Below are 72,089 nucleotides of genomic sequence, written 5' to 3'. Positions count from 1 at the left end.
ATAAGAAAAAGCAAACTAATATGTAGGTATTTAGATTTTTTTTTTATTATAGATGACAATGATATTTTAACCTGAATTATATTCCCTGCGTAAAAGTGGGGAATTTATTTAACGAACTGTATTTAATCTCCGTAATTTAAACTTTAAGCTAATACAGTTTAATTCGAAGATAAGAAATTATTACCCAATCACCATGTGGCATGTGCCCATAGCAATGAACGTTAAAGTTTCAAATTTAATTACCTACGCATTGTTTGATTATACCTAAGTAATGTCTAAATAAAGATAGACTAACATAATAATGATTACATTTCCATGCGATCGTATATCAAATAATTTGCATAGCTTATTTGATTAAAATATACGAGTATTGATTTAATAACACGCGTGTCGAGAAACGTGATGGAAATGCAAATTCAAAGATAATAAGTAGTTAAAAAAAATAATAAACTTAAAGTATACTCTATATATCTATATAACGCATATTATAATACCTACCTTCTTTGTGAATAATTTTGAAAATCACACTATGTAAAAATTTGTCGTATTCATTTATTTATATATTTAAAACTTTATGGTGGCAAAGACAATTTACTTGCACAAGTTTATAATTAAATGCGATAAATGTCTAGTTCCTATACATTATTAGATAGCATAATATCATGTATATATTAAGTAGGATTATATAGGAGTCAAAACACTTTAAGGTCGAAAAAAAATACGATATTAGTTGCGAAATCCAAATACTATTTTATTAGGTATTACATACTAATGATTATTGTGTATATCTGTCAAATGTGGTCTGTGGACATTATAATATTATATAGCTATCCATAACAAACAGCCTTGTAAAATTTTTGAATACTTTGAATTAAGGTCTTTAATTAATGTATTTTAATACTGTCTTGGACAAATTTATGTATAAAAATCATATACTTTTATTTTTTAATACTTTTTAAAATTCTAAATAATTATTTAAAACATTTAAGTTATTTTTTGATAATTATTATTTTATTTATAATTAAAATCAATATAATATATAATTAAAAACGTATTTGAATATTTATTTATTTTTTATTTTATTAACGAACTTTTATTGTTTAATTAATATATTTTAATATTAAAATTTAAGAAATTGCTAATATTTTTTTTATTTGTCAATATAAAATAAAGTAGTATTAAAAAGTTCTAATGACTTTTAATGACATTACAACTTTGAATTAGAACTTACTCATTGCTAAATTAATTTTCTTACCTAATTGTACAATTAAATAAGTTAAATTAAAAAAGTAATTAGATAGTTATCAAGTATTTGTTCTTAAAAGTAGATATTTAAAATACTTTTTGAATAAATATACTTGTGTATATATTATGTGGTATTTGTATTTAATTAAAATGTTAAAGTATTTTTTACTAGACTCGTACTAAATATATAATAAGACATTTTCTAAAAAAAAACCAAATTTATAGGATACATGTGAGTTTGGGCTATTATAAATTATATTTTTAAATTTACTAAGCTTAACTGATTTAATATTAAATTACATACTATACCAATAAAACTATATATTTTGTGTCATATGAAATTTTCGTTTTTACAAAATTGTCAATTGTGTAACGTCATAATATTATATACTGTCAACTGAAAAGTGAAAAGTGACAATAGTTCTCTAATGATCAGTTAGCTTATAAAATTTTTTAAAAATTGTTTAGGTGTAAAAACTATGATAATATTCACTCCTGTTGATTATTGATCATTGTATGTCATTATAGAACTATTAGTAAGCTAATATTTTAATGACAAATTGGTAAAATTTAAAAAATAATTATTTCAAAATCAGAATAAAAAAAAAAATGTATAGTGTGTCTATTATTATGAAAATAATTCATTAATTTATTGTATATATACCAGTAATATATTCTGTAAATCGTATTCAATTTTAGGATTCTCGAATTTTTTTATCAAAAATGTCTTAACATTTGAACGTATAAACACGTGCGTTGGTGTTGGTGGTATGATTGTTAAAATGTAACTCGACTATTTCGTTTTGTTTTGAATGTTTAACATAGTATTTAACAATATTAATTATGTAGGTACTCCACTACTACATTATGTATGTATTACGTATAATATAGATATTACCTATTATATAAATACCAACAAGCGATATTTTCGTCTAAATTTTATAATTATATTATAAAAAATGATAAAATCATTAAAATCAGTTCATAAAGTTTTGGGTTATGAACCGTAAATATTAATGCAAAAAGTATACCTAATGTAATATCAATAATAACCACACCCACATGGTCGTTTGTGACAAGCTCTAGACGCTCTGTCTGTACTTCGAAGTGGGAGCATTAGTACGTTGAGTTAAACACTCGACTAGCACATTCCATTCGTTCGTGTAGGTATCAATTATCTATAATTATTTTTAAAATTAGAAATAAATACAGAGTTTGCAATAGTGTTTATAGTTTACCGTCCCTCGCAAAACGTTATATACATATATTTCAAACCAGCTATTTATAATACGGGATTTTTTTCTTTAAGGTAATCAGTATTTGTCGTAATACAAGCTACTTATTCCGTTTTTTTAATAATAATTTTGATTTGGATACGTTATATTATTGTCGTGGAAATTACTATATACCTACATATACTATCAAGATCGTTTGCATAGTAATATGCTTTCATCGTATTAATTAAAATTTTAATGTCGAAAACTTAAAATTTACAAGGTTAAGTTTAATATATGTTGTTCTAAATAATATATAGGTACTTTGGAAATTGCAGTTTGCGACTGCAGTACAGTATACGACTGTTTAAAACTTGAATTACAGTATAAAAATCAATTTAGGTATTAATACGAAATCACAAATTACATTTATGTTTTTATTATTTGTTTTAACGGAATTTGTAATTTTACCATACTTTTTTAAATTAAATGTTAATTAATAGGTATTTATAACTCATTGAATTATTCAACCGTTATTGTTTACGATTTATAACATTATAAAAAAAAAAAAACATAATATACCTAACAATAATATTCGCTAAATTAAATGGGGAAATTTTCTAAAAATAATTTAAATTCAATCTGCAGGATGACCTAGATTAAAAAAAAAAAATAATAATAATTTTATGCGTATCTATTCTTCTTCAATTTCTAGGAGTTTAGCAGCAATAATGCAGCATATTTATAATATATAAATAGCTTTTGCAGTTACCTTACTTCATATTTAGTATACCTAATACCTATAGATATTTAAAATACGTATTGATACCCGTATTTTCATGTCATATTGTTTTCAACATAATTTACACACTAATAAAATATAAGCACGTTAAAATACCTTAGTATTTTAGTTTTCAATTTATTTTCCATTCTTTTTTTTTTTTTTTTTCATTAGATATAGTCTCTGAAACTCTGGCCATTGGCAGAATTAAATTACATATTATGTTTACACTTGATCTTAAATTACACTGTGTATATACCAATTACAATTGATTAATTAACTTAGACTTTACAATAAAGGTTATCATGTATTTTAAGTTGTTCGTTTAAATTTTCCATTCTTATTTGTATCACAGAGAATACTTTAGAGTTTTGGGAATTTAATTAATACTAATTCCATATTGATTGTGACTAAGAACTAGTTTATGAATAGTATTTGTGGTAATAAATTAACTTATATAATTTTAATCTTTTATACTGGATCTCGGTTATCCTTAATAATTATACATTTTTACATATTTATTCATTAACAAACGTTCATATTTTTTTGCAAATTAAAAATCGACATCTAAATTTAATATATTTTTAAAATTGGCACTTATAAACACTTTTCATTTAAAATATATTAAGTTGTTAATTAATTATATTTCTTCTTCCGAATTTTCAAGCCTTTTTGATTATTTTTACCTAGAATATTTTGGATACTTTTTAAACCACTTTGAAAAATAATATAAAATTATTTAACGGTAAGGCTATACAAATCGAATTATGATTATTTGTATTTAATATATTGGCTTAAAATTATTTATTTATCGATTTTTCATTTTAATGTAGACATTGTAGACTATGCTTGGTAAATATTATAATATATTAAGTTTTTCGTCCATTCATTGAACTCTGAGGTGCTAAAAAATATAAAATAAAGTATATTAAATAGCATTTTAAGTACTTGAGTGTATTAAAAAATTAGCATTAAATTTTTTAAATTTAAATATCAAATTTTGACAAGTGACTGCCCAATATCAAACATCTATTATAGCTTACATATTCATATTTATACTATTAAGTGGCAATATCATATATTATGCATAATATAATACTCCAGATGCCTAATATTTAATTTTTAAATTTTTCATAGCTAATAAATAGAAATATTTGTATGATTATAGTGATTAACATAAGTCCAATATAATATTATTATATTGTGTAATATGGGGTAATAGTAATGTAACATATTAACTCGATTTTCGAGATTTAATTTATTAATTATTTAATTTACATGTTTTTAGTGGGTAAAATATACAAAATAACAATTTTATTAGTGCATTTATTATTGTAATTTATCATATACCTTTTATATTATTTGATTGAATATATGTTAATTTAAACATAGTGAAAAAATAATATGTTCTTCAGTGTATGCATATGTGCAGTAAATATTAAATATTTTATATGAGCTCTTGATAATTGTATTGTTAAATAACAATCAATATATATATTTTTATTAAGTGATGCTTATTTTTATGATATTATAAATACGTAAAATCTTTTTTTTATATTTTAAATGTATTCATGAGTTTAAAATGTTTTGTAAAGATCAAAATTACCTACATTTACGTATTAGTATATGTATAAAAATATATGATATGCTTGTATTTTCCGTCTTGAAATTTTACTTTGGCAAAAACAATTTATGTTTATAGGTTTACCTCCGAAATGTTGGCATTGTGCCTATGAAAGAATATACACAAGATAATATTTTAAAATCACAAAAGAGTGGTATTACATATATATAATTAAATAAAGATGTGTATGACATACCTATTATAGTATATGATTATTTTGTTATTTTTGTTTAAAAATTACTTTTGTTCTAAATGTTAAACTGGTTAGGTATTTTTCAATAAGAATATACGAATAGTTTAATAAAAATTAAATATTACTCAACTTAATAAATAATCAGTTTTACAAATTAATTTTAATATTAGAATACTAGTATTTATCATAAATATTAATTTTTTAATCATTATTGGAACAAAAATTATATTTTAGTTATTTTGTATAGACTATAAAACGATTCACGAACAATGTTTCCCTATTATCTTTTTTAATAATATGAATACAATAATTAATAATATAGCTATTCAAAATCTGATTTTTGAATTTTTAAGTATACTTAATGACCAAATAATTTTTAAATGAATAAGATATTTCGTAGTTCTTTTTCACTGAAAATTATTTAGCAAACAATTTTTCTGAACATTTTGATATAACAAAATACAATTTTTTGAATAAGTAGTAGATTAGAATGTATGGGGGTTTTGGTAATTTGAAAAAGCTATTAATATATAATATTATATTAATCCAATAAATTTAGTTTATAAAAATAGACCACATATAAATAATATGAAACTATAAACTAAAACTTGAAAGATGCTGTATATATTATTTTATGTAACGATGTATTTAGTATATAATCGTCAAGTTAGAAGTTGTTATTTTATAAATTAAAAAAAAATGATTACGAAAGAATCACAATTATACTAAAAATGGGCGTCATAAAATTGTATACATTTATTTGTTAGTTAAAAAATTAAGTAGTATACAAAATATTCTAAAAAATATAAAATACACCGCACTCAAATCCTTGGTCTTTCCATAAATTTTAACAACGATTTGTTAAAAAAAAAAAATCATGAAAAAATAAGTGTTACATTAATAATTTCAAGTGCTTGAGTTTTTTTCTCACAATAATATAATAGTTTTTGCTATAGAATATATTTGTATTAATAGCTTGAAAGTTAAAATATTTTTTGATTTTACCAAGGTCATATTATATTTTTACATACATTATTTATCATAATATATTGTAATATGTATCCGTGACATAGCGATGAGGAGAGGTTGGTGTTGTAGGCGTAGTACACTATACGTACCTTGCTTTTTTTACATGGTATATAATATAAAATGGTGAAAAATATATTCTTTTAGCCATTCAATAATATTAATTAGTTTTAAAAATATAAATATTATTGTTGAATAATATGTATATTATATTTTATTTTGTCCATTACGCTTATTATTTTTTATAAACACCCCCTACGCGGCTGATATGTCAAGTCTCAAATGTTTAAATATGTTTTCGTGTTTGACACTCGTTAATTGTATCGTGATATAATTATATATTGTAACCACATTCAATGCTGGGTTACTTTGAAACTAAATTATTATGTTAAACAATAGTTTGTAGTTACGTTTATGTAAGGATGAGCCTTTCTCTTCACCACAGAAATCCTAGTATACATAACAGAATAGTTTATCATTGGGTTTGATTTATGCATTAACTGAAGCTATTATTACAACGGGAAGTTCTAATTACAAGATGTTTTGTATATTAAAATATTCATATTCTAAGGAAATATTAATACAAATTTAATGTAATATTTTTAGTGTATCTATATGTCACATAAAATTAAAATGAATTTTTATAAACCATATACTCATTTGTACAGTGTCATAAAAAATTGGAAAATGTTTAAAATTATAAATTTTATCGTACAATATATTTTCACAAAATTAGTCGTGATACTCATCATGTATTATAATATATTGAATAATATATCGAAAAGTTCAATGATTCGCCTTTCATCCTTTGTATAAATACACTGATAAAAAAAATGTATGATAATATTAATAAAAATCTACGTTTGATTGATAATAATCTTGTTGGTATATAGCTAAAAAAAGTCATTTGTAAAATCAACAAATATATAATTTTTATTAAGATAATAATTCAAACAATATTAACATTGTATTGTTCACAAATATATTGTAAAATTGGTAATTTAAATTTTTAATCAAATATTTTTTTTTATCATATCATTGATAGTACATTATCATCGTGATTAATAATGTAACTAATTTTACATTGTCAAATTAAATATTAAAATTAATAAATTGATAGTTAAAACCCCATTGTACTTAAAAGTCGGTCCATTTTTTTTATTTTGATATAGGTATATGTATATTTTTTCATAATTAATACAATTGTTATTTATAAAATTATATACAGTATAGAAAACTAATCTCTACTAAATTAATTTTTTTTCAAATGTGATCACTTTTTGTTAGGTACTTTAAAATTTTTAATAATAAACTACTATCTTATGTCATAATAAGTGAAAAGAGGTGAGTACCAATATGCAACTTTTTCTGTCTGAATATTTGTTACACACTTTTAACGATTATTATAATATGTGTATGGGTATAAATATATAATACTTAAATCTTTTTAATATACAATTTTTATATATAATGTGTATTATATTTTTATAACAATATAGCTAAATGGTTTCTTGTGATTTACTTTTTATTATCCGTTTATATTTAATAGATAATTTCCTGTCGTCGAGTTCTTTTTAGATATATTCCAGTGTCCTTGTCCTAAAAGCATGTATGTTAATATATTGATATAGTACTTAAGTATATACGAGTATACATATATATATTCTATAGAATTACATAGAATTATTTTTATAATTTTTTTATTTTTGATTACTGAATAGTTTTTGGAAGTATTTTATTAAAAAAAATTACGAATTATTTACCATTGTTTTGGAGTGTGTTTTTGTCAACTTTATAAATATTCTAAGGTAATATACTTAAATTTATGTATTCATTATAAATTATATATTATTAATTTACAACGATTAAATAAAATGTAATTGGACCATAGATATTTGAATTACTATTTATGATAAAAGTAGGTGTAGTAAAGAAATAATTTTTTTCATTCATAACATAGATCTAAAACTAATGAAATTATATACTATGTACCTAATCATAAAATGTTTGATAATTGATTTAAAAAAAACAGTAATAATGAAATAATAGCATGTGGGACTACACAAAATGATTTATGTATTATTTGTATTAATGATTATGTTAATTTATCACGTCCTGTTATTCAATCATGTTTTAATAGTTGTGAAACGTGTTTGAAAAAAAAAACAAAAAGTTTCCCAAAAAAAAAACGTGTAAGTACTAAGTATAAAATGTATGGTATTTAATGAAATATATGTATGCTGTGGGTTAATTTAAGATGCATACAGTCTTGCAATGAAGACTGATATAGATTTATATTAAATTATCACTTAAATTTGTAAATTAAAAATGTTTGTTTTATTTCTAATGTTTGCTTCTTTTTTATGCTATAAAAACTGTTTAAACGTGATTAACATTTAATTTATAAAATTAATTTGAAAAATTACATCATTTTTAAAGAAACATTATACAAAAATTATGAATTCACGGCGTCTTAAATAGGCTATTTAGCTACGCATACTAGGGCTAGTTTTTACAATAATTTCTCATGGACTAATTTATTTTTTAATATATCTTAATAATAAAATTACAATTACATAGCGTTGTAAGACATTTTTCAGCATATCAGTACACATAAACAATTTAAAAGCATGAATGATATTATTATGTCTATATTATTACATGTAGATGTATTTATAATACAAGTGATTCTAGAATTGAGTAAGTTTTTTTCTTTAAATTTATAATATTTAGTTTTTAAATTTTTAAGTTTTTAAAATGCAACCAGGTTCCGTGGTACTTAAATCCCTTAGGTACTTTTTGTTATTTTATTTATTGAAATGCTAAATGTTATTTTTAGGTATTCACGTAATTATTAAAAATCTTTCTTAAGTTTATTTTTATGGTTATATTATTTGTGTTTATTGAAGGAAAATAAATGCGGTAACGTTTCCATATAATTTGTTGAAATCATTCGAGCAAGTATAAGTGATTGGTATCAAATGTCAATAAAGGCCAAAAAGAGGAAAACTTATGCAATGAAGTAAAAGTTTTGAAACTAATTTTTCGTATGATATTGGAAATACAAATTAAAAATGTGATTTAACAAGCAAAATTTGATATAATAATATTTAGATGTCTTTATTCTTAAATCAATCGTTGAATTATAAATGTATAAATAACTCGTCAAGTATTCAAATATTATCATTGATTTTAATACTTATGTATGTCTTAATAATGCAGCGATAGAATGAGAAGACGGTAAATAATGTTTGAATATACAATATAATATTTAAATTACGTCATATATTTTGTTCACATGAAACAAGACTTTTCTCGCTTCAAAAAAAAAAAAAAAAAATCAATGTACCTACAAGTCATATAATCACGTAAAAAAAAATATATACTAATTAATTGAGTGTCATGTCCCATAAATAATAATGATGCTTTTCACTTTGCTAATTTACACTAAATGCAATTATGTTTACTCTGTAACATACCCTACGTGCCATGGCATAAAGCAAGTTGATGGGTATTTTCGATTAGCTAAGCGTATCGACGGCACCGCCGAGTAGAAAAATCGCAAATCACCGACATGCAAAATGCACGGATAAAAGGTTCATTGCAATTTGCAGTGCACGTGAAGTCGTTACATGCGCGCATTAAGAATCAGTTACCATATAATTCTATGTAGACGCCACTCGGGTGGATTTTGTGTGTATAATTTATCTTGATGTTGAAAGTATAAACACAACGCGGTTTAAAAGCGGCGTTATTTCAGTTACAGTAATATCCAAAGAACGCTATTAAATTTGTATACGTATTTCCGCCGAGATGATATTATAAAGATTAAAGATTATTGATTTAAGTCGATATTATTGTTATTGCACAATACTTGTAGCTTCGAGCTTATAATGAGAATTAAAATATACAGTACTGAATATAAACAGTATTGTAATAATACGATAAATTTCGAACGATTGCAATCCGGTATTTAGTTTTAACGTTTGTTGTGGCTTAACTAAAATGTAAAACGAAACCTTTGTGTAAGTTTAACGCTCGAAATCCGCCTTTAAACGCATTACCTGCATTTCACGTTTGATCGTCTGTCTAAAATATTAATTTACAATGGTTTAAATAACCAAATTTACATCACGAGAGCCGTTGAAATATGTCACAATATAAAATACATAAAAACAATTCGCGGTTTGGATAACACAATATATTATACGACATATAGTCTCGTGCGCCTGCTACGAGTATACCTACCTATTACAGCTCAACGCTCACCCAAAATAGTCAACTAACGTTATTTGTTTTATGTTTCGAGACAAGTGCGCGCGAGATAATATTGTTATTATTATTGTTATTATTGACGCGTACACACTCGGCACTCGGTACCTTTTATATTATAACAACACATGCTGTATGTACATTGTTGTATCATTCGTCACTAATTGGTCGTTATTCGTATACATGTGGTGCAGTAGTGCGGGTGCGGGTGCGGCTGCCGCTGTTGATGGCGGTTTTTTTTTGTCGCGTTCCTGAGGGTTTCGCGAGCGTGAGAAAATCGACTGGCTACACGCCGTAAACCTCTTTTGCGCGATCGAGATAATATACTTTTATCGAAATACACCTTTGCCCGAAAACGGAACGCGTGTGCGATTCCCATCGATCAATCCGTTTGCATAGGACGAATGTCCTTTGTCCAGATAGTACTCGTCGGCCGCACATTCGTTTCGGAAATACGATCCATCCATCAATCCGTTCATTGTTGTTTGCCCGCCGCTTGACGCGGACGACTATAGACTGAAAGGACTCATTACCTTTTTGTCGTCGACCGCGTAATAATAATACTGTCATTGTTTGGGCGGGCGCACCGATCCCGTCGGCCGTCACTGCAGGGCGCGAGGCGGTCGTCGAGTGCACTCAACACGAAGCGGCGGCACGCAGACCATCCGCGTTTTCATTGCACAGGCCATGTAGGTAAATAAAAATAAATCATCGATGAGTGTATTTGCAATAATAATAATAATAATAATAATATAATGTATATAGACACAACGTTGTGACACGTCGATATTCGAGTAGGTATTTTTCTTTTATTATCATTTCCTTGTAATTTGTTCGACTGCAGCAAGTCTACGTATAATGATACACAATAATGTGTAGGTACTGTGAATTACGTTCAAAACGACTATGCTTATTATACTATTAATATGGTTTAAATCGCGTTTTTAATTTTTTGCTATTTCACACACCGAGTTCTATGAATAGCAGTTTTAAAAATAACCACCGTTAACGGTTAATTTACGGGGGTTAATTTCAAAACATATCGAAAAGTTGTTAGGATTTCAGTTACGGTACACAAAGTGCAAAACCATTGTAGTTTTTAGATCACGAGAATATCTATTTATAGATATTGTTGTTTAACTCGCGGTAAACGAACATTTTTCTTTTAACGATGACAATATATTATGACTTATACGCGACTGCCGGTAGTTTTTATAGAATTCATATAAATGTCGTATCGCTTTGTCAATAATGTTAAATAAACGATTATTATAGAAAGGCCACACAAAGGTTGTCCGGAGATTTGAGATTACTATTTTGACTGTATATGCGGTGACAAAACGAAACCTTTGTAATCCTTTATAGTTTACCATGACTACATTTTATGAATAGAAATTATATTGTGTTGCATGCTTTTAAAAATAATTAATATCCGTTTATCCGCTATACGAATAAGTATTATTTTTTTTTACCTTGAATATTTATAGAAATATCAAAAAAGCATAATATTGTATATAATAATGAATTACAATATGCGTGATACAATGATTTACCGGATTATTTTGATATAAAAAAATATGAGACATGATGAGAGTAGCTATATTATGTAGTGGGTATAATATTACACTTTAAAGTCGACTCAGGTACACTGTTTATAATATGCAGGTATGTAATGTATAAAATATATAATACTGTATACTATGTTTATACAAGAAAAAGTGATATATTAAATATTTTTCTTGATAGGTATGATGAAATAAATGTAGGTAAAAATGTTATTACACACTTACCGTGAAAGCCTTTATAGCTGGTTTCTATATGCTAATTTATAAGGGGGAGGTGTTTTATACTTTTATTATTGCCGATGCAATTTTAAATTTTTAATGTAAACATTCTTTAGTAGTTGATCAATAAAATTTAGCGTACTTAATGTTTATATAACAAAAAAAAAAATAGGTCTCAAATTATTATAATTATTATTATAGCGTAAAATCAGTAGTTTATGAATTAAATAGTGTTAATTTATTTTAGGTTATTATACTAAAAGACATCGGTTATTGTTTATTATTTTAAATTTATAAAGATTTTAAAATTTGAAGAAATATTACTGAATATAATTATTAAAATTAAATGCAATAATAATTACGGATGTATATTTTTTTTCTACGAGTATCCGGTATGAGGATATTTTTATAATTTATTTTATCAAAGGATTAAGATTTTTTTTATATTATTTTTAAACGGTTTTAGTTGTTGATATTAAAAAAGAGTGTTCGTATTAATATTAGCTTAAACCTTTAAATATAGTTCTTTTGCAAAAACAAAATATTTTAGTCCGTTGTCACGAACAGATGCATTGAGTATGGTATTAATAGTTATCAAATTACTGACCGAATATTGTTTGAATACTTTACTGATTATAATAAGTCGTTACTCTATCAACATAATTATTCAAATAGATAAATAATGCAAATAATATATTATACGTTTACATTTTATCTGTCTTAGTGATTCATACTTAAAATAAACATTTTGACGTGTTGTTCTTTGATACAATGTTTGCATTTGAAGCATTTTATTGGAAACTAATAATTTTATACAAATAATAATGTGTATATAGTATATGTAATGCTTTTCTTCATACCAAATTTTAGTTTAGCCAATCTTAAACCATCAGTTCAATTTATAGTCTTAATGATACAAAGCAATTTAATATTTTAAATAATAATTTCAGTTTAAATAAGATATTTATAGTTTATATTAAATTAGGAAAGTTTGTTTCAATATAATAATAGTATTTAATGTTGATTTTCGAGTTTAAATGTAACACGGGGTCGATATAAATTTAAATCATCTTATATCTACTTATATATTATATAATTTTATTTCATGTACATTTTATGTATTTTTCAAATGCAATTGATTGTTCAGTTTGTTACAAATTATACTACCCACTTAAATCATATCCCATAAACCTATATATTGTCAGTGGGCTGCAGTAGCATATGTTAACATTCAAGGTTTTAAACGCTTTAGAGAAGTAAATATATTTATATTAATGGTCGTTTCTATGTGTGGGCGTAAGATAACCCCGTAAAAAAATGTCCAAAGGATTCCATGCTCCTTCGCTTTATTCCTAATAATTAGGTATGCGATTATATCACTGTATTAACTATATCGGACAAAGATTTATTTATACTTTATATTATAAAGGGTCGTTTGCATTTTTCATACAGCTATCGTATTATGTCGTTTGTTAAATACCTACCTACGTAATAATATTTATTGATATAGTAAATTAAAAAATATTACTTTATCAAAGGCATTAAAATAAATAAGGGCAAATGTAGGTAACCGCTCTGTTGTACAGTAAAAGTCGAGAGAACCTAGCACTGTTGTATTGGTATATTTTATAGGTGTTAAATTTTAATTCAATGATAAATCATTGTACGTATTCTGAGCAAAGACTAATTCATTTCTAACGTTTTTGATTATCAAGGTTATCAGATCACTTTTTTTTTTAATAATAGAATTACAATTGGTCTACTAGACAAAGTGTCTATAAATATTAAAATTCAATTTTGTAATAAATATATTACTTTTATATATAAATAAATATTGGATTCAGATAATAGTAATTACAATGTAACTCTGTATAATTTATTAAAACAATATAGTTACAGTGATTATTATTTTATTTTTATATTATTTCATGTATATTTAGTAATTCTAATAAGAATTTAATGTTCTGATTATGTAATTATAAAAATTACTTTAAGAATAAGTCATAATTTTTATTCTGAATTAAGCGAAAAATGTTTTGCTTTTTAAAATATTTTTTTACGTATTCTATGTGAACACTATTTGGTTAAAAAAAAAATGCACCAAAAGATTTTATTGAACCATACTTTTAAAAAGTTTTTTTTTATACTATGTTTTAAATATTTGTTTCTTGAAGTGTAAATAGAAATTGTCAATCAGTCTTCAATAATAGTTATGAGTTAATAAAGTGTTATTTAAAAGTAATGCTCTTATACTTGAAATGAACTTGGTTGGAAATCGTTTTTTAGTGAAACGATTTGCTATCAATTTTAAATGTAAACTCTAATAACACTTTGCTTTCTTATAATTGAGGTTTTTATCCAATATTGCTTTAATTATTTTAACGTATTCTAAATTCTAAAAATAAGACAAAATATACATATTATGCAGTAAAGATAGGACAGAATAGGGGATAGGAAGTCAAATTGTAAAATGGATATCGCAGTGTCTGTAGTATTAGTACAGAAAAATGTATAGACATTATTTCTTATTAAATAAAACTTATTTAGTTAGTAATAACATGTTTATGATTTGAGTAAATAAAGATAATTATCATTAAATAAGATATTAGCTATTATTTGATTCATATACACTATTACCTATCCTATTGATTAGGTTAGTACAGTGTTTATAAAAGTTTGAGAATCCCTGACCTATAGTATTATACATATAAGTGTCAAATTATTATGTTAATTTTTTTTAATCGTGAAAAATAATGAATACTTAATTAGCGGACTATTTTTAGTTATAAATGTATACCTCTGTCTTCTATATAATAATTATAGAATTCATAAAATACATAATTTATTCAATTATGAGTTGTTTTTTTTAAATCCATGTTTTTAAAATAGCAAAACATTTATATTTATATTTTATAAATATAAAGTACTTTAAAATTAAACTTTAATCAAGTGTTTTACTATAATACAAAATATGTACAATAATTAGTACCCAACTATAATAATACACTAATACTATAATATGTATAATAGTTTAGAAGCATCAAGTTTTGTATCTTGTATTTATAGGTAATTTAAATGTAGTTTAGAGTATTTACATTTCTCGAAAGGTCTTAGAAATAAATATTATAATTAGGTACTTATAAACAACGTTGATTTATTGTTTTTAAAAGTATTCATTCTTGATACTGGGAATAATTTCTATAGACTGTATACGATTATATATAATTTAGATAGTTTAAAATTATTTGTTGTACATTTTGAAATTATTTAAATCTAAGAATTAAGAATGATAATTGTATAACATTGTTTCTATTTAATACACATTGTGTGTTTTAAATAAATAAATAAATAATAATAATAATAAAAACATAACACTTTAAGGAAATAAGAATAATTTTAAATTGCACCTATTAAAATTATTTGTATATTATACATTAGTATAAATAGAAATTAAATTTTAATGATTGAAACTTGACTATGGTGTGGAATGTGCCGTAGCTTGGAAAGAACACATCAATGTAAATAATGTTATTTTAAACGAAGTTCGTCCTTATGATTGCACGTGTATATATAAATAATTTATTGTTTATTCAAGGTTCTGATAACAGGAGCTCGTTAAGTGCAGAGAAAGAGTATTAACTATTTTTTTATATGAATGCAATAAAAACAATAATGGTCTATAAATTGACTTTATGAACATTTTTTATTGCTTTTAAGTCGTTCAGCTTGTGATGTACACTAAGATAGTGTGTTAAATAATTATTTTGTTATAAATTATAATATTATGTGTGCTTGTGTTAGTATTCCAATGAGTGACATTGGTATTATGATCGAGTTTATTTCATTTTACAGATTCCACATCAAATAATTATACATGATGGTATGTGCTAAAGGTCTAACACGTGGGAATATTGTTACTGTCTGAAATTGTGTTTGATATATTATAGTTTTGTTGAACAGAATTGTGAATTATATATTATGTTTTTTACGTATTGATTCAATAATTGTATTTAAAACAGTTATACTTAGTTAATACGCATAATATAAAAATCGGTATTCTGAGTTTATATAAAGTAGAAAAATAAGTTTGCAATAATCTTTGTATAATACAATTTTATATAAAATATTTCTTTGAGACTGAGACTGTAACTGACAACTGTATATATACATATATATATTATTTTTATAATAATATGGCTACATAAAATCTGAAAGTAAACACGAAAATTTTTTAAAGTCCCATAGTTTTTTTCGATCACTAATTAATTTTACACAGATGTTTGTTATGTACTATAGATATTATGTATAACAATGTTGTAGTAAAGTATAAGGTTGCTTGTATAAAGTAGATAAACCAATTGTTTTTCGGATTACTTGTATTTATATTGTTTTTGTTTAATAAATGGTTAAATTGTTTAAGAAAAAAAAAATATAATTCCTTTAAACTTATATTCAATTGACCTATTTTTTCTACGTTGAAAAACTTTATTACATTTATTGAATACTTTTATTAAAAAAAAAAGAACACAATTGTAGGTGGAGTATTATGTAGAGTTTTTATTTTATTAAAATATCAGTAATAATACAACTTTATTCCAACAAGCAATACATAATAATGAATAATTATTATCATGATGTAGTAATTAAGTGTGCAATATTAGTATAAATCATATAAAATCAAAGACCAATTAAAAGCGTACAGGTAGAAAAAACGTATTCTAATGAGTAATGACATTAATAATAATTAAAAATAACGAAAAAGAAAAAATAATAAAGGATGAATTATATTGTTTGTGTATACAGACATACAGTAGTAATGAGCGGAAGGATAGGATTAATTAATGTGATATATGTTTTGAAAGAAATATAGATAGCGATATGTGCTATTAGGTAATTTGATTTTGTTGGAGTTAGAAGCAACGGAAGGTATAAGATGATAAGTTTTGGTGGTCAGACTAAATGCGAATTAAGAAATGATGCCTTGTATTTTTTATTTGGAATTTAATGGTTTAACTGGTTAATTCTACAGTGCTTGAGGTTAGCTTTGTGCATTGGTCATCCTTTGTAATTAGAAGTGTGATCATCTCAGAGTGCACTTTTATCTACTTTCATAGTTTTATCTTTGATACAAATGTTTGAGAAGTGATCTTTTTCACACTTGACGCAATGGGAAGGATGATAATTGTAGTATTAGATTTGACGGGTCCCAAGGGTTGACAATTGACTTGTTCAAAATACCTTAAACAAGGTTGTTACCCGTTGGATAAATTAAAAGAGAAAACAGAAAAATTTGACCTATTTTCCTTTGTGAATTTTTAGATTTGTTGAGTTTTTTCAGGCACGTGAGCTTTTGAGCAGGCTAATTTTAATCAATTTTTTTATTAATTTAGACCGTTTAATATATATTATAAAATGTAAATATATAAATGTAAGTACCACGTAAATTATTATTCTCTCCTTTCCTTTTATAATCCTAATGGATAATTTCAATTGTTATTCATATCGATTAATGTACTTTTAAAATAGCAAGCAATTGAAAGAATTAAAAGCTTATAAGCAAAAAGTGATAAATCACAATTATACAATATATTTTGAAATTAAATATATAATATTAGTTGAATGCATAATAACATAATATAGAATAAGTATAATTTAGTAGTAAATATAGTACATTTTTATCAGCATGTTGTATTATTAACAAGTTATCAATACTTTTAAGTGGGTAATTGGAAGGTATAAATGTATAAGTTTAACTGTTGCATTTATCCCTTAAAAAAAAATTAAAATAATAATAATTCTTCTGTAATAGCGTTTTTAGATGATTGGTGATTGCGTAGGGCCAATATGGCCTATTTATGTGTAATATACATGTATACATTTAATATACAAAATAAAGACTGCACTTTAAGATATAATTTCGTAAACAAAAAAACATAGATAACAGAACAGAGATATCGAATAAACGAATTTTACGAAGCGGTTCAACATCGAACTAATATAATAATATTTAGTATAGTTGGTATTAGAAATGTGGTACCTAGGTAAGTATGCGTTAAAAAGGGCTATTTTAATCTAATAATATGTATTTAATATTATGGTTTGAATGCTTGATTACCCGTTTTACAAGTAAGGGTATTTCTCGATGTTAAAGCCTAAAGGTACAGGATTTGTACTTAGGGGATTTGTAGTAATAACTCTCGTTATTATACTATTAAAAGGCGATGTATATTGTCTTTCGTAGTAAATTATGTATTATGTTTATATTATTATATTGAAACCTGGTGAGCAATTATACAATATGATATCCTTATCCTTATTAATTGTAATGACCAATACTTATACGTTTGGACTAATTAGGGCGGCAGACCATTGATTCTGGGTAAGGTCAAGTCGTACTCGAAATTAGTCATCACTTCATCAACAATAATTTCCAAAATCATTGCGTGAACTGTATTTGTTCAATGTGAGTTAGATTCGTAGCCAAGAGTTTTTAAAGCGGTGTGTTTTAATTGAACATTTAAATACAACTTAGAGAGGGGTAATACTCACACATCCATCACGGTGTCATAGGTACGGTCACATTAATAAATTATAAAATACGTTTAACTTTTAAATAACTCTTTAAACAAAATAAATGAAAAATATAATCCATCCTTACCTAACCCGAAGCATTTTTAAGCATATAATATAGTTTTGAATTATATATTTATTATATCGCTGAAGGAGAAACGGTGTTTTAATACACAAAACACCTCTACCCTTATGACTACGCGCTTGATGTGAGCTAATAGTATAGATAATTAACATACTATATTACATTCAAGCGCAAAAAGCTATTTAAAACTATGTTATGTTGTACATTATGCATAGTAGACAATGCGACTTTTAAAGGAATTGGTGGTTTATAGTCATTAGTAAAATTAGTTTATAACATTTACAATTATGTAGTATTTTGACTTGGTACTTAGTAGTGTTACTTGCAATACATATCAATTTATGATTTTCGTCTCTGTTGTAATATAGTCTGTGAGATTTTAGTATGATAACTTCAAAGGTAAACGGCAATAATTAAACTATAATATACGTGTTATACACTTGTACGTTTTAATGTATAGACGCTTAATAAATTATACAAAAATTATATGCAATCTGTGTGTAATTATTATTTATCATAATAAATTATGTATTATAAAGTACCTGTATAGTATATTAATTATTATCGTATAATTTGCAAACATGTCAAGCTTACTAAATTATTGTATTCTAAACAACAACAAGATGACCAAGATTGGCAAATTATATTATTTTTTTTGCACGCAGTGGGTTTTTAAAAATTTTCTAAGAATACTATCATTGAATATCATCTCCTACAAAAATTTTAAATAAAATCTACATAGGCAACTACATTCAGAATATTCTTTTTACTTAAAAACATGGTTATGTACCAGGAATAAATGTAATTTCACCACTTTTATCTATCATATTCCGTATTTTAGATTCTGAGCGGAGCGATAAATGTATTGATATTTGATTTTACAATGATATAGTTTTCTTGTGTCTGTTAACACGATAGGTCGTCGAAAAAATGCTTCGATTTTAAAAAATGAAAGTAGTTTCTGCTAGAAAATTGGATCTAGTTGGTACTTTAAAGTTTATAAGGAGTCAAAAGTAAAATATTCACAGTACTTTTTTTTTTTAAATTTTCTTCGATTTTTTTTTATGTAACTCCAAAGCGAATAAAATAAATGTAGATGCTTGAAATTTTTACAAACTGTTTATATTATTATTTTCTATGTACAATTAAGTTTTCAAAACATGTCGACTCTTTTTAAACTATTTATAGGCATTAGAAATTTTCAATTTTTTTCGTTTTTTTTTTCTAAAAACGCCGATTAGAAATTATTTGCAGAGTTAAAAGTCTTGAAAATGTAATACAAGATACTACATAATGTTATTTTCACATCTATGTAAACATAATAAAAAGACATATTTTTGTTATATATATTATGCATTTGAAAATAATGTTGACAAAATTCGTCAAACAGAATCGTTTTTGCTTTTACAATGATATATCATTGAATTCAAATTTAATAACACCGTTATAGTGACCTACTCGAGTACCTAATGTACAGCAGAACAGTACACACCTTTAAGTGGACAAACATTTTAAATTTTTAGTTTATTATTTATGACCATTTTAATTATTTAATGTTCGAAAACCGTGCATTTAACGTCTTCCATAATATAATCCAGATTAAAATTGACTGACAAATGTTCACACGATCTTCATTGAAATCTGCTTAAATATTCATAGCTTATACCAAACGTATATAAAACGATGTGCCATGATGTATACTATTTTAAACATTCACATGACGTATTGTTTATTTTGATATTGCTTTAGTATACTGAATAATAAGTACCTATCATGATACCATATTCAGTACCAAACATCTAACTCGTTAAATTTTAACATATTTTTGTTTAAAAATCTGAATTTCTAGTAATAATATATATATATATATTTTTTATTATTTATTAATGTTATAATACAATATAATAAAGGATGATTCAACAAGTATGCTTATACTCTCTTTTATTCTTCAATATTTCAGCTATTTCAAATTCGATTTTTTGAATTTTTTTAACGTACTCAGAGATTTAAAAACTGAATTGAAGAATTTTAAAATATGGTCTAAGTATACTTAAAATATATAAGTTCTTAATTTCATAATGTATCTTTCTATATGATTCGTTTGTATTGTATTTGATCCAACTGGCGTGAAATTAATTGATAAATAAATGAATAATTAAATATTTAAGTTGAAAATACAACAATAGGGTGTTGTGTATATATATGTTAAAGTTTTAACGTGGATATGTTTTTGGTCTGGGGTCAATTGGAAATTTTCCATCGTCAACCAAATTATAACTTTGCTTCGTCCCAATTTAAATATAATTTTGCATATATATCCTGATAATTATATTATGGGTACGAAATTTGGTTAAGTTTTTAAGTGTTATTATAGACAACATTGTTGTATGGAAAACCAGAAATACTATCGAAACAGAAGGCGTGAGGTTTGCGCTCGTTATGATGTACATAAGTCAAATATTATGATGACAGATTTCAATGGTAAATGTAACTATACGACAATACTATATTGCATTCTTAATCGATAAAGCGATGCATCCACTGGAGTAACTAAGTCACAGAATGATAGATCTATTAAAATTGAAGTAATGAACAACAAATAATTAATTATGATCTATTATATTTTATTAATTTTTCTTTCGAGTTATTTTGTACCGATTTCGACTAAATATCGAGAGTATAGTCTATCTGAATAGAAACTAGTAAAAGTATTGATGTTTACTCGCTAATCATGCTTTATAAGCTCGAATATCACATTGAGGTTAAAACAGTACTTAACATAAGTGTATAACCTTAGAAAATGTAAAGCAAATAACGTTGGTTAACCAAACAACATTTTGAACATTTTGTCTGTGGCTTCAATAATGGGCCAGTAGTTCCCAATTATAACATTCTCTCTTTCGTGAAGAAATATCTCGACAATTATTTATTTAGATAAATTAGTTAAGAATTTAGGATACCATAATAATTTAATTAAGTTGAACTATCTTTCTGATTATGTAGATAAGATGAGACAACATCTAATTAATTATTTTTATAGCTAATGCTAACAGCTAATAGGTATCAGCGTTAACCTATTAGCTGTTAAATGCGCGAACTAATTTTTAATTATGCCTTGTTTTTGTTTTATTGGCCATGAATAAAGTCAATTGGGCCATTCATATTATAAATATACTAACAATTAAAAATAAATTATTCAGGTTATTAGGTATTTAAGTAATACGGGGTTAAAACAATATAATTACAATTATTTTAGATCATATTATATAGGTAGTTACATATTATTTAATATTAGACTAGTTTTTGTACAACATGATTATAATTATATAAAACTATAAAACAATTGTATTAGTTATTTATATATGAATAACAATTTAGTGTATATAATATTTATATTTTATACTTGTTTCGGTGTTTATGCATCTATTGGCTATTACATAAAATAAGATAAAAATACGCATACCTCGCTCTATTCAGAATATAATATGAAGTCTCAAAATAATGATATTTATAATATAATATTACATATATGTGTGATTATACTATGTTTCCCTTAATATTACCGGAGTCAGTACTCAGTTATTGTTATCGAAGTCGTTATCATCATCACTTTATACAGCCATAAAAATATTTTCGATAATCTAAACCAATTTTAGATATAAACATTATTAGGAACGAAAATGTCAAAGTTGCATATTATATTATAATTTATAAAATACGCCTACAGCAAGTTTCGAAAATGAAAAAAAAACTTTATTGTATCTGTTTACCCTTAACTGTACCAAAAACGGCAAAAACGATCAACCATTTTTCTAGAGTATCCTTTATCTCAAGAAAACATAGCATTTTTTCAACGATATTATTATTTTTTAAATAAACTATTGCAGACAGTTAAAATTAAAATATTATTTTACGAAATTCGTTAACGATTTTTTCTGTTATATTGAAAACAATATTCAAATACGCGATAAGACACGCGAGTATATCAATAATATATTACCCATGTAAATAATTGATGTGAATAAATATAACATGAAAAACATTATTATGTAACTATTAAGCAGTTGATAGTTTTTTATAAAAAAAACTATTTTTATGTTTATACAATTATAAGCCTATCAGGGAAAATAAGTTACACCAATTATAGATTTCTATGTAGTTAATGAATACATAAAAATAAATAAAAATCTCACTTCGTATATAGTAGATTGTTGGTAGGTATGTACGTTATTTTATTTTATTTGAATTGTAATCAGCTGGTTATTCAGTGAACAGATCTTAAAGGAATAAACTAATTATTAACAAACAAGTTTTTTTCGTAAAAAGATCAAATAAATAATTGCCACGCGCTAACTTTAAATCGCCGTGTCACACCCCCGGTGGTCGGCGGCCACGGTATAACAATTTGCAGAAAAAGAATATTTAATTTAATTGCATAAAGGAATTGTATATAGACTGACTGAGATTATACCGTTTTCAAGATCGTGTTCGGTGACACGATATTAATTCCTACGTCAAAACAAATGAAAAAACCGTGTAAATACAAAAGAAAGTCGTTTCAAATAATAATAACAATAATAATAATAACGATATAAAAGTCATGTTTTTTTAGTCAACATAAACGCTTTTCACTATTGTGTTACTACTTAAAACCGGTCCGTTACGATGATTTTTTTTCCTTTTAACACGAAATCTTTTCAACTGAACTTTTTATTATCGTGTCGCGATCGACAAACATTGTTCCTGTCACATCCGAGTTGAAAACAACACACACATAGCCAAGTCCGTTCCGGCAGTCTTTTGCTAAATTCTTACCACAACGCGCGATATCCACAGCCTGGACAGAATGGCCTTCTTCGCGCAGTATACATAAAACCGATATAGTATAATACTATACTGACGTACGCGGTGTCGCGGTGATGGCGAGTGGTCCACCGTTCACCGGTCGGTATAACTCGCATTGGACCTATAAAACAGAAGCAGTTCAAGACATCGCGTGCCTTAAAGATTATCATTGGCGGCGACGTTAACCGTATAAAAACTAGCGATTCGGCGATTTTTCATTTCCTCATTAATGAACACGTTAACCATCGTGAGAGACGCCGATCGCGCAGCTATTTAAGACGCGAACTGGAAGAGTCCGGAAACCGGGACAAAATACACACAGCGAAACTGCAGCATATATTATTATAATATACTCGCAGTCGATCTCGGCCGCGCACAATAGTATTTATAGTGTAGCTTTATACACGCACGTTGTATACACCTATATACCTCCTTACGTGTAATGTATTTTATATTATGTAAACAAATGCGTGTATGGAAAAAAAAAAACCGATGTCGGTGAAAAATATCGAGAAACGACGTTTTTGGCGCGGTATAGTATTCATATATTACACCTATACCCACGTTAAACAAAAGCGGAAAAAATAGGAAAAGAAGCTTTTTGGATAATATAAAAGCGTATATATTTACAAGGCGCGAATGCGAACGGCGGTGAAGGCGGAAAGCGGCAACCCATCAATTTCTATTACACGCACAATCGGCCGTTTGTTCGAATGCTTCGACGGCGAGCCCTTTTGTCTTCACGCCGTTATATATGCATATTTACACGCACACAAGCTCACACACACAAACACGTATACATATACATATATATATATATATATATTATATACATTATACATATATTACATACGCGCGTCGGGGAATTCGCACTGCTGTAGTCCTTGCCGATACGCGCGCACACACACATCGGACCCGCACACAATATTGCCCGACTATATTATGTTTTATTTCCATCCGTCCTCATTCGGTATAACATTATATATGTAATTCGTATATACATATATATATATATATATAGCTGTAGATATACAGAACGAATCACGAAGCACATCACACACCATCGTTGTATCTTATATAACCTCTAATCATATGCATTTATTCAAATAATTCTGATTTTTGGAATTTTTTTTAAGTATAAAACCATATATAGTTATATATTGTATAGGTATTAGGTATATAACGCACGCACACCATATTTTCAAATACTATTATTTTTCTATTCAAGCATTAAGTGTTGTGCAATGGTATACAGATTTGTTTTTTTAAAACGAGAACATTTATTTTTCTCGACATCGTTTTATATTTGAGCATCTCTTAGTAATTGATAAAACGAATAAAATATTATAACACAAAAATAACACAGTGCATAGGAAAAAACATTTCTGTACTTTAATACATTATTGAAAATTTCAAGGCGAATCACAATATTACGAGGTACCTGAGATTCTTACCGATAGCCCATTGACCATTATTCCCCCTTACTGGTTTTGTTATTGATTGATTCAGCCAGCCTCCTCTAACATAATTTGTACAGTTTACATCCTAAAATATGGATTTTTTCGATAGGATGTACACCAATCATTTATATAAAGTATATTGAATAACAAATATTATCAGCTTCGACTGAATATGACCAGTGAATTATATAAGATATTCATAATAAGCGACGATTTTCGACAAGTGATCTGGCTTTTGACAATACTACTTAATCAATAGTATAATAAACTATTATACTTGTTAATTTTTAAATAATTAAAATAAAATACCTAGTCATTAAAACCCCTAAATTTATTTAGAAAATCACTAATCAACTAAAATTTGTTTAAAATGTAAGATAATAGATATTTGGAACTGTCCTGTAATTTATTTCTATTTTAATTGATATTTACACATGATTCAATGATGTGAGGTTTCGTCAGCAATTGGAAAACCTGCAAATATTATAAATATTAGTTTTATAGTAAAAAAATATAAAATAAACTTAATAATATTATTTTTTATGGTTATCGCTATAGAAATTACTATAGAGGCGTATAAATTTATTTCAGCATGATAAAATCCAACTAAATACAAAATATTTAACTGTTTCAATATAATAACGATCTCAGTATTTTTATATTACTTCTTTATTTAATTTTTGGTACTCACTCGATTGTTTTTTTTTTAAGAATTACTTATGTATTTTTAATTATGTACCAACAGTTTGAGAATAGTTTTGAAATATTTCGAGAGAAACCTTTTTTTTATATAACATGTATCTATCACCACTTTTAGATTATTAGCGGAGCGATAATAGTGTAAAACGATTTTACAATGATGTGTATTTAAATTAATTTAATTTTTTGATATCTAGTAACAAATAAAAATGCTTTAATTTACTATAGTTACTCTGGCTGTAGTTGCAATAATATTCAAAATGATGTTAAGGGCCTCAGATGGAACAGGATAATTTTTCACAAAATAGATTTTGTTTTTATTTAAAAATAAATTAATTTATAGGTAGGCTTGAATTTTTCACTAAATATTTGAATTTTTATTTTCAAAAGATCAATTGTTAAAACAGTATTAATTTTTATGCTATAAAATATAGGGTTTTGACATTTACTTTTTTTTTGTATGTGTGATAAAATTATTATTTGTTATTAACAAAGCATCAAAGTTTAATATAATATCCCCCAAAATGTTTTTATAAATATTTATAAATATTATATAAATTTTATATTATATTTTATAAATATCAAAGTACATATAGTCACGAATATTTTTCATAATCGTTTAAAGTGTAAATGTTTACAAACTACGTCAACTTTATGAAAATGTGTAAAATATTTTATAGTTAAAAATGAATGAAATTTTAAATTAGTTAAAGTCTTAAATGTTGACAATTTAATACAAGATTTCTCTTTGGTTTTTCTTACCTAAGATATACTCAAATATATAATATATTATGCAAAATATACAGACATTATTGAAAATCAAATATCGATTAAATTTAATATTTAAATGATATATTGCCCGTGACAATATAATTATATAATAAAATATCCTTTTTCTTCTTTTTCTTTAAAGACAGTGACAGCCGGTTTTGACTTAGAATTTTATTTTTCGTATATGCAGCAATGATTTATAATTAAATCAATATTTAACACACCTGTTACGTAGTAGGTAACAATGAAAACGTTATCTATCTCTGATATGGTGTAACAGTGACAAATTAATACCAAACGGGGGAATATGAGAGGATTTAGATATTAATAACATTAGACAAGACGTTTAGGTACACGGAATACAACGTACATTGAAATAAAATGTTGATATAATATATTATTTTACTTTAACGATGACTTGGTAGTATTACACGGAGTAAACGATGAAACGAGACTACTTCGGCACACGAATATATGGTAGTATACCATAGGGTATATAATTATATACATTTTGTTAAATAAATCAAATAAATTGAATTGCATCATACTATAATAGAAGATGCAGTCGAAGGACGGAAACCACCAGGAAGACCAAGAAGCTCGTACATATCTCAACTGAAAAATGACGCAGGGATTGATACTTACGCCGGATTAAAAAGACTCGCCGAAGATCGCGATAAGTGGAGAGCGAAGTTAAAAACATTGTAAACCAACCCAATATAGGTTGAAAAAAAAATAAAATAAATCCAATACAGTTAAACTTATAATACGATTGGGACTCTGTGATAACTGATAATACAGAATGAATGTAAGACAACACACGTGTCTAGCCGTCTAGGGTCTAGAATATAAATAATGCGTATTATTAAAACAGTTACTATTTAACATCTATGTATATGACATCCCGCAGTCACCTCGTACGAATATTGCTCTCTTTGCAGACGACACTACTATTTTCACCGAATCACGTAACACAGAAGCAATAACCACAAATCTCCAAGCTCATCTTGATATATTATCATAATGGTGTAAAATATGGCGAATTCAAATAAATGCGTCAAAAAGCACAGGTGTTATTTTCAGTCTTCGTCGTTACCGCCCCCCTGCACAATTATTATTTAACAATGTAAACATACCTTGGAACTCGTCAGTAAAATACCTCGGCTTTACATTGGATAAACGGCTAACGTGGCGGTCCCATATCTTATCCAAACTTCAACTAGCATACTAGCGTCTTTCCATGTTATACCCTATACTTAATAAAAAATCTTCAATACAAAAAAAAATGCTCTCTTCTTATATACAATCAAATACTACGTCCACTACTCACTTATGCTTGTCCGGTCTGGGGAAAATGTGCGACCTCTTACATCAGTAAAATTCAAATCTTCCAAAATAAAGTGCTACGTATAATTACAAATGCGCCTTGGTTTATAAGGAATATAAACTTGCACAAAGACCTTCAAACCCGGGAAATCGTAGACCACATAAAAACATTATCAGAAAAAACTTCCATAGCTCAATGCTCAACTCATCTGGTTCACTTCATTATAATCTTCATTCTTCACGTACATCCGCCTCAACTTAGATTAAAACGTGGACGTCCGCACGATCTTCTTGCCTAACAACTACACACAATAAGCCGTAACAGTATGTTATTTGTTAAAAGTTTAAAACTCGCAATATTATTGTTATATCTGCTTTCATTATTGTTGTATATGTCTATATTATTTGTTTATGTCTCATATTGTTATTATTATTTAATTAGTTCACTGTTACTTAAATTTTTATTGCAGTTACGTCAATTGCCGTAACAATCACTATATATATATATATATATATATATATATATATATATATATATATATATATTGTAATTGTAGATAGCTAATATTCTATTTCACTAGTTAAATTACTTATCTTAGTTATTAATCATGTTCAAATAACCAAAAATGTACAATTGTAAATATCATTAGATGCAGATAGCCAAGACTAGGAACATCTTATTTTTAATAAGTAAAAATAGTAAAATATAAATACAATGATAGTGTTTCATTTTCACACCCATTAGATACAATGACGAAGTATAGATACCTACAGCCAAACCACTTCACCGTTTTAATTTTTCTATAAAATATTTATTTTTGTTATTATAATATAATTTCCTCATTGTTTTGATAGATGCCTTAGTACTGAAATCACTCAAATTTGCATGACATTATACACGCAAATACGCAATTATAAATTGTATTTAATATAAACAACCACATAAGCGAATTAATGGCATCAATAAATGAAAATCAACAAGCTGTATATAATCGTTTGCCTAGTAAGTATGAAGGGTTCATTTTGTGTGAAGCTGTGAGCATGAACACACAAATAAATACATAAATTATATTAATTGCATCTCTAAATTTTGGAAATTATGTTATTATTCCTTGTAATGCGTATAACAGTTAGCAGTAAACAGAACGGTATTTGTATATTGTACACAGCCACAGGCCACGTAGGTAATTATACTTATTTAGTTTTAGAGGAAAATCAATTGAATACAAAACGGTTTATCGATAATGTCAAATTAAAAAAAAAAAATGTCCAACTGTGTGGATTATTTCCATAAAGTATGTATCTACATAGAAACTTATTATAATTTTTTTTTTATTATTATTATTGAGATTTCAACAAGAATATTATATCTCCACAATATTACTGGGTACTGGGTAGGTACCTACCTACATATCATTTAACCTATTAATTTTTATAATATATGTTTAATGTTTATCATATATCCGTTGACATTTCTCAATTGTTTTAACGTCAGAATAACATTAATATATTTATAAATTATCTTGTTGTTTGCGTGACAATTTTAAAAATAATAATTAGCAAATAATAATTTAGTGCCCACAGTAATTTTTATTTGTATAGGTAGGTACCTAATAATATAATATCAATGTTTACCAAATAGTCCATATAGACACAGCTATATCTATATTCACAATTCGCCACCACATCAATATATAACTTATAGCACAAGGTATGTAATATTATATCGTATTATTTATACATCTGCATAATTTATTGCCATTTGCCATAATATATTATTATATATAATCGTGAAATTATTTTGTATCTAATTATTGTTTCATTAATAATACCTATATTTCACAAATCTTTACAAACAAATATTTTTATAATTGTATTAAGTTATATTGCAGTTATTAACTTGGTTTTTAAATATAAATATTAATTAAGGAATTTTTTAGGTACCTAATAAAAACTTTTTTAAAAAATAAGATGATAAATAAATGTTTTAATTATATTTTAACTAGGTAATAACTGATTAAAAAAAAAACAATATTCAAAATAATATATTGTTTTTTAATGGTAACGATTTTATGATTATTCATAAATATGAAATATGAATTTGATAGGATCTACATTTTTTGTGTATTTTATTTAAAATATATTAATTTATATTGGTTTGTGTAGTTATTATCTACCAACTTTTAAGTTCTAATACATACTATTTTATTTGCAATCATTTTTCATATTGTCTAAAAACATATAGTTTTCCATCTAGTCGCCATCGAGCCTCCATAGCTCAGTGGTTAGAGCACTGGTCTTGTAAACCAGGGGTCGAGAGTTCAATTCTCTCTGGAGGCAAGCCACGTTTTTTGCATTTTTTTTTCTTAATTACATTTAAATAATTTAAAACATATAATTTTACTGATGTGAAATAATAATATACTATTACTAGATAAGTTTTTTTAATTGCGTTATTAATGTTACTAATGATAAATCGTAATAATTAAATCTTGTTATTATTATTATTTTTTTTTTTTTGTTGAAAATTTCATTATTTTGACAGATAAACAAATCACGTACAGTTTGAGTAACTATCACAATAATTTATAATCGAATTTAAGACTTTGAAAATAATAACGTCGTTTTTTAAAAATATTTATGTTGTTTAAGTAAAATAATAAATTCTACTTAATTAAAATTAAAACACAGTCACATCGTTTACACAAATTAGGTCAGAAACTCAAAACGAACGTTAAAGAACTATACTAATTTTGTAGTTTATTAACAAAGCTGATATTTCTATCCCGAATGGCTTTCGTTATAATATATAATTAATTGTTATCAAACAGTTGTTAAACATTAAAATTCTCTATCCATACATTTAATTTATGTCTTATGCGTATTGTTATAGAAATGTATAACGCAAGATTATTTATAAATAAGTATTTTAACGAAGTATGAATAAGTCCATTTATGACCTTTGTACATGTACTGTTTTATGTCAATTTAAATTTTGTATGATTTTAATATTTTGATTTTAATTTACAAAATTCGATTGAACGTTAGGGTTTATGTTTATTAAAACGGGGTTTATTAATATTGAATTATCTTTTGTTTGATTTTTTGATTGAGCATTTTTTAATAATATCAAAATTTATAACATGAAAGTAATTTATGAGTAGATATGTATAAAAAATATTGTTAACGTATTGAATCAATAAGTAATTTTCTAATAATAAACTAATTATTTATTATAATTTATAGGCATTACTGTTGATTATATACATTATATTTATCTGATGGCAGTTTGACTCATGTCATATTTGGTTTTTTAAGCCTGTATGATATACTTTGGTATTTTTGGGCATATTTGAATAAATATTTTAGTTATTAAGGTCATAAACACCCTAACGCTATTCATAACATAATTGTATAAGCATAATACATAACATGTAATTTCAGATCAACAATTTGGTAATTATGAGGTACCGAATAATATTATTAAATCAATTAATTAACTGATAAATTTTATATAACTAGTAATTTCTATGACTACCTTAAAAATATTTATAATAATTATTATTAATAAGAAACACATTAACATTAATTATTGTTATTAATTTAACCAGCGGCGGACCAAAATATCATATTATTAGTTATTAACGACATTAATACAATTTAAAATGATGATAAGCGTATAAAAACTTTTTGTTATTGTTTTTTAGAAAATTTAAATTTCATATATTATTATAGTTTATTAAAAGTGACCAAAAAAATGTCAGAATGATGGAGTGTAAAAAAAAATATAATAATAAACCTTAAAGGATTTTGAATCTATATATAGTATATCAGTGTATGTGATATTGACTCGATAATAATATAAACTAAATATTAAAATATTTATCAGCACTCTTAACCCATATGATATTATCTATTCCATATGATAATACCTACTTTACCTATATTACACGCATAAGCCATGTTTGAAATTCGTACATATTATTACCATTGCATTATATGTTATTTCGAGTTTCAGCGTACAAGAAAACGTTTTCGAGCCTACTACCGAGGCTGGTAATCTACGGTTGAAAATAATATCATAATATAATATATTATTTCGCTATATTTATTCAGTAAGTGACCTCCCTTTTTTCGTTTTGGTCTATCGGAATCGATAATTTGTTATCTTCTGCGTCCGTGACAACCAGCCTCGTATATATATATGTATACGCCGTAGCAAACTACCCGTCGCGGCAGTGGTCAGATACCACCCCTTTGCCGATTTGTATAAAGAGATGGCACTTATCTATGTTCGACGGGACAGCTGGGCGGGAACACTGAAGTCCCACATTTAACGAATGATCCATCGAATGGATTATTTTGTTCTTTGATCGCTTAAGAAGTCACCGACGAGTTATTTATTGATACAGTATATAATATTATATGTATAAAGTTCGTTGGCCAGAGACGACTTTTGGTCGTAGTCGTAGCGAACATCGCGCGTACTGTACATAGTACAGATATAATATATAATAGAAATGGTTTTTGTACATAGTGTTAATGGAAATTTAATAATAGAAAGGTCACATAATACACATACGGGTACAACAAACATATAATGGACATCGTGGACAGAAAAAAAAAAAACTTATCCCTTTATTATTTCATATAATATATAAAAATGACCACGATACAGTATGAAATCATTCACTATTATTTTGCGTCCTTTTTATCATTATTATTTATTATTTATAGTACACGATTGTTAAGAGGACGCCATGCGGGTAGCATGTGTTGTCTCTGTCTTACTAACGTACATCATAACAAATTTCCGTTCAGTAGAATACATTTTGTGACGTTAGCTTTAATATTAGAGTAAATTTACCTATTATCAAATTTAAAGGTAAGAATATTATCTAGACAATTACATATGCTTTTAATGATATTTTAAAGTGAGTTATGAACACTTTGAAGTTGTTATATTTTACATAGCTTTAACTCCTCTTAGTGTATTTTTTGTTGTCGACAATAAATTTTTTCAAAATATTATCTAAAATCGTAACTAAATAAATATTTATGTATAATTTTAGTTATATGAATTATTATATAAATACAATTTTTAAACACAAAATCATCAGGAAGAAGAAAAAAATTAAATGCCTCCAGAGAGAATTGAACTCTCGACCCCTGGTTTACAAGACCAGTGCTCTAACCACTGAGCTATGGAGGCCACACGTAAGAACGTATTAAATATTAGACATTTGCACACAGTGTTGGGCATTTTTTCAGTTTCATTCTATACATGCACGAATAGTTTAAAGTTAATACTTCTAAAACAATGTAAAAAGTTATGTTTTCCGGAGTAACTGAACTGGTGGCTACCGTCGGATTTAATATCAGTATCTAATACCTAGTGGAAGACTTCTAGGAAATTTCAAAAAGGATTTTTTTTTTTTAAATAAATAAATTTAAATTTCTGTGTTAACTTTATTAAGTTTATAAAAAAATTTTTTGAAAAAAATATTCATTATGTGATAACATTATAAAATTACGAATGTGCACTTAAATAAATATTAATATTTCATTTCATTTTAGATGAATAAAATAATTCAATACAATTTAAATTAAAAATTAATATTAACAAATAATAAGTAATTACAATTATTACATTAGTAGCATTTACATTATTATTATTATTAATAATAATAATTACATTATTACGTAAGTAATTAGGTACTTTCAGTATTATAGGATAATAACGTTACTAATGTTTGTTATTATCATATTTATATTTTATTCAAGTATTGTTAAACTAGAATCTACTCAAGCAAATTATTGAACGCTACGTGCCAAAAATTAGATTAGTTTAGGTGCATAATATAATAACATTACTTTGATTTTTTTTTTTTTTTGTTTAATACTTGATGCCAATTCGTTGGTATTTGGTTTATAAAATTATTTAAATTTTTACCATGCCCTCAAAATCATTTTGTGTACCATCTTAGACACGCATGCCATGTATTTGCCATCCCTGTCACTAGTTACTAGATAATATATAAAAATCGTACTGTATTTATACTTAAAAATTAAAAAATATTTTAACCAGCAAACAATGTGGTTGGGCAGTTGTAATTGTCACATCTAATAATATAATAATATTAAAAAAAATAAAATAAAAATAATATAATATAATATTTTATGTATACAAAATGTATTTCAGAAATTATATATAAAAAAATTGGTAACAACTTTTATTTAAATCAACTATTTTATTTTCGTACCTGATATTTTTTGTTACAAATTTATGTGGTATTTGTGTTATATAAAAAAATTAAGATATATTTTTTGGTGCCCAATTGTATTAAGTATTTTACAGGTAGAAAATGCGCAATTATATAGTACCGCCCTAGGCCTATAAGGCTATAACTTTTTTTTGGGTCACTTGCCAAAATGTTGTAGTACAATAAGTTTAAAAAAAAATCCCGTGTCAGTAATCTCCACGGATTTGTTTTTGCCTGATTTGGAAAGGGTGGGTGAGATTTGTTAAATAAACATAATTTTTTATGAATATTTTTTTATAATCTTCGTCTTAATAAATTAACAACAAAACATTCACATCATAATATTTTTTATGTGGTTTTTGTTAACCTTTTTATTTGATAATTTAGAAATATCAGCTGTGTATTTTGTTAGTTTTAATAAAGCAGCCCTAGATTTTCCGTCTCGTCTAAATTTGATTGCATTCATCGTAAAAAAATAAGCTTTCACGACGACTTTTGGTTAACGCAATACAAAGTATGTAATGGGTCATTTTTTCAAAGTAAAAAATGTCTCTAAAAGAAAGTTCCAAACTTTTTAAACTTAATGTCTAGTAACTTCATTATTTAAAAATAATAAAGAGGTTTTTTCAATTATTTTTCATTAAATTTCAGATTTAACAATAAAATATAAATATGTCTGAGTGATGCAGTTAAAATTTTGCTAATGTACTACCAACGCATGCCATAACGGTTAACCACTCTCGATTTATAATGTACCAAATTGGTAGTCATCTCTTAGCCGTCAAAATATGAAAAATAAAAATCGAAGAATTTATATACCAATAAATTTATTATTTAATAATAATGCACTTATAAAACTGAAAATGGGTAGGGAGTGCAAGGACCATTAGTATCCTTCAGCTTGACGATCCTGATTGATACAGTTGACCAATGCAATTTAATTTAAAAACAATAGTTTTTATAGATTGTTATATTATATGAGTGCAAAATTAATTGCATTTTAGAGTCCAAATTATTAGCTTGGTGGCAACTTATGTGTTTCTGGCCAATTTAAAACCTTCCTAAGAGCAGTAAGAGCATAAATATTTTTCGAAATGTTTTTACTCGCTTGTCTATAAGCAATAATAGAGAATAATATTTACCTGCGAAACAAACTGGATTTAGGAGAATAGACTTTATTACAAACGTTAAAAATGATTTTCAATGCGAGAAAAAAATCAGAAGCAGTAATACTTGCAGTACTCGTTTACTATTATACGCCTATACAGTATGGCGGAAAAAGACTTATTTTTATGGGCACAATTTCATAGAGTAAAACTTTTTCATATACGTACTCGCCCGGATAACAATGAGTACCAACCGCTATAATCTTAATCTTTATTTTTTACTTTTACGAACTTTTTCGTTAACGGAAGAAAAAATATCTGTTATGAAAATCTTTTTTTTTTAAATATCAAAACTTAGGCGAATGGTGTATGAAAACTAGTGTTCTGACTGTTTAGAAGAATGGTTTCTGAAATGACAATTAAACGAATAAATTCAGATATTATTTGAATAAATTGTGTATTAAAAAAAAAAAAAGTTCTGACTGACTGATCAATGTACACTGTACAGCTAGAGAAGTAGAGACTTGAAATTTTCATCGTACCTTTGTACCAAGGAGTGTGAAATTTAGATTTGAAATAGACGTTTGAGCAGCTATTTGTTGACTCATGAAAAATGAATATTTTTTTGTTTCTATTCGGTTGCCATTGGCAACCGTAGTTATTATCAAATATGTAAAATGGATATATTTTTAGACTTGTATTTTATGTTTGTTCAAAACTGCCCAAATTATCGTGTTAAAAATCTGTGTAGCTTACATTTAACGAAGGTTAAGACGGAATAAATCCACGGGCATTTATTTTGTCAAGGGGAACACTGTCCAGGATCTAACTGATAAACTAGCTGTTCATTCATATGTTTTAATATTTGAACACATTTATTTGACTAGAAAACTTATTTATTTAGAAAATATTTAATTTCCAATATTGGAATTTTTATGTGTGTTCCAAAAATGTACACATTTAAAAATATATTTAAAACACCAAGACAATATTTTAAAACTATTTTCATTTTATTGATTTCCAAGAAAACTATAATATTTTAAAAATAATTAAAAAAGTTATGATATTCTTACGTATGTTTTAATTTTAGAATTTCACAATATTTATATGGAATTATATAGTAACTACTAACTAATAAGCTTTAAGAATATTTCCTATTAAAATACCAAACACAATTATATGCGTGGGTATTATATAGATAGCTTAAAAAGCATTGCATGGTTAACGTAAACTCTTTGAAAATATAGTTTTAAACACAATATAGTTTAATAAGTACTTGCGTATAATTTTAAAAGGAATATACTTTGCTAAGCTATTAAAAACTATTATAGTAACACATTTTTACATTTTAGAACGCTTATGGATCTTGAGTTATTGCAATGATATTTTGCATTTATACATTTAAATAAACGCAGTGTACCTAGTGAAATTACAGTGCATAACAAACAATTAATAGTATATCATTATTTTATACGCTATAATATTACTAAAAAATATACTTTGTAAGGAAACCGCACTTAATATACAACCTTATTAAAACACACATGTTATATTTATTACAATCGTGAGATTTATTTCTATGTTATACATATTATCCCTAATCAAGATCCTCGAATGCCGCAGGTATTAAATATAGGTTATAAATACATACTTAATATAACCGTTTACCTATATTTGATTAATAACATGTAATCAATAGTCATGTTTTTTGGTTTTTTTAATTATGTTTGGAGTGCTGTAAAAGTCTTAGAGCTTTTTTTATATGATTCTTAGCTACTGCTTAATTATTGTTTAAAAAAAGAGCTTGTAGTTTTCTACTCTACTATTTTTTCATACTAAAACATTTTTTTCTCTTTAAACAAAAATATTTATTTGCTGAAAATTAGCGAACGGTATCCGAAAACACAAAGTAGAAACATGACATTCATATTTATACTCTGTTTTGATACAATGCTATATAAACTGTTGACCAATTTATAACAATAAGAAAAATATACGGCACAAATTTTCATCTAGTTGTACAAGAACATTAAAGTAGATGTGAAAAGACAAATAACCATTTACTTTGACCAGCCGATGACAATGTGATAAATAGGATTTCAATAAAATTGAAAAGTTTTTGGATAAACATAAGTTATAGTCGTTGTTGTATAGACACCACTTGTAGTTTTATTTTTCCAACGCAACATACGTATTGTCTACACTCCGTAACGTATCGATTCACGTTGTATATGATATATTATTATGTCAAAAATACACAACACACCTATTAGTTTAGCAGTTTTAATCATCGGCAACAGTATTGTGGCTTACGTTTCTCGCAAAACACACAACGAACTATGTCATATTAATATATATTATTACAATATATCATCGTTGTTCTCACGTTTTTTGCATTTTATAGAAAGACAATTCATTTCATCTAACCTGTTCGAGTGTTTTATCAGTGGCGAGTGCACATTGCTGTAATAATAACACACATACTCCCGCGCTGCAATAACAATTACAATAATAATAATAATGATGATGATGAACCGATTCGTAAAATAAATAAACATAACATTATAACGGTAATCCGAACTGTTTTCCCTCGAGTGATGTTGTATATACGTTCGATGTATATTCCACTCGCATATATATATATATATTATAATATTTAGGTACATATACGTAATTTGCCGAATAACAATCATATTCATTCAACCCCGTTATATACCTCAAGCTTTCGGCGTTGCTGTGGCACCAGAGCGTTTTACGAGGGTAGGGGTACCTACCACGTACACTACTGCGTTGCGGGAACAAACACGGATATCGTTGAAACGAGACACGCGTATAGTATATTAATATTATGTGCGTTTGTGTGCATGTACCTATTATAATACGCGAGTGTTGTGTTCTTGCCATTTTCTGAAACAATATTTGATAAACAATTATTATTTTATTCTATTGCACTACTTCAATATTATATACTTCATAAGACAAAAGTTATAATTTATATATATATATATATATATATATATATAGTGTACGACGGTCAACACTCGGTGTAATGCCACTACATTGATATGATATAAATAAATAATATTACAGTTTTTGTCGTTCTTAGATGTTCATATTGTGTGTGTGTGTGTACATCATCTGTATACATACAAAGAATCGCAGTTTTACTCGGTCGTCGGGTATTTTACGATGGGAGATTAATGGATCGTCGTTCCCCATTGAAGTCGGGTCTTTGTATTTATTTTTTTTCATTAATTTCATCAATATTATAATTGTTTTTTAACCGTCGATGTATAAAATAAAAATAATATTTCTGTTCAAAAAATAAAAACATTCATATAATGCGGTATCTCCTTATGGATGGGTGAATTCGTCTCATCAAGGATAGTATTAAATATTCAAATACTTTAAAATGAGTAATCCACATGATCCAAGAACCCTTTTTGATTGTGTGACTTTTATCGATAAAAATAAAAATTTTATGGTAGAGTTATAACTTACCAATAAGTAACACTTTTTCATATAGACAATTTATTCTTTTAAACATCAATACAAAAATCAAAATATTAGATTATATTTTAAACGAATAACGCATTAAACATATTTGTATAGACGCGCATACAAATTATAAATAATTATATAATTTATTTATTTACTTTGATTTGTATGTTTATTGTTTATTATAAATTATTATGTTTTAATTGAACTAAGGATGTCCAATCTTTTTCATTGGGCGGCACACAATAGTAAAATGATAGCTATACGCGTGTGCAACATAACAACCTATCTAACTAATTTAATAATAAAAACAACAATATTTAAATATCTATTGGAAATAATTGCAATTTTATATTATATTTTGTTTCGACTTAAAAATTAAACATAGGTTAAAATTGTTCATAAAATTAATATTTTATCCCGATTATATATTTATATACATTATACATCATAGGTACACTTAAAAAAATAATAATAATGAATCACAACTTTTGTCTTTTATCAATCGTATTTCAAGTATATTAACAATAATACATATGTACATTCTAACATCCATTTACAGAAACGGTTGTAACATATTGTAACTATTGTCTAAAAATGTTTATGTAGTTCGTAGTTGACAATGAACAAAAAAATTTCATCTTACTAAACGAAAGCTAAATAATGATAAATTAATCAAAGTAAGAAACAACTAATCAACTTAAGAGTAACGTAATTTCATATGTCTAAATGGTTATAGTAAATTTTTTTAGACGACAATAAATTAGATACCTATTTCTATATGTATAATATATAGCTGTGATAAAAATGAAATAGTTTATATCAGATATATTCATCATTCCGTACGATGTGCGTTTATCAGGATGACTCAATTCCGTTCGAGTTTGATCGCAATTATATATGAATATTACGACATCGATGTAAGTAATCTAAACTAATCGCTTAGGTAACAATTTTTCGGGCAAAACAAATTTTAAACTAAAAGTTTTTACGATATATCACTCTCTCGTTGAAACTCTTAATTAAACTTATCGAAACAATTTTTCATTCCATTCATTTCAAACGTACAAGTTAATTTCCTTAATATCTCATCAACTATCGAAACTATAAAGATCTTTTTTGTCAAAGTAGGTTAAGCAAAAATTAATGTGATAATGTACAATATACGTCATTTATATCCAACAGCAAAACAGACATATAAGAAGCTAAAACATTCAATATTTCATAAAATTATAAAAGTAATTCAACTCAACTTAACTTTTATTTATTTGATAATAATTTTACAAACGCTATAACTATGAAAATGCTAAATAGTAAATAGAATTTAATTTTATTCTTAGAATTTTAATCTTAGCTATCAGTTATTTCACTACACAATAGTAAAAGTTTATTTAGCAAACTTAAAAATAATATTGCATAGTTTTTTGATTTGTAATGTTGTGGATAAATTAAAAAGTTTGACTTGGGTAAATATTAAATAACTATTGTTGATCTTAGTATTTTACAATTTTAATTGAAAAGCTATACATTTTTTGATAAATTATTCAAATGCTACAAAGAAAGGTAAAATTACCATAGTTTTAATAATTTAAATTTAAATTTAAAGATAATGAATATAAATAAGTGTAATATATTTCGAGGTTGTTGAAATAATTAATTTATAATGATTGTTTGCTAACTAAACATCGTTAATAGCAATACTATTTTAAACGATGCTTATTAGTTATTAATAATATTAATTTATGTTAGAAGTTGTCCAAGTGCATGTTACTTGGTAACTTCATAGTAAACATTATGACTAAAAAACGATTTTTTATGGTGTTACATATTATTTTATTGAACATAAAAAAATAATATAAAGCTCGTCTTTTCATGTTGGTTTCTTAAGAGGCTCATTATTAAATACTTTATTATAGCAACACATATATGGTTCACTATAAAGTGGGATTTTTTTTATAATTGTATAATTAATTTCGTTTTATAATTTGTAACACATAAATAGATATTAATTACAATTATGTATTCCACAAGTATTTACAAGTATGCATTTCTGTGTATAAAAATTAGTTTGGTGATATTATTCAGTACTAAAAATATTATTAAAAAAGAAGATGTGGTAGGTGTTTTATTCATGATATTTTAAGTACTGTAGGATTTCATCATTATTTTAATAATATTATGTAAAACAATTTAAATGTGTACAAATATTTTTGAAAGAATTTTTGTAACAAATAATGAGTTATACGAATAATAATTACAATTCGTGTATTATGTAGTATTCTCCAATAATTTAAGTATTATTATTATACTATAACTTTCTTAAATCTAGTTGTTGTATTTTCTTATATAATTAATCTATGCAAAAAAGGTGATTCATATTATGGGTTAATATAGACACAGGTTAAATATTATGTTTATAAAGTTTTTTATTAACTAGAAATAATTTGTTCTTATGAATAAAAATAAAGTAGTTTTTCACTTTATTTTTTATAATCGAGATAATCATACATTATTTAGTTATGGTTATATTAAATAATATTGCTTTAAGATAATAGGTACTCGTTTAATATACTACCTTTCTACTTACTTATAGTGCATTTTTTTTCTGATGTATATATATCACATTTAATTATCAATATCAAGATAAATTACATTTTTTAACCCCTAAATCTCCACCTCAATAATCTATTTATCAGATATTATTAAAATGAAAAAGTCCTAAATTAGAGATAAATGTATTTTATCACACTAGCGTGCTATATAAATATTAAATAAGTGATCGTATTAAAGCCGTCCATAGATAACAAATATTTAATATAGTCGTTTGATAATTATTTTTTTTAAATATTATTTATGTATCGTATCGTTACTATATGGTTGTCGGAGAAATAAAATATTTAGTTTACAAGATAGTTCAAACAATATTTTATCATATAATGTAAAATTACTAACAAATAAAATGTAGTATTTCGATGGTATCTGTATAGTATACAAATATACAAGTATACATAAAAAGTCATCATGTTTTACCCAAAAAAAAAAAATGGTATACAATGTATATTATTAAAATATAATTTAATGTGTATAATGGTTATGTATTAATTTCTAGTTGATGTCAAATTATCAATGTTTTTACAAAACCACGGGGTATATGTTTTAATAAAACTTTTAAACACCTAAATGGTTATATTGTATATATACATTTAAATTAAACAACTAATTTGGCATAAGTAATAAAAGTTATTATGTAATGAAAACATACATTTTTAATTTCATATTCTCAAAACAGAATATTTTTCAGAGTAAAATAAAAATTGAAATTTGGACGAATAGTTTATGAGTTATAATCGTTAAAGATATTTAAAGTTTTGGTAAGTGGAGTAATAAAGACTAACATTTTGCGGGGTATCTTCCCGTACCTCACCACTCACATAAATTGTAAAAACTTGTAAGTTGTAACTTATAAATTATCGTCTGAATTTCGATTCTTATAGATGGGAATACTCCAAACAATATTCTACTTCAAAATATGAAATAAAAATATATGTTGTTATTTTAAAGAGTAAAAACTTAAAAATTATTACGATAAAAATTATTAAAAAATATATTTAAAAAAAGTGTTGTTTTATTTTGACTGGAAATTATGTAAAAAATATTTTCAATTTTTTCATTAGGAAGATTCTTTATTCTGTGAATTATATATTTTTTTATCATACACATAGACACATAGTCAATATATTCACTTATTGTTCGTTATATTCATGTACAGATTGTGCAATAAAAAAAATTTAAATATATATATATATATAAAATCATAATAATATTATGAATACAGGAAAAATAAAAGAGCTGGAATGAGAAAAAATTAAAAGTCGCGTTAAAACGTGCCCTCGAGTTATGTAAACCTAAGTCGATTGTTACGAAATCATCATTAAAAAAATATATATTTTCGATTACTAAAGGTCAAAAATAAATAAACACCAATAAAGTTATTTGGTAACTGGCAATCGTTGGAGGGTAACTTCACACACATCCTAGTCCCGCTAACGGCTATTTGATTTATGTTTTAACGTGTGCATGTGACATGCGCATTTGAATATTTGATCAGTTTTCTGAATAATATTTGTCGTCTTATGCGTGGTGTTAAATATTAAATTAAAAAATTAAATTGCACACTGCTAATATTTTATACCAAATTTGTTATTTAATATAAAATAGTGTTTTAAATAAATAATTACATTACAAAATCTGTGTAATTAAAATATACATCGTTAAAAAAAAAAGAACCGGAAATTATAATAAAAAGGTCGAGAGTTTAGAATACTACAAAGACGAACGTAGTAAACATTTTCGTTAAGATTATTTATTTTTATAAAAAATTAATTCTGGATCGCTATTAATGTAAATTAATTGTTTACTATTATTATTTCATTAAATTAAATCATTTTTGGAACTTGAATTTTTCTTACATAATTTCAGATTAGTGATATTTTGTCAGTTGACATCAAAACGTGTAATTGTCAAATTCAAATATTATTGTTACAGTGGACGTAAATTGTCTCCGGTACGATTCTTGTATTCAGAATATTTATCGGCGTAGAATATATTTTGTGCATTATTGAATTAATTTAACAGTAATAATAAATTATCATATTATATACGACAATATTTTGATAAAATTGGTTTGAATGTTGTACATAAGACTATTAGGACTATTTAAAAATGTTAAGTTAGTAATACAAAATGATTTTATTGAATTACGAAGAATAAAAAAACTCGTATAAAAACATCAAGTAATTTATAAATTGCTTATATACCTATATAGTATTATCAATTTAACTAAAATAGGTTTTAAAATATAACGGTAGGTACCTATTGTTAATTACAAGGAAATTGAATCAATGTAAAAATGTATTATTCGTTATTTTTATATTTTAAATTATTATAATAAGTGTTATGTAATATTGTTAATATTACATTAAATTGTTGTATCTATTTGAAATAAAAATTGCAATTGTATAACGATAAAACATTACATACCTATAGCTATATAGTTATACATCATAAAATGATATTCCATCTAAAATTTACAATTTTTTTATTTTTTATTATTATTTTTTTTATAATACTTAATGCTTAAATAAATAAATGAAGAAAATTTCAATTATCTGGAATCATTATTCACTGAATTACGAGGAAATAACTAAATTTGTTTTTCTCATAATATAAAAACAGGTATGTTGTCGATTTTTTCATTTGTTTGCTATATTATCGGTATTTTTTTCCTTTCGTTTAGGAAAACTAATGACTCTCTAAAGTACCAAATCGATACAATTTTAAATCGAAAGATAGGTTCTTATGAAACTTTTACAATACTCCTTTTATTAGAAAAAATGATCACAGCAAAATAACTAAAAAAAAAAAAAAACCCCAATTCATTGTAAATCCAATATAGGAGTGGGCTACTAAACAGGTAATCCGGATATCAGTTGTGGTCACACTTCCTTTTCCAACCGGAAACTCTACATTATACGTAGTATCAAACTGGATAACATGAAAATCCTTTTTATCGAATAGTTTAGTTATAATAAAACAAATAATATCTTGACGGTTGTTATTAAAATTTCAAATAAATAATACTTGTTGGTAAAATATTTACAAAAGTTGGTTTAAACTAACGATAACACACATTAAAGTCATTATTGTATTTATTACAAATTCAGTTCCATGGAATACTAAGTTTTAGAAGCAATACTTAGTATTTTTTTTTTTTTTAATGTATTTATCATGGCGATGGTAATTACAACAAATACGTTTGCATAAGACACGGAAATTTGCACGTTTGGTGGGGAGGGGGGTAAAATATTTGTTAGAATAATTAACAAAATACTATGAACTCGCAGTAAAAAAAATAATAAAAATTTTCTAGATTTCAGAGCAGCCAGATCAAATAAAATATTTAACTTTACACGAGAGTGTACAGAATTTACTTACTAAGTTATTACTGTTATTAGATATTAATATATTATTATATCGTAATGCGTCTAGAAAAATGATATTTTGTGTTAAATCCACAGACGTCGCTTAATATGTAATGTAGACGTCTTGTTCGTTATAGACGCAAACGTCAATTATCCATAAATTGAATAAATAATATTATGAAAATATTTTATTAATATTATATAAAATATTTTTTTCCAAACAATCTTCTCGTTTTGGATAATGTATGGTTATGATTGATTATCTTCAAACTACATTTAATTATTATTAACTGTTAGTTGAAAAAAATTGTCCACTCAAAATTCTAACCTCAAGCATTTTAATTTTTTGAACAGTTATTACTTGTTATTTAAAATCTTCAATAATATTTAGTCGCTTATTCCTATTCAGTAGTATTTTATATACAAGGATATACGTACTTGTATAATAAATTAACAATTTAATTTACGTTTTTATTTATTTAATTATTTCTTAAAATCGTTTTTAACCTAACCTATTGTCTTAACTAGCCCATATACATTTCAACGATTAGTGACAACTATTATAAGATGTTCAAAACTCTTAAATTTAAAAATAAATATAATAAAGATACGTAGAAATGTATAGAAAACAATTGGTTAGCTTAGGTGTGGTATTAATACGCTATATATATATATATATATATAAAATAAATGGTACTCAATGTTTCTATCCAATTGAACCCTTTTAAATAAAGGCTTAAAACTACATCAGTGCAAATCTAAAAAAAAATACCTAACAAATAATAATAAATGTCACAGTATTAGAAATGTTCTTGTTTGCTGACCTCGACATTTTTTATTTCAATTTGAATTGTTACAATTCTCTGTGTGTTTACAAACAGATAAAAAAATGTTATTTGTCTTACACAAAATAATTTATTTGTGGACTGATGGATTATGTTACGAGTTACTAGAAGTGATTGTCATGCCCTTCAACCCTCCCCCCTAAAAAAATCTACATTCGCACCAAGGCTGCTGTTAATTTGATCCCGTGTGTGCAATATTTATCGCACGTTTAATAATTTGTTATTGTATATCAGATAGACTCAATAAAGGAAATGGGATAATTTGTATAGCCAAAAGCGTAATATATTGTCTATCTATTTATAACGGTAAATAGGTAATACAAAACAAATTAATAGTCCCATATACAGTGTTGACGATGTTTTTCAAAAGAATAGTATACCATATTTGTATACCATGTCCTATAAGTCCTTGTAAAATATAATAATTGTAAATTGTACAATAAAGTTTAATAAAATATATATATATATATATATTAATTAATTATACCGCTGAATAATGGTTTGAGCAAAGGATGGTCTATATTTTGTTGAATCAGTGGAAGAGTGACGAGAATTCGCACAGAACCGAATCAAAAAATCATCCGACCCGATGTGTGTGACATATGTGCCAATTGTGTGCCTGTGGATTGGATATGCAGCTATATATAAATATATATACGTATACTTACCGCAACGTATAGTGACCGCTAAAGTGAAACCTATGGTATGTACGGCGTGAAACGAAGTAGAAGAAATAGAGTGGGGTTGACTTAAAAATAATTTTGAAAAAAAAGGGATGAAGAGCGAACGAGTTTAGCGGTTTCGGCGACGGTGCGGAAAGGTTGCGGTTTGGTGGTGTAGGTGGAGGTTGTGGTATCGGTGAGGGTTGTAGCGTAGGTGGTGGCGTTGGCGCAGGCTAGGGTTGGTTTGATGTATGAATATGACTCTCATCTGCAGCCACTCCCCGTGGTTAGCGTCGTCGCCTTTCACGCAGGAGACGGACGCACGTAGGACGCGCGCGCTCCGAAAAGGACTTAATGCGATTGATGAACGACGAATTTTTGGCGAACGGTTTGAATGCGACGGGATTCTGTCTATGGCTACTGCTTTCGAAGTACCTACGCCCGATGTTAATGATTGTATACTGTATATACCACGTATATATCACCGAGTAAAGAACGGCAAAGAAAGAGAAAAACGGAAGAAAAATAATAAAAGAAAACCGTCTAACCGTTGTCAGTGACATCGTGGACCACTACTCAGTCGAAGTTTTCACCAAAACGATAATATCATAAAATAATCCATCAAATGTCAAATCAATTATCTAAGTAATTTAAGATAAAAAGGGCTAACGAAATGTAAATACATTTCAAATAATAGCATAGGTAATATATAATGTTTGTTAAAAATAGGTACTTATAATCAATTGTATTTTCATAGCACTATTATTATGTTTTAAGTAACCTAATTAAAAATAAAGCAATCATATAATATACTTTCAGGTAAGAATGTAAAAAATCTTATTGTTAAGTTAAGTAGATGTCTAGTAGAAATAATTTTAAGAAAAAAAAAACATCAATCTATTCTTTAAAAGTTTGTCTTTATTTCTCAATATAAATTTCCAGAGAGCTATACGTTTTGGATTCAATGGATTTACTTATTTAATAATGGAAGTTGGTAAAATATTAATATATAATTGACAATTTAAATTTAAAAATTAAAATACAACTTTATGTTTGACATCTTATTTTATTATTTATATTATTGATTTAATAAAAGTCCATTTTATTAAAAAAAACGTATTGTCTTCTGTTATTATATTTATAATAATTGTATTGCATATTAATTTATCCTTTTCAAATTGCCAGTGCTTAAATTAAAATTGGTAGTTAAATATTAAACAAAATAGTTTTGTCGAGTCGTCTTTAACTTCCAAAATTAATTATTATTAGTATAACAAATTTAATTTAATCACTGAAACTTATTTTTATTTATTTTATATATGCATGGCTTTTATTTAGAAAGCAATTGGATGTCTATATTTCTTCATAATCTGTATTGTTAACACGTAATACATTCAAACGTAAGATATGTTAAGGCGCATGAGGCTATTAAGTTTTCTCGTGAAATATGATTTACTTATTTACACATTGAATTTAGAAACGGAATATTTGATAAAAAGTTTTGACATCAACGATGCACAACACAATATTATATAAATCGAAACTCATACACTATACTCGTTTATACAGTTAGTAGAATATTTTTGCATCGCTGTAATTTTATTTTTGTTTTGTTATCCACAAACATGTTTCTATAATAAGTTTCTTTATGTTAGTTTTTAGAACTTTGTAAATCCTGCAGTAACGCAAATGGTCATTTCGGATAAACGTTATGTGATATAACCACTTTTTACTGTTCAAGTTTGAAACTTTATGCATTTGACTATCTATAAAAAATGATAAGGACGATTAAGTGATTATTCATCTTCACATTAACTTTTTCGTCTTGATTTTTTGAATTGTAATAACAATTGTTATTGAAAAGCAGTATCTTTCAAAAAAATATTATCAATATTTTATTACAAAAAGTATTTATTTAGTTTTGTGGAATTTCATTTTTAGTTCAAAGTCATTAAACGTTTGTTTTATCCTTGAAAGCTAGTTATTATTGTAATATGAATATTATATTATTATATTGATTACTTTTAAAATAATAATATTTAAAGGTACTAATCTATAATAGTATAGTATTGTTTTAAAATATATTTTAATAAGAAAATTGTTTATAACAACCATAACAAATATTGTGATTATTTGGTAAATAAGCATTAATCGGTGAGTATTTACAATAAAACGTATTAATAGAATAGTAAAACTAACAAAAAAAGCTCAACATTAATTTATATCCTACGTAAATATCTGCAGTTTAATTTTTATTCATTTATCCAACATTAACACATAACACATATAACGAATCTCGCAATCCTTTGTATATAGGTATTAAATGGATTTGCGTATTTATATTACGAAAGCTTAATGCGCTAGTTTTCCTTAGGATATTGTATATACTCTCTTATTATTTTGTTTCTTTGGTAATCTTATTGACAGTTTGAGCATGACGTGGACTTAAGTAATACCGAAAACCATTTTAGTTTGTATTAGTAATTTAGGTACGTAGCCGATATTTAAATATCTTCGGGTATCAACCGTACCTATGTTTTAATGCTATAATTTATCCATGGAATAGTTTTACAAAAGACATGCCATTTTATATTATTAATTATTGCGTGGGGCTATAATATGAACGCCCATTGGTAACGTGTAACCAATTGTTATTGTTTTTAAAAGTTTAATCGGTGAAAACTATTGGATTTTTAATTTTTTCATACAATGAATTATACAATAATAAACGAGACTGTATAATATTATATCATGTGTTTGAATGTCTTTCATAATATTAACAATACAAATTAAGACAAATGTACAGCCAGCTGCTTTCTAGAACAAAGCACATGTAAATAACAAAAAAAAAATATTATCAGTATAAAAACTGATTTTATCACGAAAAAATATTTTTTTTTATTCACATGAACATTTTTTTTTCAAAAAAGTAAAAACTTAAAAAATTATAAAGATAAAAAATATTAATTTTTTTTTAAATCATGTTTTTTATTTCGAATTGTAACAATGTAAACTTTTTTTTCAAAAAACGGTATAAATTTGGAAATAACGAGTGTTGTTTTAAAATCGAATCGCCCTGTATAGTGCTTTCATGTTATAAAAAATAGTATATAATATAATAATTAGATGGTATCTAAATAGAATAATATTTTAAAAGTATTAATATATCACTATAGAAAAGTATAATTAAATATAAAAATGCAGTTAATTTTAGATTTTCTTCATAAAGCATCAGTGATTTTGACTAATCTTAATTTATATGTTTCACTAATAAGTGTATCTTACTTAAGTACTTTAAACATAGTTTTTAAAAAAATTTACGAAATAAAAGTTCACTAATGCATTAATATTGTTTATATTTTTTTAAACAGTTCTAAAAAAATCTGAGTAAAAATGTTTAAAACTTATGAATTTGTTCTATAGGTATGATAAATGTTTTAAAAATATATATATTTGAAAAACTTATACTTTTATACTGGTCTAAGATTCAATATATTATTAATATCTTGTAATTAATTAATTACTATGTTCAATGTATGAATTAAATTTATAAAACTAAAATTAAAAATTCTTTTTTTTTATAGAATCAATATATAAAAAAATTTTTTAGTATATTTGAACCAAGAAATTATTTTTTAAATATATACATTTCTTGAAACATATCCTCGTGAAACTTTATTTGGCTGCCTATTTCGCTAATGTGAATTGTGTTTAAGAATTATATCCTCCATGCAAAATACATTACAAAAGAACTTTTATACTGTATATATTTACAGTAGAAAAAATTATTTTTAAAGTGTTGTCGTTCACACCATGCTATAATTCACGAATTAAAGAATGTCTCTCAAAAAGTTTAACCCATTTTATGGCGAGTAAATGCAAAGCCACAATGCCACACCACTGCGATTTAAAAAATTTAGAAATTTTCAATTTAAAGTTATAATACGTATTCTAGTTTAATTTATGATAAGCAAAGAAATGAAATCATAACTTAATTCTTCCATAAATATTACAAGTACAACATTGTTTTATAGTTAAAATGTAAGATATTTTCATAAAAAAATTTTCAAATATTAATCTCTCTTTCGCTATAAATCTCTAAAATTAAATTCAAATATATGATAAATGATTACATCACATACATGTATTATATATATTATGGATTGTAGGTTGTTGTGTATACTTAATAATATAAACAATAACGATATCGTGATACTATAGGTCTTACTGTGTATATTCAAATATTAGTGTTTGCTAAATTAAAGTGATATCTAATACTAACCTCCTCCGCTTTTTAACATTAAAGAGTCAATGAAAATGTATAAGTATGATAGTTTTATTTGTGATAAAAATAATTTTTTAATAATTTTGCGATTGGTTAATTATTCTTATCTTATGGGAGATTAAAAAATAATCTATAAAACATTACTTACTGAGGTAAAAATTAAAAATCAACTACTGTATGTTATAATTTAAAAATATAGTAGGAAATATATTATATTATTATTACATTGATGTTAAGTATGTACTATTATAAATAATTAAGGTGTATATAATTAGCGCTATTGTCGCAGAAAATATTCCTATAATTTATTTTAGAGTTTAGTGAAAGACTGAATTCACTCTAAATCGATAGAAACCCTTGCCGTTTATTTGATTCTCCGAGGAATAGACTATTATTATGGCAATAATCAGATGTCATATGCAGCTATATATTCGTAGTATTGTGTTCGTGGCCAAAGTCAAAAGAAATATCTAAGATTCTTAGTTTCATCGTGACATAAAACTCAAAAATAAAAAAATAAACGGAAAAAAGGTCTTCACCTTGAACAATTTATGAGCACATATTATATTATAATATAATATTTTGAACAATTTATGAGTAGGTACATCATATTATGATATAATAATAAATTATTACGAATAAAGATATTTTTATAAGACGGCGCTTTGTGTATGCAATCTTTATACATTGTTAAGATATTTTGTGCATTTTGAACGCCAAAAAATATTTGTATAAAGTATAACTTAAACGTGAAGAGATGAGATTTTTTTTTAGTTATTATATAAGATTAATTTTTCATTTATTTATTTTTGTTATTCATGATATAGTTTCAACGATTAGCTTACAAAAATAAAGGTTTTATATAATAATATATACACCACAATGAATGTATTAATTTTACAACTATTGATCTTTTTGTTGTTAAATTAAATTAAATTTCCTACTTTTTAAGTTAAAAAGGTACTCCAATAATTTTAAGTATTCCACTGTATTAACTTTAAATCAAGTCTAGTTTGTATTTTCTTAATATCTTAGTAGATTTCTTGAGGAATGAATAACTTAGAAAAAAATAGTCACGTTTTATGTATATGAATTATGGCAACCCATTCTTAACAAAAAACAATTTTGCTTATATTTTTTGTACTAGATAAAAAAAAATGTACGTAAAATATAAAAATACGACTTTCCAATGATTATTTATTAAATTTTTATTTTGAAGAGAAATAATTTGTCATCATTTATTATTATGCTATATAATACGATAATACCATGTTGAAAACTTCAGTTTTTTATAAAACCCACCCTAAATCCCTAACTTTATCTAAAAAATTAGACACGGCTTATTAAATATTATTATAATTAGGAAGATTCTATTATAATATATTATCTTTATCACTAATATACTGAATATTAAAAAGCCCATTCATACCTAATTTAAAATTACCCTATACTATATAAGTATTCCTATCGTATATTAAATATTATAAATTAATAAAATATAAAAGGTGTTTGAAAAAAAAATTATTCTGGAACTGAAAGGATTAAAAATGAAAAATATAATGGGGTCTATACGATTATAATATCATAGCTTTCGATTTTCAACTACAGATTTTTGTAGTTATTTAATAAATTAAGTGTTTTGTTATCATGCAAATATTCTACAAGAGATCCGCCTTCAGTTGTATTTTAAATTAAGAGTTAACCCAACTCAATTTGTTTTTATAAAATATGAATATCTACTTATTGATTTTTGTTTTTTTTTTATTAGTATATTAGGTACCTCTATAGTTATAGAAGTTAATTTTCACAATACCCACAACTACTATTCAACGTCTACGATCATCATAGCAAGTATAAATTTGTCGAGGTAGGCCACGATGGTAAGTGAAAAATAAATGCTAATATTATATTTAAACGATTCTATATTTTTATCTACAAACATTTTGCTAATAGTAAAATAATTGTGTTTATTATAACTATTATTATAGTCTAGTGAACGCTATTAATCAATTAAATTGTATAAGTATTACGCTAAGACAATAATAGATATAAGTAATGATTTTATCAAATATTATTTTTCGATGAGTTTCTAAAATAATAATTGTTTAATTTTAATAATATAATAAAGTGGCTGGATACAGGATTAAGTCGCTTTGTCGGATTGATGGTAAGAATTATAAGAGCGATAAGCATTACATTATCACAACGGTAATGAACACAGTAGGATTTACCAAATAATCCTCAATCCTTAATTCCCCGAAGTGCATATATACTGGTAATATTTATATAACATACATACATGAGATTAAAAATAAAAATAACATGTATATTGAGTGAACTATAATGCCACGTCTACTATAAATCTAACACGTAAAAACACGGTAACTCATTCTCCGACGCATATAGTAAGTGACAACATGGTACCAACAAGTTAACGCCGTTAACGGGTTTTGTTATCCCGGTGATTTCGAATTGTCGTTTTATTAAATCATATAATATAAATAAACTTATTGACGGTTTTGGAGTTTTTAGGTTTTTATTTGGAGAATATTTGAACGAGTGGAATCCGGTAAAATTGAGGCAGATACGAACGCGCGACCGAGACGACGGATGTCTGTCATCGTCTACTGTTATTGACTATAGCATGGTAAATGGAATTTCTATTGCAGAAAATAATAATGCGACGAATTTTAAATTAACTATGCACATGTCAGTATAATATTACTATACGTATATTTTGTTTATTGTGATTCGTGAAAAATGTATGGATTGTCACTGTAGAAAACTGCACATTTCACACTATATAGTAGCACGTTAAGCAGCACTTATTATATAATATTCGTACATAATATGCGTGTTTAACGCACCAAAAAATAAAAAAAATAATTTTCTTTTGATGAATATAGAATCGAAATAAAAACTAAAGTATTTACGTTTGGCTTAAAATATATTCAATATTAATATTTAATGACAACATAACGATGTGTTTATATTTTTTACTAGTCGTCAATAATTAATTTTCGTTACAATTTATAATGTAAAATATTGGGTAGGAATTAAAAAATATGTTTATTATATTTTTTTTTTTTTTTGTATTAATATAAGAGAAAAATATGCTGAACCCTATACCCATTACGTTGAAGAAGTCTTAAGCTATATTAAGAGGACGCTATACCCGCATGTGTTGTCTCTGTCTTATACACGCGTAACATAGTTAAAAACTGTTTTGCGCGGGACAATTTTACTCCCTCAATATTTATATCAAAATTACCAAAATCTTAAATCGCATTGAGAAGAACTTTACCGGTGTCGTAGCGTTTTAATTTTTTTGATAACATGAATGCAATTAAAGTTATCGGTTCGAGAACTTTAGGTTTTTTTTTTCATTTAATTATTAAAAACTATTGGTTACCACTATCAAAAAAATTAAAACACTACAACATAGGTAAAGTTCTTCTCAATGCGATTTAAAATTTTGGTAATTTTGATATAAATATCGAGGGAGTAAAATTGTCCCGCGCAAAACAGTTTTTAACTATGTTACGCGTGTATAAGACAGAGACAACACATGCGGGTATAGCGTCCTCTTAAGTCATTCAATTAAATTACCTTTGATGGTTAGACTAGATTAAGTTAAAGAGAATATTAAATAATTTTAACATTAAAATAGTGCATAAATGATGCACATAAGAATATAGTAAAATGTGTATTATGAGTATATTTTAGAGATAATTGATAAGTATATTAAAACATAATTTTTTAAATAGTCGTCTTAAAATAAAATTTACGAAAAGTATAAAATACAAAGTTTAAGGAAATGACTTTTGCGGCAGAAACATTTTAATGCGATTATCAGTTTATGAAAGATTCCGAAATAATCAATAGTCGTTCACGTTTAACGTTCAAAGATGGGGGAAAAAATAGGAATATTGAATTTTTAAAAGTACATTTGTTTAAAGAAACTTGGCTAGAAGTATTCGCCGCCATAATAATCTGAAATATATAATAAAAGTTTAAAAGAGCTGACATATTAGTATAATGTGTAGTCAGGGCCGTATTAGCGCATAGGCACTATAGGCACTGTGCCTAGGGCCTACAAAAATAAAATGTGTGGCTACTATTTTCTTTGTTACAATTATCATGTTTAACACTTATAATTACGAGGGATAAAGAAATATTCAAATTGGTGTAAAATAAGTTTTTTTTATGATTTTAACAATTTAATTTTCTATGTATTTGTAGACTGAGTAAAATTAATTGTTTTTAAAGATATTTATTAAAATTATTATCATATAAAAGTTTAGATTTGATATTTTTTTGTTTTTAAAAGATTAACATTGAAATTCAACACTTCCTCTCCTAAACAGAAGGTTTTATACCCATTTAAATACTGGACACCGCAGTGCTGTATAAGCGCATAGGTATTAAAAGCACTGTGCTTAGGGCTGCAACTGAAAAAAAAATTGGAGAGGGGGGTTCAACATTTTTTTTTAATATAAATACTAAATACTGAAAATGTATAGTCAATTAACTTTATTCATCACTATAAAATATTTCTATTTTTAAAAAAATCTTGAGGGGTCCAGACCCTTGGACCTAGCTACGGCTTTGCATAGGGCCTACGATTGTATTAATCCGGGCTTGTGTGTAGTAATAAGGAATACAATATCAGAGCATCGTATACTATTATAAAATAGCAGCAAGTAAATGAGGCAAATAATGAAATAATTTAAATATAATTGCGTTAATAGACTAAAGGTTGGGTAGGTTAAGAGTATCGATGGACTGTGAAAATAATAATATGGCGTTATTCAGCGATAGGTCTTGAAAGACGATTAGATTAATTAATATTTTGTTGTAATGAAGGGTAGCAAATTTTAGTTAGCGTGGTGTATTGGACGTAGCCCATTCAGTTCTCGTTTTATAAAAAGGTCAATATTCCCAAACGGCTCCTGTCGAAAAATGTTTTACGACCAGGTAAATTCCCAAACAGCCCTAGTTTTTACAACACAAATTCTTTCCCGCACAGACTTAGGACTGTCTCAAAAGAAGTGTATTAAAAATGTGTTGATGTTTTTTTTAAGGTTATATTCTTACTTACATTTTATTAAAATAATATTACATTTTAGCATTAAAAAATAAATATAAATGTGAAAGAATGTACGTATCTGTAAAAATATAAAAAAATCATGCACTGGGCAAATTTTTTGAGAAAATTTTTTTTTGTATAAGCGATACTTATTATTTCATTCGATGAAAATTTGTCAATGATGTTTTTAATGGTTTTACGACGCAGGTGTATCGACATGATTTCAAGTTCGCGTGAAATTGCGTCTCGGATTGTATTTTAGTTAGTATGTCAATAATTTTAAAAATATTTGGATGAGTAGTATTGAATTCGCTGTTAAATTTACTGTGTAACGATTAACAGCCATTTATGTATAGTTAAAAAAAAGGAGATGAACACTCAGCCCACATTCCAGGAGAGATACGACTATGTGACATTATATCATTTTTTATATCATTTTTATAGTTTGCTTAGATTATAACCTGAAAAAAAATCACCAACACATTTTAAACCGCACTTCTTTTGAGACAGTCTTAAGTCTGTGTGGGAAGAAATTTGTGTTGTAAAAAACCGGAGTCATTTAAGAATTAACCTGGTTGTAAAATCTTTTTCAACGGAGGCCGTTTGGTATTTGCCGGATGTATTAACGTTAAAAATAATTTTAAATAAATATTATTCGTGTTAATTATATTGAAATCATAAGATTTTAAATAAATATACAATTTTTTATACGAACATAAAACAACATTTAACCGATTTATGTACAAACTAAAGGTTATATGAAAGTTTTAGTTAATGTGAGCGATTATTTGCAATGTTGTATTATTAATTCAAATAATTACTATTGTAAAAAAAGACAAATTATATCGAGTATTATATAATTTATATTTATAATAATTGAATAGCTTTACAGATTATAGTGGTAACTATACTATATATATTGTATTTAATAAAACACCGTTTATAAATATAAGTTTTGAATAAGTTAAATGATTGCATCGTTTTTATTTTAAAAGATAACAATATTACATAATTAAAAAATAATAAAAACAAAAACGTATCTAGTACAACGACATTATAATCCATTTTTGTATTGATAGACATTCCTTGTAAATAACAAATAAATTACACTATTGATTACAAATACTAGTGTCTATACTTTATAGTTAATGGTTATACAAATATTATATGCGAAAATAATAATTACTTCAACGTGAACTGAATAAAGCTTAGTGCACTTAATGAATGCTTAATTTTTTGCAAAGAAAGAGACGGACAATTTATTAAGATCGAATAATATTTAAGGTTTCATAATAGCTTTATTCGAATTTGATGTTGGGTTTTTATCAATACCGGGTCGTATATTAGCAATTCATATACGAACTCGGCACATTATGTATTAAAATCATGTTTTACAATTCGTTTATTTGAATATATTGCCAAGTATTTTATGTAATTAATATATTATTCATGATTAGTATTAATATGATTTCATATTATCAATTATATTGAAGTAAACTTATAATTATTCACAAAGTCATTACAATCGTAGATACAATTGATTTACTTATTTAATAAAACTTTTTTTATATTTACCAATAAAAGTTTGTATAGAAATGATAAACACCACGTATGACTGAGAATTCAGTAAATAGAAAACTTAATAGCTTTACAAATAGTTTTATTATGAAATGATAAATGCATTTATAAATATAATAATCTTAATCCGATCTTTAAGATAGTAAATAGTATATATAATATAATATATGTAATGATATACATTTATAATATATTATTATATAATATCTATGATTAAGATCACGTAAAGATTATGTAAATACCTTCTAAATTTAGTTTTCAAAATATTATGTATAACGTTTTAAATATTATAAGAAGTATTTATTATTGTATTCTACTATAAATTAAAAATAACTGTTTGATAATATTTAAATTGTATACAGTTTTTAATACGATTAATAATAAAGGTACATAATATTAATAATATGTTAACAATATGCGTATTATTACAGTAGCTTTATTGATAAAAATATATTACTAAAAGTTTAACATAAGCTACCTAATTGAAATAAAATTTATATACCTATTTTAATCATCACTATTAGTAAATAACAAACATTTTCATTTCATTCAATTCAACAAATATTTTCATAACTAAATTAGCTATTAATTAATTTTATTAATTTAGTGTTACAAACGTATATCTATAGTAATATTAAGTAGTTTTAAAAATATTTTAAAATCATAGTCATAAAAATTAAATTTAAATTATATTTTTCAAAAAAATTATTTATTGATCAATTTTTGTTTTATGTAAATTAAATACTATTAAAGTATCCATTGAGCATACAAATACAAATGTATGTAATATAATATATTAAAATGAAAATGCACAAGCTAGTTTTGTTTTGATACTATACAATTATATGAACTAATATTATCTTCATTACCAAATAAGCTCGAAAAAATTAAGTTTAACTTTATTCATTTGGAATATCTTAAGATTTTCAAGTTAACTATTAGGTAAGTCATCATTATAAAGTCGTGAATTTTATATTCTATCTTATGTTCATAAATTAATAGATGATAATATGAAATCGATACTATAATTTTATAAATATATTGATTAAATAAAAAATTTGGGGATATTTTCAAATAAACCAATTGTAAAAGATTCCTTCAATACAGGCATGCCGATCTCATATATTATGGAATGCTAATATGCTTTCGTGGTTTGGTAGGTAAATAAATAAATTCAAAACAATATTTTATTTGAGATTTTTTCACCCTAAAATGAATATAGTACTTTCTAGTAATTTGAATATCATACGTTGACATTACTTTAAAAAATATGAATAATAAAAATAAGTTTTTAAGAGGAGAATGGGAGCTATTGGTTTTACGATGATGTGTATTTTTTTTTCTTAAAACATTTGCTAGCGCAGTAAATATACTTCAATTCTTTTATGGCACATTCAAACGATCCGATGGAGATTTTTAGTGGATAGAATTTTAGGTCAAAATTGAAAAGTTTCTTTGGACGAATTACGATTTACAGCTGAGAGCATTTTTTTGTAACTCAGTTTAAATTAAAAATGTAATCACTTTTTAAAGTCGATTTGAAGTTGTATTACATGGTTATATATTGTTCATTATTAAACTATCAAAAAAATACACCATTTATTGAATTTAAGAATAATTTAGTGTTATTTCCAGATTCAAAGTATAGCCAATATTTTATCAATTGTTATTCAAGTTATATTTGAATTACATTTAACTTTTAAAAACAATTAATCAATAAATAAGTTTCGTCATCATATTAACTTCTGAAAAAAAACGCAAATAGCTTACCATTTTTAAAATCTAAATCATATTTTATAAAATGAATTATTGATGTTAGTTGGTTCAGTAGCTAAAATCAAAAATTTAAAGTTTTATGGAGTTAAAAATTTAATTAAAAATAATAATAATAATAATAAATGTAGCTATTACCCGTTATTATGGTAAAAAAATATTTTATATTTTAATTTCAAATAGACCATTGAAAAAAAAATAAAGATGGTTTATTTAAAGTAATCTTTGATTTACTATTGAGTAGTTAAATATTAGTTATTATAAATTTATAATAGGTACAGAAAAAACATATAGGTTTATTGTGTAGTTATAAGTGAAAAATAAATTTGTAAATTCAAGAATTAAGTAAAAAACCCAGATAAGACATACATATCATAAATATTAGGTGTTGTTTATTTATTTAATAGGTAGGTGGTATAGAGACCAAGGTACACAATTGAATAAGGCATAAACGTTTCATATAGACATTGGTGTGTTTACAGGGTAGGTTGACTAGCTCGGGCCTACCCAATTTTTATTTGTTTGTTTGGTTTCATTTGATAGGAAAATCTTCTTTAATAGTTTTACACACTACAGAACAAAACTGGCCTACCCAATTATTTTTTGCTGAACACGCCACTGTTCATAGATTCAAAATTCAGTTTATTTGATTTAAATTGTCTATACAAAGGTAAGCTATTTTTATTATTCTTTGCCTTATTGAGATAAATAATGCTAAAGTTTAGTCCTAAAATTTTTTTTTCCCTTTTACTATTATTATTAATAATTTTCTTAAAATGCAAGATACAGCAGAGGATATGTCTTAGAGTGGGTTGGTAGTTTTAAATTTGAGAGTAATGATACGTTTTTAAAAAATATTTTTACCTAATTAAAATAATTTACCTACAAATGTTTTGTTTAGAACACTTGTTTATAAAATGCTTTTTTTTTATGTTTTGTGATTTTTAAAAAAAATAACTTTATAAAATAATTTATTGATAAGCTTGGACAAATAAATGCGAACCAAGTCTGAAATATGTTTTTAATTTACCCATACCATCTGTTAATAAAACAATACAAATCTAATAAAAAAATAATTTAAAAAAAATACAATTAATTTTTTTTATATATGAAAATATTCAGAATTTGATATCATTGACAGAAAATATTTTTAAATAAAATGAATATATTATACATCTGAAAAATTATTGATATTCCATACGTTTCGATTGGATAATATTTAGTTTTATTTTTGTATCTTAATAGTTAATACATTTGTTATCGAGTTTATTATTTTAGTTTTTAAATAAAAAAATCGACATATTTTACATTTTTACGAAACGAAAAATATATAGTATTAATGTAAATTAATTCTTTGATTAAATAAAAATATCAAATGGATTTTAATTTCTGTGGATGTCGTATGTATAATACAATTACTTCAAATTATGTTAATACTTATAGGCCAATGTTTAGAGTTTGAAAAATAAATTATTTATAATATTGAACGTTAATGTGGTCTTGTTCACTAAAATGGCTTATGGTTATTTGATGGATGTTTGAATAAAGTCATACAAATTTCAAACATGTTTACATTCGTACTTATTTATATTCATTAGATTTACAGTTTCAAATTTTATTGTTTTTATATGAACATATGTTTGTGTTTAAGTATACTGTTTTATTGTATGCCCAACCGGCGATAACATTTTGTTACTTTTGTTAGGAAACGCGAAATCATAAAATATGTAAATGTATTTTATGATTTATTATGTTTAATAAAATTATATTTTATGATCACATAATTTACGGCTTTTGACCAATTTATAAACAGTTCTTTAATAAATCAATACGACTATGCTATTTAATTTTAAACAATTACATTAATCTACGAGGGGAATACAATAAACAAAAGATTTATTTATATTTTTGTACAAAATACAAATTTTTTCCTGTATTGAAAAACTATCATTAAATATTATTGTCAATAATGCTCTTAGAAAATGTAAATAAACATTAGGTCGTGTATTTAAAATGTACAAGTTATGTAATAATGATTAGTGAGCACTGTGCACAATGCGCATGATAATGTAATGCAATGTATTATCGTGTTCGTCTAAATGTCTGTTTAACACTAAAAATCATTTTAATTATGTTATTAAAAATATCGTTAACAAGTCGATACTTAACGCTGGAAAAACGTTAAAAATATTTAATATGATTTGTCAACCTCTTGTTATGATATTAGTTCGTGTGTGAATTTTTAATTATCCAATAGGTACTTCTGCGTTTTAATTTTCGTATGCCACACGGCGCTCACACGAGTGTAAACAAATTGTTAACACACAGCTAGTAAATCTAGCAATGAATTGAAACTTTTTTTCTTTTTTATACCTCAAAGGCATATAATAGTATTATATATTGTGTATTTGTGCCGTACAATATGATTGTATTACCGTAACAGTAATATTATTTATGATTAAATTCGACGGGCGATGAATTGTCAGACGTCCGTGTTCGTTTATCAAAAAACAAAAACGTGTCCTGGAAAACTTCTAAGTACGTCTCCTAACTTTTTTTCCGAGAAAAATGAATACTGTAAGACAATATAGTGTTTACATCGACGGTCAAATCATATTATCACGTCTTTTTCCGTCGTATTTCGGTGTACTATAATACATATTATATACGTTTTTGACAGGTTGGATTACACGTGCTGCATTAATGTCCAGACAACGCCGGACGAGGGACGACAATATTGTATCCTAAATCAAAGGACGGTTTACCGACTTGTATAATATAATATGTCAAAATAATATCAATATAATATATATATATATATACAATACGTCATAATATTATTGTTGTGTACGGACGTACGGCCAGTCAAAGGTCGAGCGGGTAATCATAATATTATTATTACATCTATTCTACTGATCATCCACTAAATACATTGCGATATAAATTTTGAATCTGATATTAGAATGGGATTCACGTAGGCTACAGCAGCATAATATGTGAACTCGTGAACATTTCTGGTTATGTCGATGACTGATTATCTAACGGAGAGATAAAAGAATTATCATCGCTGTTAAAGATTTTTACTATCATGCCGACGGCTATACAAATAATTCTAAGTTAATCACACCGCACAACAGTGACAAAAAAGTGAAATTAAGAGATTCTTAAAAAAAAAACATTGAATATCAACAAACTCGAAGAAATCAATACAAATAAAAACACAAATAATTAATGAAAGTAATTTCTGATACACTTTTTTACTTTATAAAGAAAACAGTTAATACTAGAGCCAAAAATCAGACACAATACGAGTATCTGCCCAAGATAGATGATTACATTTCCTTCATGCTATTTTGAGAAAAAGAAATTGGGACTTTGCTTATTGTGTATAGTCAACATAATTTGTAATGTAAAATATGCGATTTTATATTGTTGTTGTTTTTATATATACATGTATATATGGGGAATAGAACGAACAAGGTCAACATATTCTATTTTGGTACCTATACCATTTGAAATAATAATAATTTTTTTTTTGTTCATGTCGTGTTAAAATAAATTTCGAAATTAAATTTTATTTTGTTTAATTTTTATATTACTTGTATTTATAAGCACATTGAAGATAAAATCGTAGTAAAGCATTAAGTTATTTAATAACTGTAAATTTCGTAATAACATTTCACGAAATTCTAAGTTACTATGCTACTGAACACCGTACATTAATTCAAAGGTACGGAATATTTCTCAGAATATTGTAAAATACAATGATGATTGTAACAATAAATTGGCATTTTTGAAATTGTTTGTAATAGATTATATTTATAAATAATTATTTAAAAGAAATACGTAAAACTATAGCGTATTAAATATTTGAGGATATTATCTCAGTTTTATTTTATTATTATTTTTCCTGATTTACGGTACGCCTCTCCCGAGCACAGAAATGCACATAATATATATTATCTTATAAAGGAAAAGAAGATAAGAAAGAATGCTCTGTCCTAAGACGAACTCAGTACGAGATATACATGCTGCTTGGCCACTCGATTACAATGGATGAAGAGCACTCGGTCCGCAAAATGTCGACCAAGTATACATTTTTCTTGAAAACACGGCCACGGGGGCGTATCCCGTACGCGTGTGTGGCGGCGGAATGGTCGGTTTGGGTCGGTTTGCCCCTACGCATACTTAATATCAACGCAAACCAAGAGAAGATGATTTTATCTACGTACAAGTCACACAATCTGCACGCATCGTCGGTATTCGGTTATAATATTAAATTTGTTGTTGTCTATATTATAATCGTACGATATCATTGTGTATAATATAATAATAATATAGTCTGAATAATATTGGCATTGTCGTATCGGCACTGAATAGTCTGTTATTCCGTCATTATATCGGAGTACTGGCCTGCAGGGGGTCTGGGAATTTCGTGCACTATGTGTACGATCGCGTGACTCGATGAAATTATACAATTATCAAAATCTATATAATCATATTATAATGCTCTCGGTCAAGGAATCGGAAATATAACGGGTGAACAAACGCGCGACAGTTACGATAAAAAATAGAAACGTATTATTAAATTTCGAGGGAGGGGGTTATAAAATATAGCAATACAAATTTTGCCACAACATAATAAAACAATTTTTTCCTCATTACTCAAAATTATTTCGGGGGTGGAGGGGGGCTGAACCCCCCCCACCCCTGTATACGTGCCTGGCTCACAATGTCGTAAGTTCGACGTATAGCAATATGTACGAGTATATTACACTCGTGCGTGGATTTTTAATTGTGTACATAATCCCGTGCTCAATCGTATTAGTCGGTTGGGTCGACGGTAAGTCCTTTGTGAAACTTCAAGTGTCTTCTATCGTTTGACCGAAAAGGTACAACGCGTTCAATCGTTCGATAGCCATATTATACCATATTATACTGACGCTTGCAAACTCTTTTTTTCCCCTTATTCCCCTTACACAATCACTGCCCGTTGTTATACCCGAAATGATCGTTATTATTCTGCCGACCGTGCATTGCGCAATGTGTAACCATATTATACCATATTATTATACTTGATAGATGTATTACATTATTGTTTGTTGATTCAAAATTAGACATTTCGTATTCATTTTCGTGGGCGATAGTTTCTGCCCGTGGTCGTTACTTGCTCATCGCCCTAATTAATTATACAGCCCAAGCCGGTCGGGTTTTAAATCAAGAAACCGATGGATACAAACAAACAGAATTTAAGTAAATCACCCGAAAGTTGTAATATATTCATTGGAATAATATTCACGTAGTCCGGTTTAGTCAGATCGATCAAGAAGCGATAGTAGCCGCCAGTCACCTATATGTTATGTACCTCTCACTGTGGATCCGTCTAAAAACGATGTTGTAAAAAAAAAAAAAAAAAAATAACAGTATCAATATCTCGCCGCGATCGACGAATTCAATAAGGATTTCAGACGCTATACACGAGGACTATAATACCCGATATCGTCAGTTCCACGAAATAATATGAATTCAAATAATAATAATTTACAAGTACCTATTATTATAAACAACAATAATATTATAATAAGGGAACATAAACATTATAACAGTGTTACATCGAATGCGTTATTGTACATTATTATTCAAGTTAAACCATTTATTCTGAAATAAATTATAAATTTTTTGAGCTATTCTAAGTACACACGATGCTATAAAATGTAATTGTTTAAAATCGATAGTTTAACGATAATGAGAACCATATTATAGTGTTACAGGATTACAGTATCGGTTATATAAACATAATATATATGTTTTAAGGAAATCGTTATAGTAATGGCGATAATATGCGTTGTTATATTTTATAACGTTTGTGACGCCACATTGACCATAGCGATATGGGCAAAAATTTATATTATAATGCAAACTTAGTATATATATATATGTATATAATAAAAAAAAGTGTTGTTTCGATATCGTAAATATCAAAGGTGAATAATATACGGGAAACGACGATATTAAAATTGGCGATCTCTCGCCGTTGTTATTGCGAAAAATAATAGTGATGTTATTAAATCGAGGTGCTTTGCTTAATTTTATTTTTTTCAAATTCATATTTATACACTAATACAATTTGATTTTGAACGCAGTGACTAGAAATTCTGCTAATTTTGTTTCGACAATATTTAACTAACACATTTTGAATGTAAATATATATTTTCTTAATTAGGTAGTATTTAATTCAAATCCGGAATTCTCTCTCAGTTTATTCCATTAAACACATATAATCCTCGGTAGGGATTTCTTGTATTAAACTTCGTACTTTGAACCTACCCGACTTTCCATTTCTCTTATTTTGTCTCTGTTTTTTTTTTTCTAGAATAGCTTAGTAATTTATATGAATAGTATGAATTTCATTGTAAATTAGTATACATTTGAATTTCTCAAATATTTTTCAAACAAATTAAAATAATATTTTCTATTACATTTTAGATATCTGTGTGATAATATTAATCTTACTAAATTGGAATTGTAGTGCATGTACTATACTATAACCATTATTATAGTATAATGTAATGGTAGAATATGAGGTATTGTTATTTTTTAGGAAATTATTGATTTTTTTTTTTAAAGGTATTTATAGAATATATTATAGAATTGGGTGAAAAATAACGATTTTAAGCTACAGCCGAGAAACTAAAATTGTTTCATTTGAAACAAATGTTGTTTCTTAATTATGATTTTAGCTTGAGTGGTTTTTTTTTTGTGTGAAACGGTTTTTTAGTATTACACTCTTATATTTATGTAAGAAACAATTATTGTACTGAAATACAATTTAAAATTGTTATTTTATTGTTTAAATTTCTATAAATTTTCATTAAACATACCAATATATCGTTCTTTAAAAATGGGTTTGTGGTGCCTTCTTAATGTACAATACACATATTATTATATAATTTATTAATTTATTATATAATATTTTAAACTAATTACAGATTTTACTAAAAAATTGTATTTTCATTTCATTCTTAATTTCTTTGATTCATAATATTATATATATTGTATTGTATAAATGAGTTATAGTATAATGATTTACATGCAAAGTCATAAATAATAATTATTTTCTTTTTATTTAATTAACTTTTAAATTAATTATACTTAATAATAAAGTAATAATATTTTTTATATTATGTATAGTGTAAATAGCATTTAGAGTATTTTGATTGAATCCTTTAAAAGTGTTTTAAAATAATTACTATGTACGATACTTAAGATATTTTGCACGTTTAAAATGTTTGTTATATTGAATTTAATCATTAATTCATACAGGCTTAAGTTTCTAAATTAAAAACTAAATATAAAATTATTTTCACATTGAAAAAGAAAAGATAAATCGTTTATTTATTTTTAGATTTGATCAAAGTGAGGAATGCATTGATTTGAAAATCATGTTTAATAATTTTTGTGAGCACTTTTTTGATAGAAAAAGTACTCAAACATGGAGCTTTATAGACTGTAGATTCTCAAGTGTTAATGGTACTTTAAAAAGTCCTTAAATAATGATTTGATTTACCAAATATTTTTTCTGAACACAAGAAATAACTGAAAATTGGTGTGAAGTTCAGATAAAATTTCAACAATTACTATTTTAACTAAGTTTTAATCAAAACTTTGTTTAAATATTATGTTGATTTATTTTATTATTTATTATTTACACATTTAGGGTGTGTGTGTGTTTGGTTAGATTAAATATTATTGCAAAATGTTAGGAACAATATTATTCTTTTATCGTGTTATTTTTACCGACTTGACAATTTAAGTGTGAGTCATCACTATAATATATACATATATATTATAATATATAATAACAATGTTTAAATTAGATTGTTACAGTTTATTGAATTTTTTCAATTTTTGTTATGTAAAATTGAAATAGTGCGTAATTAATAATGCACAATAGAAAATTGGTATTAAAAGGTATTTATATAATATTATGTATTATCTATGTTATTTTATTAACAATTTAAAATGTTTATTTATCTGTAAAATGAAATCTTCATTTTATTTTTAATTTAAATACCTAAATATTAAGATGTTTATTTAAGGAAAGTGCATTCCATTCGTACAGTAATTATTGCACAATAGTTTGATTGACGGTGAACTCACGATGACTGGAAATATCAAATTATAAACAAGAACCACGGAGTCGACAATTCATCTAGTTTTAAAATAATTCGAACCCAACGACCATATCGAGGAGATATTTTACCTATGAGTTAATGGTTTATAACTGGTCAAGCTGTGTTGGACTCTGCCTAATTCGATTTTCGCCCTGGCTATTTAACGGGAACCCGTTTGGCACGCGACGGGGGTCTTAGAACCAATATAAACTTAATCGTTTCCACCATTATCCTTGGGTGGCTTCGTGTATCGAATTGTCAGGTAATGGACAAACGGCCAACTGTGACCGAAGGTATAACGACCTCATCCGCTGTAAGACAAACAGAATCTGCTAGTATATAAAATATACGCCATTTGGGACAATCGCATGGGCATATTATTATAACTATGCATTAATGCACAGGTCGGGGTCGTACAGTTCGTTAAGTTTACTTACAACAAACATACATCTACCGGTAACCTATACGACACGGCGGATCGTCACCATAATATTATGATCGAATATTTTTCCCAACATTCGTATAGAACTCGGAATTGCGATTCGTCGTAGAATTTCTGAAGGCGTGGCTTATTTGCTTTTTTTTATACTCGTGTGTAGTTATTAATTAATTATTTTGGTCCGGGACGACTTACTAGTTAATACTTAAATAGTATTACTTTATCGTTCAATAATGATCGTACTCCATACAATCAAATCAATACCAGTCACGTTTTTAAGCACAAGACCAAAACGAACCACTAACGATTATTCTAGAGATGCTTCATGGCACCGTGTTGTGATGAATTGCGGTATTTTATAGGACAACGGTGACGGAACGACTACATACTAACCGCATAGTTTACGAAATACCGCGAAGATATAATACGCGCTCCATACTCTCACCCCAATGTGGTGAGGTACTGCGTTCGAACGTTTCGCTCGTTTATATACCAACATCACTATTTTAGTAAAACGTCGTACCAACATGTTATACGATAGTAAAATACGAATTTTCGTTTAGATATTGTCTCAATCGATTCGGAGGTCTAAAGGAGGACTAAGTCACGAATATTCATGGCGATTAGTCGAAGAGCTTATTCGTCACCGTGCATGTACCTCGCCGGTACAATTATAACATTGTGTACGATGTTCACCGTTGGTACCTTTTTCATAACATGGTTGAGCAAGTCAAATATTTATTTTCATGTAATGGTGATATACCTACTGGATTTTACAACATTGTTTATAAGTTATAAAATAAAATGGATCTATAGAACTATTAACGGTCCAGAAAACTTCCACAAAATAAATAACAGTCAATTACAATTTACATAGCGCTTACCCACGACCCGCCAACACTACCCCGTGTACTGATACCAACATTGATGGATACCAAGTTGAAACAATAACAAAAATATATTCAATCTCAAGAGACCCTATCTGATTTAAAACGTATTTATTCGTCAATTTAAATAGAATTATAATAAATATCGAATTCACAAAAATGTTTTATTTAGCTATTTTTTATTCACCATGTATATATGTTCCAATGAAGATGTTTATTTAAAATTATTTTTTGTAAGTTAAGTTAGCTATAATATTATATTTACAATATATATTTATTCATATTTCATTTTTTAATTACATATATTTATATAGTTATCAATTATTTTAACGACGACTATTTTAAATTATTTAATATTACGAGACTGGTTATTGAATAAAATTAATTAATTTTCACCCTTAAGACATTGTTAGATTTATCTTAAATAGTTAAACAATTTTAAAATTACAAAAAAAAAAAAAACGTTTAATGCGATTATGTAATTTTGAAAATTGTATTATTACAAATTTTACCGAGTCTAAGCAATGTAGCATATTTATTATTTACTATTCACACGTATCGCGTATGGAATTTATTCAAAAAATACAAGTGATCGTATTCTTAAAAAGGTAAATCATATGCAATTATTATGTTCTTCCCGTTGTGAATATTCTCGAAATTTAATCGTTGCAGGGATTAGACGTATGCAATACATGACTTTATAGTGTGTAATAGTAAAAGCAATTTTGTTTAATCACTGAAAACTAGTATAAAGGTAGAAGAAATAATAAAATATAGTAATATGAGTGACACAGGCTATTGCCTATTATGTAGTACACTAATGAGTATCAACTGATACTTCAAACTACATAATAATAATGTATATATATATATTTTTTTTAGTAGACTGGTAAATAAATTTTTTAATTTTATTTCAAATACAATTATTCTTAATATATTTTAGACTTAAGGTATAACATGATAAAAAATAATAATCAAACATAGTACATTAGATTAAATAATAATAAATTAATATAAAATAAAATAAATTTTTTAACGCTTGTTTATAAATTTGTAATTTGAATATCCTTTAGTAACTTCCACATACAGAAGGAATAATTTGGTCTTTGGTACATTAGTCAGTAGTCTTCTCTGTACTCAACGCAACAGAGAGTGTAATGACAATAATTTGTCCGTTGCCCACAGTCTTTGCAATTATGGTATTGTGGTGAACCACACTTTGATTTACAAGGAAATTGAATTTCAATCATAGTAATATATTATATATAGTAGTAATGATGTGTAATGTCTAATTATTTGCTATCAGCATTGAGATCAAGGTCAACAGGTAATAACGGTATAGAAGATGATTATTTTTTTTTAATGTCAGTGACATGTTGGACGAAGTGTTTCAAGTCCACTAGAGTCTCGGTAATATCGGTGATGAGAGTGGTGTATAACAGATTGCTTATAATCACTATACACGGCCGTAACGGTGGTGGTAAGGTGGAGGCGAAATTGAATTATAATGTTCACGACCGCTAGGGCGTTTAATTAAAAAGTTTGGCGTCAACTTATATGAAAAACTGTTAGTTGTGCCCGTGGGTTGTACCAACGTGCTTTGGAAGGGATGAAATTGTTTATTATTTTTTTTTTTAACAAATATAGGTGGAGCGCAGAAGTTTATATCTTTGATGATATAGGTGGACCGATATATTATATAGTTCGATGACTTACGAAAAATGGCTACAGTGTAATTTCTACAGTTTCTGTTTTTTCCTCCTTAGTTAAAAGCGTGGAGAACCGATTGGGCGAGCAGAACTGATGAAGTGGGTGACGAAAGCAGCGACCGATTCGATCTCGTATTTTGGTGACGTGTGAATACCAAAATGCGTTGGAATATACTGATTTTATTATCACTATTCAGAGCACGGTTATATTATCACCCATCACCAAAACAGATGAAATAGCTAATTTCGTGACTGAATTTCGTGACGCGGATACCGCGATAACCGAGTGATCAGAATATTATCGAATATATTACATGGTAAATACATGCGACCGTGGAAAAGGTCAAAGGCGGAATAGTAATATAATAATAATGTATTTAGCGGAAATTATTTTGTGTAATTAAAAGTACTTAGAGGCTACGAGTTTGTCTGATAAAAAATGTATACGTTGATATCGTGATATCGTGCTAAAAATAAAAAAAAACCTTTAAAATGATCGGTACTTTTGAAATTTAATAAATTTTTAAAAACATACTCTTGATACTTTTGAATGATTACGTACACGTACATACCAGGTATATTATACCTGTGTAATGTGTATATATTTGTATATATCGACTTAAAAAAAAAAAATTACACTGTTACGCAATTATACAGTGGCCTGATCAGGATTACCATAAAAGATATTATATCGTTACATACTACAAATTGTTCACCGGGTATTATTAGTGGTCTCGTATTGTCTTGGCTGCAACTGCGACGATGCCAAGGCGGAAACTTTTTTCAGCCATCTCGCGCCAACGACGTCCAACAACCACGGCCATAAATTCTAGGCAATATCGGTGGACCCGCAAGGGCCGCGAAGATCACGGGCCGCTTCGTGACGTCCGTTCATAGCGTTCATCACATTTTTGAGATACCTACGTCATCGTCTGTGTACAATTTATTTATTAAATGTTTTCGTGTTTGTTGACGAAATAAAGAATAAAATATTTTATCACCGTGCGACTCCGATTGTGTTGTCTCGTTGTGCATCGGAGCACGACCTATTGTGAATCCGCCCGACACTCGAGCGGTCCAGACGGAGGCCATCTCAGACGGAATGCGCGCCTTTGTATTTCTTTAATGAAATCTTCACATTTAAGAACAAAAGCTTCCGTGGAATTGAGAATTATCGATTATAATACGCTCGCTTTTGTCGGAACATTTCGGCGCCCTTTTTGGCACAAACAGCATTATCCCGTCTAAAAGTTACCTAATTCTCTATATTTATTTTTTTGTTTATCACAGCCATTTCGGTAGAGATTTAATACACACTCTTGCTAGCAGTAGTAGCGCTGTTTATATGCGTATCGCTACCTATTGACAAATGGACCGTTAGAGTCTTTGCCGGAACTGCCGTGGAAAACGCCCCAAAGAAAACAAATGCAGACACCCGTTTTTTGCCTTTACTTTTCCATCTTACGAGTATATGTAAGTATATATACGCGTATACATATTTCTTATGGCCCAGAAAACGCTTCCAAGTTGAACAGTCTGAAACGGTTGTTGTGCAAAAAAAAAAAAAAAATACCATGTAAATTATGTTTATTGCCTGTGAAAACGGGGTGCATGACTAAAACGAAAAAAAAATAAAAACAAAAAACTGGGATTTATTTATTTGTTTTGTTTTGTGTTTTTTTGTTTTTTTATTTTTTTTTTTTTTGCTGCTCTGCAGCGCTTCCTCTATAAAAATATGTGAAACGACTTTTCAGTGAACATTTTTTTTTTTTCATCTACTCGGGTCGACAAGAGCTTTTGGAAATCATATCGTGGATACTGCAGCCTGGGTTCTATATGACTATATGTTTTTCTATTTAAACCATTTGGTTCGGTTGTCACGATTATCATCAATGTTTTATGACC

General features: G+C 26.1%; 2 non-coding genes across 2 annotated transcripts; one reads left to right on the top strand and one right to left on the bottom strand.

The window, feature by feature from the left end:
* The first annotated feature begins 30,162 nt into the window (after positions 1 to 30,162).
* Trnat-ugu lies at positions 30,163 to 30,235 on the top strand. The gene has a single exon. It is a non-coding gene; the product is annotated as a tRNA-Thr (tRNA).
* Positions 30,236 to 33,034: 2,799 nt separating this feature from the next.
* Trnat-ugu lies at positions 33,035 to 33,107 on the bottom strand. Its single transcript has one exon. It is a non-coding gene; the product is annotated as a tRNA-Thr (tRNA).
* Between the last annotated feature and the right edge of the window lie 38,982 nt (positions 33,108 to 72,089).

The sequence above is a fragment of the Rhopalosiphum maidis genome, chromosome 4 (assembly GCF_003676215.2).
Source record: "Rhopalosiphum maidis isolate BTI-1 chromosome 4, ASM367621v3, whole genome shotgun sequence".
Classification (NCBI taxonomy): Eukaryota; Metazoa; Arthropoda; class Insecta; order Hemiptera; family Aphididae; genus Rhopalosiphum; species Rhopalosiphum maidis.
The sequence above is the reverse complement of the archived record's forward strand: the minus strand, read 5'-3'. Positions and strand labels throughout refer to the sequence as shown.